The sequence below is a fragment of the Hakea prostrata genome, chromosome 2, assembly GCF_041222555.1.
Source record: "Hakea prostrata isolate BN-2017 chromosome 2, UWA_Hpros_2, whole genome shotgun sequence".
Taxonomy (NCBI): Eukaryota; Viridiplantae; Streptophyta; class Magnoliopsida; order Proteales; family Proteaceae; genus Hakea; species Hakea prostrata.
The window spans coordinates 21,819,914-21,892,002 of record NC_142601.1 but is presented as its reverse complement, the minus strand read 5'-3'; the positions used below and the strand labels follow the sequence as shown (position 1 = coordinate 21,892,002).

The 72,089-nt window shown below is 38.7% G+C and overlaps 1 protein-coding gene across 1 annotated transcript; it reads left to right on the top strand.

Moving 5' to 3' along the window:
- Nucleotides 1–22,371: 22,371 nt before the first annotated feature.
- LOC149024050 (protein SPIRRIG-like) lies at nucleotides 22,372–49,413 on the top strand. The gene is made up of 19 exons (XM_089144427.1): nucleotides 22,372–22,958; nucleotides 25,071–25,140; nucleotides 25,238–25,323; nucleotides 26,573–26,708; nucleotides 26,797–26,853; nucleotides 28,216–28,383; nucleotides 30,810–31,001; nucleotides 31,111–31,176; nucleotides 35,260–35,374; nucleotides 35,629–36,794; nucleotides 37,126–37,837; nucleotides 37,927–38,029; nucleotides 38,495–39,612; nucleotides 39,705–41,355; nucleotides 41,457–44,480; nucleotides 45,609–45,917; nucleotides 46,115–46,421; nucleotides 46,549–46,695; nucleotides 47,414–49,413. The coding sequence occupies exons 1-19, from the start codon at nucleotides 22,816–22,818 to the stop codon at nucleotides 48,590–48,592; spliced, it is 10,749 nt and encodes a 3,582-aa protein (XP_089000553.1). The 5' UTR covers nucleotides 22,372–22,815; the 3' UTR covers nucleotides 48,593–49,413.
- The last annotated feature ends 22,676 nt before the right edge of the window (nucleotides 49,414–72,089 follow it).

Here is a 72,089-nt window from a genome sequence, read left to right as displayed (position 1 = left end):
AACACTAGTGACCAAGGTACTCCTGATGTACCCGGTGCCCCGAATGTCGGACGCTTTCGTGATATTACCAATATTATGGGTAATATGATGCAGCAGCAAGCAGCTCAGTTCAACCAGATGTTGACCGGTTTCATGACTCTGCATAATGAGACTCATGCTGGTGTCAATGGAAATCATCATGCCGCAGTTCTAAATGCTGGTGGATTAGCCGGAACTCCTCATACTCGTTTGATGGAGAGTTTTCTGAAGATGCAAGTTCCTAACTTCACTGGAGTATCCAAGGATATCTTGTTTCCTAACAAGTGGCTACGTGAGTTGGAAAAAGCTTTTCGTCATTTGCAATGTACGGAAGCCCAAAAGATTTTGTTTGCCGAGCAGAAGTTGCAACATGAAGCTAACGCTTGGTGGACTTCCACTCTGCCTGTTTTGGAAGGTTTGCATGTTGTCTTTGTGTCGTGGGATTTGTTCAAGGAAGCTTTTTGCAAGAACTACTTCCCTGAAGCAGTGAAGGATGCGAAGGAAGCTGAGTTTATGGCTCTTACTCAAGGATCTTTGTCGGTGTTGGAATACCAATAGAAGTTTGAAGAGTTTCACTTCTTTGCTCCTGACTCTTTGAAGGTTGATATTGCCAAAGCGAAGAAAATTTTCAAGGGATTGCAACCTGCAATCAGGGCATTTCTCACCATTCAGCCTATTGAAAGTTATTCCCAGGTGGTGCAGAATGCCAAGAAATTGGAAGAAACTGAAAAATAAATAGCTAACATTCACTTATGAATAAATAGTCTGTTTGAGATATAATTTTATGTAGATCAGATAAATATCTTGCATCTGCATAACAAATAAGTTGATATCCACATTAAAAAAATAACATTATATCAATAATTTTTTGAAGGTACTTAAATATATGTTTAATAACATTATAGTATCTTCGTATTGGAGAAGAGATAAATCTTGTTAATACACTTATACAAAATGATATATTCGATTGTGTATTATTAGCAATAGACATTAATGCTCCAATTACATTGAGATGTGATATTTCAGGACCAAGAAATTCTTTATTATTTTCATATGGTCGAAATGAATTATTATTTATCTCAAGTGATCTTACACCTATCGGGGTACTCAATGGATATACTTTATCTATGTAAAATCGTTTCAAAACCTCATCTATAGAAGTTGATTGACAAACGAATATTCTATTAATCAAATTATCAATTTCCAAGCCAAGTCAATATTTTGTCTCTCCAAAATCTTTCATTTCAAATTATTTCTTCAAATAGTCTATTGCTTTTGGAAGCTCTTCAGGAGTTCCAATGATATTTAAGTCATCAAAATATACACTTATTATAACAAAATTAGATCCACATACTTTAATAAATGTACAATATTAAATTGGATATATTTTTATACAATTCATTTAGTAAATATCGACTAAAAATATAATTTTTTTTTGTCAAACTACTAAAAAGATTATACCATTTATGCCCTGATCATCTCTGAAGTCCTATTGAACAAACTTCCTAGAAATATTTATGCACTTAAGCATTTTAAATCTTTTAGGGATTTTCATATAAATTTCACATTCTAGTGAGTCATATAAATATCTGTAATAATATTCATTAAACACATGTCAAAATTTCATATATTACCAAACTAATAAGATATCTAAAGGTGATTGCATCCACCACAATAAAACATGTTTCCAAAATTCTTGTGTATATTATGATTTCATTTTTTTTTTCATTTCACTTTCGCACTAAACTTATTTGTACCTCACTGGCTTTATATTAAGATATTTGGACTACAGGTCAAAAAACTTTATTTTTTGGGTAATTTTCATCTGGACCCCTGAGGTTTGCTCCATGTCATTTTTAGTCTAAATACATCGACACTTTGCATCTGCCTCCCCTGAGGTATCCAATAAGATCAATTAAGGACAAATTATGATTTTTATGGCCAAAATACCCTCACTTGTAAAAACTATTTTTTATTTTTACATTTAAAGATTTTTAATTTACGAAATCAACCCCTTATTTACTTGACTCCCAAATCTCCTTGGTCATTCCTTTGATTCAATAATGCCCATTTTGTAGACCAGGAAATCGTCTTCTACGACTTTACTCTAGTTTTATTTCTAGTTTTAGGCTGCCAATCTTTTCTTCTGTTTGTTTTTGTAATAGAATTTCATTTCTTCCAAAACACTGGTAGTTCCTCCTTTCTTCTTCCTAACTTTACTCATTTCTTTATTATATCTGGGAGTTTTTAGATTCCTCCTAGTCACACTGAAAAAAACCCATCAGCTGAACTCGATTTTTTTCATCGTTTTCAGAGGTGGGTTTTCTTGAAAAGTGGCTTTGTTTTTGGTTGCACTCATCCTTTTCCATTTGAACAAGATTGAAACACTTCCATTGAAAAGCTGAGTTTTTATTAGCATTCTCCATTGATTCTTCATTTTGTCTCGATAAGCTTCAATTCTATTTTCAGAACCTGCATAGTAGCCTATTTTGATCCTGCTACCCTTTTCTTTCCTTTTTCTCCTGTTTGCCTTTTTATTTTTTATAATTTTCTCTCCATTTGCTTTCCAGATTCACCTGTCACCTGCGTGTATTAGAAATCCTAACTCCATATTTGCATCAAATTACAGTTGAAATCGTTGCTCTGCTCAATATTTTTTCTTTAAAATAGTTCGATTGAGCGTGATTCGAAGGAGCTTGTCATTCTTCTTAAAAACAAGCGTTGCTCTGCCAAACCTTTCATGGATCCTCTCGCCAAGAATCTCATGCGAGAAGTGTTGAAGCTTCTCGAGCATATTGAGAGAGAAATCGTTTCTGAGCAATCGAAACTTGATAGCTTGTTTGAGAAGTTAGGGTTTTGCTATTTGAAAAGTTGCAGAGATGAAACAAAGGGTCTCGATCTGATGCTAATTTCTTGGTTCCGGTGATGAACCCACACTATTTGATTTTATATTCAATGGTTTAATAATTCATAAAAACAAGATGCAAATACCCCACTCTTTTTATTTTCACCATTGGATTTAATCGTCAAAACATGATGAAAATCTTATGGTATAATAGATGTGAGGGTATTTTGGTCATAAAAATCACAATTTGTCTTTAATTGTTCTTATTGGATACTTCAGGGGAGGCAGATGCAAAATGTCTATTTATTTGGACTAAAAGTGACATGGACCATACCTCAGGGGTCCAGATGAAGATTACCCTTATTTTTTTCGAATGAACTCAATTTTGCTTGCGTCCATGCATTTTAGCCAATCATTTCTTCATTTACATTCATCAACAAATTTATGTTCAAGATCCTCGTCTTGTTAGATTATTTCAACAATAACATAACACTGATAAAGTTGTTAATAACTTTATCTTTTGGTTCTATTTTTTTCTGTAATGACATAACTAATTGAGATCTCTTCATTATTTTCAAATACTTGATTCTTTTTTGAAGTTTTATTGAAAGTTATGTCTTTAAGATTTTCATAATCAATCCATATTATGACCATCTTGATCATTTGCTCTTTTCATTTTTCTAGAATTTAATCATTGGAACCAATTGACATTCTACATTTTAAACGTGATTGAATATCATTTGCATTGATAGATTGTCCTACTAGAATATTAACCCAAATTGGAGCATTTGCAACTAGAATATGAGATTTAGTAACTCTTAACAAATCTGGCAATTGATTCATAATACTTTGTAAATGCATCATCTTTTGAATTTCAAGTTCATACTATTTAGTGCAAGGATTTAAATAATATAATGATAATGCATTCTAATCAATCTCTTTTTCCAACTGTTTATGTTCTCTCCCTCATGTTGGAAAAACTAATTTATCAAAATAATAATCAATAAGTCTTGTTTTAAATAAATCTCTAATCATTGGCAAGATATTGAATTATATAAGGAGATTCATATCTAACATATATCATCAATTTTATTTGGGGACTCATCTTTGTGCATTGTGGTGGAGCAATTGGAATATAAACTGCACATCCAAAATTCTAAGATGATAAATATTTGGCTTTTGACCTTAAGACAATTATAATGGGAAGAATTTATAACAACTTGTTAATCTGATGCATACAAATGATGTTACATATAACATATCTCAATGTTGACATAGGACTTTGTTTTCATAAATAATGGTTTAGCTTTTAATTTGAGACATTTAATAAATGATTTTGTCAAACCATTTTAGATACAAATATGAACAGCAGACTATTCAATTGTGATCTCAGTTGTTATACAATAATTATAAAGCCTGATATATAAATTCATCAGTATTATCAATACAAATTATCTTTATCTTATAATCCATAAATTGTGTTTTTAATCTAATTATATGAGCAAATAATCTCGCAAATACCAAATTACGAGTTTAATGAACATACATATAACCATTTTATAAATGCATCTACTAAAATTATATATTATCTGAATGATCCACATGATTGGTGAATGGGCCTATATATTTCACCCTGTATACGTTTCAAAAATGCAAAATATTCAATCTCAACTTTAACTAGTGAATATTTAATAAAAAATTTCTCTTGAGAACAAGCAGCACAAAAAAATTCACTTAATTGAAGAATCTTCTAGTTCTCCAATAGATGACAAATGAATTTTCAATAAAAAAATTCGCAACATACTTGATTCAAAATGGTCTAACCGGTTATACTAAATAATAAAACTATCAGAATCAAAGTTTATTTGATTTACCCAAGCATGTGTTTCAACCATGCGAATATTCATGTAGTATAAATTGGGAGAAAAAAATCTAACACTTTAGTAGTAATGTATAGATATTCTCTTTTACCATCATTTGTAATCTCAATTTGAAAATCATTTTGACAAATAGATTTGAAACTTAATAAGTTTTGTTAAAACTTACTACAAATAATGCATTATTTATAGCCAATTTTGTCTTCCATGTAATAATAAATTAGCTCATCTAGAGCCTTCAATCAATGATATATTACCGATTATTGTATGAACATTGGCTTCTGCATAATCAAATAAAAGAAATATGTTTTTTTCTCTCTTAGTATAATATGTGTCGTAGCACATTAAAAAATATTCACATTTTTCATCAAAATGAACAAAGTACATAAAAAGATATATAGAAAGTCAATAAAAAAAATTAGTAGGGAAAAAGATTAAATTTAAAATAAACTAACATATAAGATGAGATTTGAGGGTAAAATAATTACAAATTAACATAATATCAAATTTATTTTTATTTGAACTCTATTGACATAATCAAATCTTCAATTATTATCTACAAATGAATTTATAACATCTAAATGTGTAGTATTTGTGAGGCCATCAAAATCATGTTCTTTGTAAGCAAAATTTGTTTCAGTATCATTATTTTGGAAAGTCCAATTTATCTCCACATTATTTTTATTCTTTTAATTAAAACTTGACAAAGCTTAACAAAATATTGTGTAATACGACATAGCTAATGACATTTCATATCATATCGATGACAAATATTATCTTTACTCCTTGAAGAGTCACATTGAGAATCCTTATCATTTTACTATTGTTGGAAGTATGATTAAGGTTTCCTAATTGGAGTATACTCCTCATTTGGTTATATCTTTTTATGTTTTTATTATTCTATTTTTTTGTATTTCTTTATCCTACTCATAGTAGGATTTACTCAGATTGTAACTATAAATACCACATTGGGGCCAATTAATGAAGATAACCTTATGAGCAATAATTTATTCAAATTCCAACATGTATCAGAGCTTAATTTTGATTAGGGAAGAAAGAGGGAACTAAAGGAATCAAATATCTCTTTTCCCTCACATAGCCGCTGTCTCACTGTCATTGCCGCTGCCACTCCATCACTACCACTACTGCTACTCCACAATCACCATCCCCAACCTAACTTCTTACCACCGCCATCTTCAAACTTACAAGAATCCAGAACTTCCACCACCTGTAGCTCCTTCAACCTCCTGCGAATTCTTCAAACTCCGCCATCTGCAACTTTAGAACACTTGCATGAGAGAGAGTACCGAAGGCTGTCTTGAGAGCATCCCATAATTCAACAACAGAATCTAGATCAACCACATAAGGGAGAATTTCTGGAGAGAGTCTAGATATGATCAAACTCATGATGAGTTGATCTTTGCGACTCCATTCAGCGTGAGCAGGATTAGGTATTGCGTCGGTGGATTCTGGTGGAATGATGGTTTCTGGTGGACAGATGGTGGTACCTTGAATAAATCCAACAAGTTCCTGGCTAAAAGAATGGGAAATAATTGGGTTTTCCAAAGAAGAAAATTACCAGAGGTGAGTTTCAAGGTGATAGGCATAAGATCTTGGGTTCGCTAGCCTCCTTTCCCATGACAAATCTGCAATTCTGTTTTTTTCTGCAGTGCTACAAACCAGAAAATAGCTATCGTAGAACCACCATAGACATCACCTTGCAACCTTTCTTCCACCTAAGACTCAACCTATACCCTGTAAACATCCTCTTCCACCTTCACCATCGAATCGCTACAACCCTCTGCACCCTTCGCCTCTTTCTAAAACCCAGCAACCATCACACCTCTTCTTCTTCTTCTTCCTTACCATTAGAGACCTCTAAAAACCCCATGATAGCATTACCTAGAAAACCAGATATCTAAAAACCACATCGCCTCTTCAACTTGCAACCTAACCCATCGCCTTCTTCCTCTATCCAAAACCATCGAACCTCCTTTCTTCTTCTTTTTCTGAAAATTTTCTCTTTCTTTCTTTTGCACCCATCGCACTATTGTAGAATTTCTTTTTCTTTCTTATTCTTTTGATTCTTTCTTCTTTTTTTCTCTCTTTTGAAACCATCGACAGTTTTTTTCCTGCAACCATCGCAGAATTTTCTGCAACTTCTGTAACTATCGCAGAACCATCGTAAACCCATCCCAAGACTCATCTCTGCTCTTCTCTTCTCTTCCATCTTTTTTTCTAGTTCCGCCTCCTTTTCTTCTGAAGAAAAGAAGAAGAAAAAAAAAAGACCCTGTTATAAACCCTTGAACCATCCTGAACCATTCAACCAAGTGGAATAAAACCATTGAACTGATGAACCCATCGATCCAACCCAATCTGAACCTTTAAGTCTTATGATTTCTATTTTTCCCCTTATCCTTCTGTAACTTGAAATAACACATTATCCCCTCAAATTCTATTTTTTGCCTTCCAAAGAGTCATTCTGTAAATTTGAGTATCTATAGGGGGCTTTTTTGAGAATTCAAATATTTATAGGGAGCTAATTGTGAATTATCATATTTCCATGGGTCTGATTGTGATTCTCATATATCCAGGGGTTTCTTTTGTAAATTAAAAAATAATTGTAAGCGAAGGGAAAAAGAAGATGAGAGAGTGATAGTTGGACCTTTTAGAATTTGTCATTTTCTCTAGATTTGTTCCACTATGCTTTCTTTTCGTTTGGGTTAGAGTAGTTTTTTTTCTTACCCGGATTTCTATCCATACCTTTTCATGATACTTTCATCTTACCATTACAATTTCTTTCTTTCCAAGTTTCCCCATTGGCTTGAATTTTATCTTCAAAGAATTTTTCTAATTCCATTCAAGCCATTATCTTACCTTGGTGGACCATGGACCATATCATTTAGGGGTTTCCTTTGTTATTGTTTCTCCCACGTGTAAAGCTACACGTGAGGGGGAGATTGAAGATGTCTACAATTCAATGTTTACTTTAGGGGTGTTAATTTTCAACCTGAACCATTAAAACCGGACCGAACCGGCCTGTTATAGCTCAAACCTGCCCGAACCGATCCTTAATGGGCAGTAATTGGGCTGAGGGTCCTCAGCCAAAACAGTTTCAGGCTGGCCCTGCCTCGTGTGCGGCCCCGTCAGCCTGTTAGTCTTTTACATAAATAAAATTAAAATATTAAATGTAATTAATTTTTTTTGGTATTGTTTAAATGTAATTAATGATCCAGGAATTTCGGTGTTTGAGAAGTTGACACTCAAGTTTGAGTAGTTGAGAGTTGAGTGTTAACGCGTTTAACGGTAAGTTTTAAGTTTTAACTTTTTAATTTTCAATTTTCATTTAGTTTATTATTTTAAAATTTAAAAGTCTTAATTGATAACTCTTAACTCTTAAGTCTTAATCTTAATCGTTAACTTTTAATTTTCAAATTTCATTTAGTTGTATTATTTTAAAATTTAAAAGTCTTAATTGATAACTCTTAACTCTTACAAATTCAATTTCATTTGGTGAAAATTGTGAGGTTGGTCTACACATGATAGAAAAATCTAAATTCTTTATTTTTTGAGGGTGGAGGGTGGTTTGGATCAAGCTAATGCCATCACTTATTGTTGGATCTACTTGGAGTCTTCATCCTCTACCTTTTGTAGTTTTGTGTGTGAGAAACTAGGATTTGGAGTTGAGGAAAAAATAAAAATAAATTTCAATATTGATTTTTAATTTAGTCCAAACCGTTAGCCAAACCGATTCCAAACCATTAGGCCAAACCGTTAGTCAACCCGAACCGAAACCACACCAAACCGAAACCGCACCAAAACCATTATCTTTTAAATGGGCTGGTTTGGGCTGGGGGTTTTCAGCCCGAAACCGTTAGGCTCGGCCCGAAACCGCTCCAAACCACACCGTTGACACCCCTAGTTTACTTCAAGAGTGTTATCCATATATTTTAGTTCATTGTTTAAATGCCTTTCACGTAGACTTCCTTGTGTAGAATATGATCTTTGTTACCTTTGCAAGTTTGTCCCTTACCTTCGCAATCTTCCACTTTGGAGATCTAACATTGCTATAGAGCTAACTTTTTTGATTGTGCAGAACTTGATCTCTGTTAACTCTGGAGATTTGCCCCTTACCTTGACATTTTTCCTTCGGAGATCTAACCTTGCAAAAGATTTGGCGTTTGACCTTTGCAGAACTTGATCTCTATTACCTTTGAAGATTGTCAATTATTTTGACAAATTTTCCCTTACCTTTGGAGATTGTCCCTTGGCAAACTTTCCCTTTAAAGATCTAACATTGCAACAAATCAAAAGTTTCACTTTTGTTGTTGTACCATAGCAAAAAAAGCATTTTTCCCTACGGACAAGTGTTACTAAAAATCTAAAATCTAAAGCTTCAAAGTTGAAAACCTACTTCAAAGTGTCAACAAAACAACCAAGGTTTAAAACTCAAAATGGTAGAGAGGCTGAATATGTAAAAGAATCAGGCTGCTAGGCTACTCTGCAACGCTGGAAATTTATGACAGTATGAAAATTGGTAAGAGATTAAGATAGAGCAGTGGGGAAATTGTGGCAGTTTTGGAATCCATCAAAAGCATTCCTTTGGAACCACTAAGCTGAATCTGAGAGTAATAGGACTGCATCCACTGCACTTGTAGGAAACTGAAAGTTTATTAGTCATAAATTTGTGTGTGAGGCTATAAGAAACTGCATGAAAAAGATCTAAGGAGGAAAAGAATGACTAATATAAGACTCCACAAACTAGGAAATAGAACATTAAACTTATGCATCTCACAGGCATCTAAGGTTTGGGCTGGCCCAACCATCACATCTGGAAGCTAACAACTCGAAGTGTATAAACAAGAACGGTAAAATAATTTTTTTCATTAGCAGTAACCAATGGTAAAGTCCAAAAATTCAAATCTCATTGCATCCACTCCTAATGGCCTAGCTGGAGCACATTTATGTAGAAGAAAAAACAAACAGTAAAGAAAGATGGAAGGAAAGGAGTTTGTGGTTATACCTATGTCTAGGTCCCCTGCGAGTTGATGAGTTGTGTAACTTGGGACTGTAGTTGAGCAAGCAAGCTTTCATGTTGAGACATTTTATCCTTTAAATCAGTGTTCTCCCGCCTTAAGTCTTGAATTTCTTCAGCCTACTTCTGTGCACTCATTACTTGAGTCCCATATACTTGTTTAGGTGTTACTCTAGCACCTTGAAGTCACATCCTTCCATGACAATCCCTGCCAAGACTCATCTCTGCTTTGGTCAATTGCCTTGGTCGATTGGGTCAATGTTGCTTGTATCTCAAGATATTACGCAAGTGTACGTATCGCAATCAAGTAATAAATGATAAGTAAAGTATCGATCCCACGGAGAATTATATCCTTAACTTTCAATGTAAAAGTAAAATTGATTTAAATGAAATTAACAAGGTTGATTGGTGATTGATTAACTAAATAACCAAATGACAGATAATAAAACTAAGGAACTAAAATGAAGATTAAGCAATTGAGGGAACTTAGTGAGTGAAAAGAGTGTTGGGAATCAAGTTTCCCCTCCCCTGAATTTTATAATGCAAGTTCTAAAGTAATACTACAACCCCAAGATAAATCAAGAACTTGGAATGAATGGCAATATGGTATTTTCCAATACACATAAGCTAGCATCCTAAATCAACATCTGCATATTCCTATGAAGAATTGAATTAAGAATACAATTTAAACCCAATCCAATCAATGGTAATGTGAGGTAATTGGGTATTCCTACCCAACCTACTAATTAACACAACCTAATTAAAGATTATGCTCACTCACACAATTCAACAAACACCTAGACTCCATTAATTTTCCAATTAATGAAATCATAACATTCATTCAAGAAAGATCATTCAAGAACTGAAATTAGTCAATAACATGCTGAATTCATTAACAGTAAAGTGGATTGCAATAAAACTAAAGAACACATGATTAGTTACATCTCAAAATTCAGGTTAGGTACTACTTTCATCCCAACACAGCAAAGATTTAGCCTATAACAGAATTCAAATACATAAAACCAAGTATAGTTGTCATGAGACTAGAAAGTAAGAAGATAGAGTTATAAAAACAAGAAGAAACTAAAGCTTCAATGCTTCCACACGAGCTCCAGCCTTCTTCTCCAGCAAATCAGCAACTCCAGCATCTCCTTGCTTCCACAAGAACTCAGCATTCGTTCTCTCCTCTCTCCTTGCCTTAGCCGAGTACTCTGTTCTCCCCTTAGCCGAATGTGTCCCATTCCTCTCCTTTGCCCCCCTTCTCTTTCTTCCAAAAATGCTTTCAATCATTAGGTTAGATTCTGGCCATAGGATTAGAACATTCCTCCTAAGATCAAGGGCTGAGAACAATCATATATTTACAAGAATCATGTCCTCTTAAGTTAGCCCCTTCTGGTCATTTCCACCTGTATTGGATCTAAGAATATTCTGCTCCGTTTTGTTGCAGCAACTTCACAGCAAAGTTAGAGGAAAGCTTCTTCTCCTATTATGGTTATTTACCTACATTTTTCAAGAGAAAGAGAAACAGTCAAATTCATCCACAAATCTGAAGAGAAATTCATGTAAAGGTAACAATAATGAGCTAAACAAGATTCAACATGTTAAGACTAAATAAGACTACATCTAATGAATACTATCACTAAAACAAAGACATAATGCTCTTAAATCAAGCCATCTTAAGTATAAAGTTACCAATCTTAACTCTATTTCATAGAGTTATCAGTCGACCAAAGGGATCAACCAAGGAAGGGCCTTAGGTCAAAACTGCTGAATTTGGTTCCCAAAAGCCAAATTCATCTCTTGGGTTCTCAACCAACTTAAGGAAGGGTCTTACCTGACTTCATAAGACCTTCCAAAGGTGTCAACACTGTACTCAAGGTCCACTTTCCCAAGTCCATCATCATTTAGGCTACATCTCCTCTCAAAATCATAGAAGGTTTCAATAAAGGGATCTTCACTATCAATCTCCATTGGTTTTAGGTCGAGCCAATGGGTTCAACCAGAGAGGGTCCACAGCTATCTTCTACCTTGACTCTGGGTCTTTGGATCTACAACATTGATTTTTGGATTAGGGTTGGTGCGGGATTTCACAGACGTCACCATTATCATGGGTCATTTGGCTTCAATACCCTCGCCAAAAGGGTAGTAGCATGTATGTGTATCTAACCATGCAATCTAGACCTCCTAGGTATGTGATTCAACAACCATGATAGTGCTGGGGGCATCAGAGAACAGTGTCCCATACTACAGTTGTCACATCCACCCAGCCGGTACCCCATTTGGAATACCCGGGAATGTGATCCACAGTCCAAGGATCAAGATTCGTAGGTCCATGCCTCCCACATACACAATGACATAATCATGAACAATGATAATCAAGGTAAAAACAACTAATACTAAGTATCATGAATAAGGTAAGATTAAATAAATCAGAGTGCGGAAGACAGATAATATCAAAGTGTGAACATAATCATAAAGGTGAGAGAAGGTATGATAACCACTCTCTCAGAGCAGCGGAAAAGAAGTGTGATAAAGTTAATTACATGTCCAAGTATTTAAAGATAATCCAAAAACAAGTTAATTACAGATCCAAATACTCCAAAAATACACCAGGGAAATGGGGCACTAAGCTAGGGTTTCCTCTACTCTAATAATAGTCTCCTCAATGGTACGGATGAAGTAAGCCCAGCTTTGCCAGTTCCCGCACAACCGTGGGGCTAACCCTAGTGCGAATAGTAATCCTCCTCGGCACCAACACTCGGATCTTCACAGACGCCACTACCTGAAGGGTAGTATGCGGATCATAGTCCGTCTCGAAGGGGGTGCCATCATAATCTTCGGTACTTGTAGGATAATCTAAAAACATTTGTACAAAAGGAATGAGTTCGAAGAACTCAGCAAGGTAGTTATTCCATAGTTAGAAATCATATACATACAGAACATACATAATGCAATGTGATTTGGAACATATGATACAATATGATTCTAACTCTATGAATGCTAGTCTCTAGGGTAGACATGCTTTAAGTCATAGCACCATACTTCTTTGGGTGGTCAGTCACTCCCCCTCAATCATATAAGATATCTTGGGTCTACCAGGGAAGTTCGATAAAGTCATCTCAAAAAAACCATGGTAAGGGAATAGGTCACTGCTCTCTCACATCACCGTTTGGTATAAGTACTGGCGCATGTCACAGTAAAGCCTAGCCCAATGTAAGTCATCTACTCAGTCGGTCAAATCAGATCCAAATACGTCCATTCCTCGCCCCCGGCGATCCTTTCCGGTATCCTTCACACTAGAGTCAGGAAAATCCAGGATTTCGGACTCATCAACCCTATTGGTCATCCACAAATAGTAAATGGGAAGCTCTCACGTCCTCTCACGGATTGGTTACCGGTCTTGAGCGCCCGTGAGCCCAAGTCTAGCCATTTGCAACCCTATCAATAAATGGCCCCTTTCGGGTATCCGTAGCATTGTTTATGTCCCCTACCGGATTGGTTACCGGCCTAGAGCGCCCATCCAACCATACACTACCACTGGTCGTTCAGTCTCAATGCCCTCCTGATTCGGGTCTGACACGACAAGGATAAACCTAGCCACCCAACTAGACAGTCCTATGTATGTCATCCAATAACCCGGGAGAGTGTCAATAGGCACCATCGGAGAACATCCCATACTATTCCCTCCGATGCCTAAGGACAGAAGTGTCAATAGGACACTCCCCAATCCCAAGTTATACGTAAACAATCACATATTCAAGTTCATCATCTTTCATGCATCCAATACATCTTATCATAAAAGTTAAATCATGATATTGAAATGAATCATCATAGACATAAGTAAACAAGAATAGTAATGTAACATGACAAGAGTATGAAGATTTCAACATTACTGTTCTAACATATATAACAGTCTTATAAAGATCTAAAAGTAATCAAGAGATTCTATTCATAAACAAGAACATAAATCATAAGTTGGTGATCTATATGTTTATGGAGATAACCATCCTTACCTTGGGTTGAATTGATGATGAATTGAGAATACTAAGAAATAGTCCAAAAGAATTGTTAAGGCCCTAAACAAATATCAATAATAAGTTAGAGAAGAAATTGGGAAGATTGGATATTAATTGGATCAAAATTGGCCCAGGTTGCTGTCAGCAACAACTTTGGTCGATGGTTGGTCGATGGTATCGACCAAAAGGATCGACCAAAAATCTCTTCGGGGCAGAATAGTGGATTTTGGGGTTTTTCATACGAAATTTGTTTTCCTATGTTCGGATCAATCTGAAACTTGGAAAAATGCTTAACAACAGTAGTAGGACACTATAAGTCAAGAAATTTACCGAATCCAATGATCCAAACAAAAAGCCCCAAATTGAGCTAACAAGTTCAAGTGACAAACATCATGGCATGAGTTGGGATTGATAGCATTGACATGGAAATGGCATGTAATAGTTAGGGGAACTAATAGAAATTCGATTGGAATCATATAGTAGTGATAAACATGAACATAGCATGCCCTACAACTCAGTTTGGTACAAAATGGCATGATGTTAATAGAAAAATTAAGGAATACATGTGCTAGGCATGAGATGGAAGCATAGCATCAATGGATGGTTAAGAAGATCATAGGTTAATCATGTGTAGACACTTGGAGTGGTGGTTGCAAGGTTGCAACACCATTTCCAATGTCTCACCAGCAAGATAGGAATAGAAAAGAATAGAAAATGGTAGGATAGAGAGTGGAATGGTGATTCATACCTTGGTGTGGAAGATGTAGACAAGAATCAATAGTAAACAATGAGTTTTTGATGAGGTGCCCTTCACATTAGCCAAGGAGTTGCTTTGGGAAGCACTCCCCACGATTTCAGGTGAGAAAATGATTGCAATAGGGCTCAAGGCTTGAGGTTATAATAAATAGAATGGGAATATTCCATGGAATCATTAACTTGGCAGACTGGGAAACTTTGGTCAATGGTTTTGGTTGATGGCATCGACCAAAATGTTTCTCAGCAGAAAAACAGGTTTAGTTCAACAGCTTCAAGTAGGGTTTTGAAAGGCTATACAAGGTTAATTTGAGTGAGGTTTTCTTCCACAATTCAATCAAGAAGTCTAGTTTCGGGGAATACCTTCGGATTGTGCACATGAGGTCATTAGGTACATCAATTAGATTAATCTTCTCCGATGCGCAGACTTTCCTTAAACACTGACAATGCATTTAAGCAAGGGGTATCATCATCAATGTCCATAGGCTCGGTCTCCGAATCATGATCATCAATCAGAATGGTCCATAAGTCTCTTCTACCACCGCTTCGGGTCTTCGGACCTAAATACAATAGTGGATCCGGGTTAGGGTCAGGGTTAGAATAGGGCTGGATATTACAACAGTCTTTGATATCCCAAGCTAAGGATATCCTAAATCATAGTTACAACACCTCATCATTCAACATCATATAGTAATTCAAGTACATTTAATAACCATTCACAACATATTATTATCAATGAATCAATCAAACTACTGTAACAACACGTTATATGATCACTTATGCATTCAAAGTTATACACAGTTCATCACATTGCATGCCATTATATATATATATATAGAAATGTAACCTTACCTGTTGAAGTGAAAAAGATACTAAAAGTACAATAAAACTTCACAAGTAATAAGTCTAGTAAACCTCAAAGATCATCTAGATTAGGGTTAAGAAAATTTATAAAATTAGAAGTCAAAACAGAGCAAAAATCAAGTTGATAGGATTACGTGACCCAGTCGGTCACTTATGGCAGTTGGTTGGGTCAATCAATCGCCCTGACCGACTACCCCCTCTTTGGGCAGAATCTCAAGTCCGAAATTCCAATTTTTGATCATCTATCCTCGATCTAATTTTGGGATGATCCAAATCTGAATTTCGTCATTAACATTCCAGAGAGTTCATCTCAATCCAAGAATACATAAGAGGAAGATTTAGAATCCACTTCATCTCCTTCAACTAAATCAACCCTTGATTCGAATATAGAAATCCATCTTCAAGTGTGATTTAGTCGCGATCATCGATGGAAAGATTCTAACCATCACAACTCATTATTTGCATAATCATGGAGGGAAGAAAGCACAATACTAGTAAAGAGACAAGTAAGGAGAGTGTGTGATTAACTAACCTCCAACCGATTCGCAAGACTGATCAATAATCAAACCTTCTCCATGATTCGAGCATTCTTCACCATCGAACACATGTACTCTACCATCCACGGTAGGCTCCACGAATAAAATAATACGAAATTAGGTAGCGGATGGCTATTTATAGAGGGCTGAGGGCAAATTAGGGTTTAAATAGACCTGACTGGTCGCTTGGGGCAGTTGGTTGGGTCAATCAACTGCCTTAAGCAACCGCCTCCTAGTACTTTTCAGTACTTGGGTGCTTTGCTCAACCGGTTGATTGCCAACACCAATCTACTTAAACCAACACGTGGGGGGGTGGGGGTGGAGGTCCTTACGTTGATCTCAAACATCTTCAAATTCAACTTGTCTCAGGCTAGAGATCCACCTTCCCAGACCATTAGGGTTTCTACTGGATCTCCTTTGGTTCCCAGAATGACAAGTTCTTCATTAGTAGAATCCAAATCCATGGGCTCAGGGTATGGATCATGGGCTTCAATCTGAATAATCCACAACTTCTTCCAGCTAGAACTTCGAGTTCTCGGACTTGCAATAAGGATACCAAGTTAGAATTACAGGGGTTGTTACAGTATCATTGTGGTGAAATCTAAAATGCAACAGCTTCAATTCCTAGTAAAGGCAATTCTATTATTATCACTTGGACTGGACATACTAACTATCTTGGATTAGATTAACATTTTAATACATGAAAATAAGGACAGGAAGAAATCACCACTCCACCATTCCCACCCAAGTGATTAGAACATCTACATACAAACTTTAAACTTACAGTGAATCAAGCATATTCAAAACAACCATGACACAAGATAATGAAAGGCAATCAATCCATAACAAGACTGGACTCTCAAATTCCTAATCCAGATGAAACTATAAAACATAAAAATAATCCAAAATGCTAGGCATGCACAAGCACATCGAATGAATAAAACAAAAGCTGCAGAAGAGAGACAAAGAGAAACATATGGGAGCAACCTCGGTTGATTTTAGTTGCAAGCAAACCGAAAACAAAAAGCATTTCTACAAAAATTCTGTACTTGATGCATACTTTAATGATCTCAAACAATAGTTACAGATGATAACAACAAAAATATGGAGAAGAAAGTTGATTAGATAAGAGAAATGACGAATGAGAGAGAGGATAATATTTTCTTACATAGCGTGATTTCTTTTCTTTGGGGTTTTGCAAAATTGCAGCAGGTGAACTAAAGGAGAGAAAAACAATATGAATCCTCAGATGGAAATGGATGAACCTAGCTTGGTTTGCTTCTCATAGAACACTATTTGCCACGGGAATAAGTGTTGGAAACCATAGTATTCATGGGGCTTTTTGCCACGATAGTTGTTTTTCGTAGCATAAAACCAAGTATTCATTGGGCTTTTTGCCACAATATTTGTTTTTTTTTGGTAGCATATAGTACCTTAATATTACATAATTCTTTCACCGTTGCAATAATTGGATTTTTACCACGATATCCCATGTCCGTGGCAAAAGTTATGTTGCAACTTAATATTACATAATTCTTTTACCGTTGCAATAATTGGATTTTTACCACGATATCCCATGTCCGTGGCAAAAGTTATGTTGCAACTAACACTTTTTCTTGTAGTGAATTATGTTTTAATTGATGTTTAATCCTCCACTTCATTATCCCCATAATTTTGTACTAATTGTTTTTCCTTGAGAATAGAAGAAAACTATGCTAGTTGTTTTTTGTACTAGGTGTTTTGTTGCCCGAAGCCGTTAAGTCTAGCTTGAAACCGGCCCAAACCACACCATTGACACCCCTACTCTAGACAGTAACATAACGGATAGTTTTTCTTCCACGGCCCATTAGCATAATAACGGTTTCGGGCCTGTTTAGGTTTGGTATTGTTTGGGTTTGAGCCAACTAATGGTTTGGGCTAACGGTTTATGGTTTGCAAAAAAAGAACAAACATAAATACTTGAACATCCTACAAAAATAAATAAAATAAAATAAAATAAAACCAAATTCCATTCTAAATAAAATTGCTATTAGCCAATTTCCATTAAAAAATTGAAAATCATTCCAAGTTATAGAAAACCCACCCACCCTGTAGAAATCAAGAACCTAAATAGTAAGCAGTAACATAGAAACTACATCTTCATTCCTTAGGCTCCACCAGATGATCCTCCAAAAACCCTTTTAAATTCCATCTTGTGCTATGATTGATTGTCTTAAAATTGGGTTCTTATATTGTGAATGTAGATGTTTTATCCCTTCTATGAAATTTGTCTCTTTTTTGGGTTGGTATTTAGTTTGATATGCAAATGAAATACCTTTGGATTGATAAGTATTTATTCAATTTAAACAAACTTAATACATTTAGTTGGATGTTCATATTTAATCCTTTTGATTGTCCCTTATAGTTATATGTAGTAAAATGACTATTTGATCTTTGAATTCATGCTCAATTTTTTTGATTATCTATACCAACTACTTAGGAGTAATATGACAATTCAAACATGTTCAGGCAATAACGGACAGGTACAACCATTAAGGTTCAATTCGAGCAATAACAGATAGGTGTGGTTCAGTTTTAACGGTTCAAGCTGCAAATTGACACCCCTAGTCTAAGAGTATCATGGAGTCATAGCCCATAGATGGTTATTTAGTTGCACAAGATGGCTTCCAAGTTCCAATGCTGTTTATGGGTCATTGTCAAATCATACTTTGAATGGTGTCTATGAGCCATTAACCAAATTAAGTTGAAGATTTTAGATTTTTAGATAAAGATAAAGAGAGAGAGAGATTGTGATGTCAGACTAGTTTTGGGTTTGGCTTATGGAGCGTAAGGAGTCAGGCAAAAAGGAAGTGGAAGAAATATATATTTTTTAATATTTTGATAAGAAAAGAAGACCGTTTAGCAATTTTTTTTTAGCTTAATTTTTCCCTAATTACTAAGACTAGTAATGTAATTTGACATATAATGTACATAAATAATACAAAACCTTGGGAGTTATTTTAGGGGGATTTTTGAATAAATCGAAGATGGCAGGTCATCACTTAACTAATGGAGCTTAATGGCAAGGAGTATCAGTAATTACAAGCAAAGTCTAAAGTTGAATTAATAATTTCAAAATATAAAGAATTAAAAACTAATAAACAATGATACAAGGAGCAAGAGTAATTATCCCAATATAATAATACAGTGTCTATCTTAAATTTTGCTTGACATCCAAACATAACCTAAAGAAAGATTGGTAAATGGAAATTCATTACAATGGTTGGTGTATGAGAATCTTATTTTATTCTAGATGGGAATCATTAGGAAGCTTTAGGATCCAACTAGAGGAAATCCATGATCAACTTGTTCTTCAATTGGATCTTTCTAAGATACATAATGGTGCAAGTTTACCAACTCCCCATCACTAATTGCTTTGATGGAAAGATACCTACATAAGCTAGCAACAAGTGGTTTCATATATCAAGATTGACTTAATCCATTAATCCAATTCTTAAGTTTCTTATTTATTATTTTTTGTTGTTTTTTTTTCTCTTCCCTTCTATCCAAAAAACACATAATACAGTAACATCTCTCTTTCAACTTTGAAGCTATAAATGGTTTGATATTTAGGGAAATGGGTTTCATGACAAATTTTAATATTATTTAACCCCAAGGCACTTGACAAGTTTGACCGTCAAAACCATGCTTTCCATTCATTTGTGGACTTTTTTTTTGGGTAAGCTTTCATTATATTGGATTTTGACGTGGTTCATTTGAAAAGCAACAGTAACGTTGACAACAGAATGAATCTCGATGGCTTTTTCTTCTCCCCATGTTTATACTTTATATTGGTAAAGCAGATGAGTTTAAGGTGATAAGAAGTGCAATTGAAGTTTTTTTTTTTAAATGATCTAAGCGTCAGTCACTTATCAGTTAACGTTGAAATTAAGGTATTAGTTGAAAAGCATTCTCGATATTGTTGGATAAAAAAAAACAAGATCCACATGATGCATTCTCCTTTACTCTCTGATGGATGGCCGATGTCTCTGCAGCTGAGACGATTTCAACCCTATGAGGTAAACATGGATGAAAAAACCATACATTAGATTATGAGAGAACAATATCATATGGTCATATAGGCATTTGCATGTCGTTCTTGACTTCTTGTGCCCAGACACATGTTGTTTGTGAACTTTGACTGGCAAACCTCTCAAGATGAGTAGAGATTCATGCATAGTTGCATTTAGGTAAAGGTATATAGCATGCTTCACGATTTTTTATTCTGAAAAAACAAGTTTAATGGGTGAATGAAGTCAATACATGAGATAGCAATTTCTCACAAAAGGAAAATAATCTATGTAAAAAAAATAAATATAGAAACTATAACATCGGATGTATTGTGCTTTGCTTTGGCTCCATCATCTATAGTTTTTGTGGGTTAATAAATATGTTAATTTTCAGAAAAATATGAGATTGAGAAATATTCATCGGGGGGAATGGTTTTTCAGTCTATTAATTTTATTCTTCATGTTTTCAAAGGGAATGGATCATTACCAATTTAATGTGAATATAAAGCGATCGTTTTCTTACGCACCCTAGTAATTATGTGATTAAGCATAGTGTTTAGAACCAACATGCTATTGGGTTGCATTCTTCATCTTGACTCTTAAGTTGAGGTCATGGATTTCTTCATGTATTAATTGGACTCACATTTGATGAATCCTCGATATTGATACATATTTGGGGTATTACGACATTAATACTCAACGAGGGAGCCCTTGGCGACAGACTCAAAGAAAGATGGGGGGGGACTGGTCAAAAAGCCACCAAAGGGGTCCAACAAATAAAATTCTTGTGCAAAGAAATTCACTGGTTTATGACATGTAATGGAGGGGTGAGGAACGGCAGATAAGAGATGGGAAGGAATTAGAAAATAGTGGACAGGAGCAAGGGGGGGGGGGGCGCTGAGGAAGCAAGTCGGTGGCGGAAGCAAGACTAGGAGGGGTTTGAAGTTAGAGTTTTGCAACCAGCAAGTGGGGTTGGAAGAAGATAAAGTGGGAAGGTGGTTGCAAGCCAAAGCTTGGCAAGTTTGTAGGGAGCAAAGCAGAAGCACGGAGAGGGCTTCTAAAAAGTTGGTGGCAATAGGTTGCACGGAACAAGGGGGGAGAGGTTTGTGGGCTAGAAGATAGGCCAAGGAGGGGACTATTGAGTAAGAGTAGAGGTGGCTTAGCAATTTGTAGGATGGAGTATGCAGTGGTAGAGTTCAAGCAAGGAGTTGCAAACTATGGTAAAATACAAATTATAAGCATTCTGGAGGGGGAGAGAGAGCTGTCTATTAAGTTCAATATTTTCAAGGAGGGGGCAAAAATGGTTGTACATTGAAAGATGTGAGGGTAAGAATTTCTTGATTGACATCATATATATCTTTAGTGCTCGTGTTCTCTTGATATATATATATATATATATATATATATATATATATATATATATACTAGTAAAAGTGGGCAAATGCCGGTTTCACCCATGTATCAACCATGGAAGTTGAATGGCCTATGCATAAGTGAACCTATTAACAACAATTAAGGTTGGAATTTGGAATAAGTTTGTCTTTAAAATGCGTGATTTTGATTAAACATTTTTAACTACAGTTTATTCTTCCTTAATTAATATTTCTTGTTTTCTGAGGGAAACTCTTCATATTTCTTTGACGGTTAATGGTTTATTTCAAATACAAGAAAGGGAGAAATTGAGAATGAAATTCTTGTCTTGTACATTATGATGTCTCTTAAATCATTCTTCGGACACAATATCCAATAGTAATATCTTAAATTTTGCTTACTATATTTTATCCAATAATTTATCACTCCAACTCATTTTTAGGGTAAGACTTATCACTCCAACTGAAAATTTCTAAAAGTGATATTTTTTTGGTAAAATCTACGCATCCCACTTAAAATTACTGAAAAGAAATGAGTTAGCCAACAGGGACCAGCCACCAAAATGAAGTCTTACAGTTCATTGAATTATTTTCAATTACTTTTTTTCTTTTTACTTTTAAATTTTGGTAATTTCAGACAATTTTGTTTTTATGGTTTTGCAAATTGAACGTGGAAGCCACACGTGAAAGAGGTATTCTCCTTCTTTTACCCATCTGATTAATCCGTTTACCTCATCGGTTTCCAATTGTGCACAAGGCATTAACTAATCAAGGAGGGTTAGAATAGTAAATGCAAATAATATATTAATTGTAAGAAAAAAACAAGTATTTAAAAATACTGAAACTAGATCTGGGGGAGAAGACAGCGAGACGTGAGTAACGGTGGAGGAGACCGTAAGAGAAAGAGGCTGTCACGTCTAATTTCTCCATCTGGGTATGCCACGTGGAGAAAGGTGGGACCGGGGATGACGTGGCGAGGAAGTGGTTTTGAAGATTAGATATCAGAAAGACAGAAACGGCGACGACAGAAGGCGCGTTAGAACTTAGAACGTTCCAAGGAAAGTGTTGGGGGAGGCTATTCTTCGGCCTTCCTTTCTCAACAGAAGTCGCGTTTTATTAGCGAAAATCCAAGAACACCTTAAAAATCACGTAAAAAGAGAAAAAAAAAATCGCAGGAAGCTTAAGAAGAAATCAGATCGAGCTGCTTCTTCATTTGGTCAATTGAAAGATCTGATTTGTTGACGAAGTAAAGACCATTTTTAACACAAATTTTCAAGATTTTTGGTGGTGGATTCGGGGAAATTTAGCGAAGGACAGTGATTTTGAGCTTTGAAATCCTTCTAGATCGTGCTAAAGAGGCTTGATCTAGGGTTTCGTCAAGTGGGGATGTTTCTCCGGAGAAGGAGCTTCTTCGGATGACATTCTCATATGTTTCAGTCCTGTCGGTAAACGATGAAATGGGTTACATTGCTTAAGGACTTCAAGGAGAAGGTTGGCCTTTCTCAACAGCCTACTGCGTCGTCTTCTCCACCTTCTGCCGCCACTGCAGAAGTTTTTCCGTCGTCAAGAAATGACTTTACTTCGTCTCCGTCAAGGTTCATTTTTCCCCTTTTTCTGATGATCATTTTGTTTTGATCAAATATACATTGTTGACTATTTTTTCTTTCAGTTTAGTATCTGAACTTCAACTATACAAGCGTTTTTGTTGAGTAATGAGAACGTAATCAATAAGTTTAGACCATCGCCGTTCATTGGTTCACTAAAGCAGGAAGGATGAATATTTTTGTCTTTCTTTCTTTTTTGAAGTACCTTACTCGATGATAAATCGTTTTGAAATTTGGTGCTGTGTAATAACATAACCTACTAGACCTTAGACGGGCATTTATTTGTTTGATTAGAATAACTGAATAAGAACTGGGATTTGGTTCTTATTCGTACGACAGATTTTTCCTAGTCAGTGTAATTCAAAGAATTGATTTAAGAAATACAAAAGATAAAATGAGGCCTTTTGGAGCTCGGGGGAACCACATTCGATGGAGGTATCATGAAAGGCGTGATCTTGGGATTGTCTGCTGGACGTTGGCAGATTTAGTTTTATTCTTGTTATGGTAGACCTTGCATTTACTTGTACAGAGATGCTACTATAACTTCTAGGAAATTACTTACTGCTGTTGAAACACCCCCGGATTATTAAAAGAAAAGGGTTATTTGTTTTTGGAGTAGGTTTTTCTTTTTTTTTTTTTGGGGGGGGGGGGTGGAAGGAGGGAAAATACATCCACTTGAAGAGCTACTTGGCCGTCAGGTTGGCATTGTGAGGTATCCTAAATTCTCCCTTGGCTTTTCACGAGTTTGTGTATGTTGTGATAATGTAATGGGCATATAATCAAACTGAATACAGTATAACTTCTTTTTTGCTAATAACTGCATATAATATAACTATATAGAACTCTTCTTATTTCTTAAAATTTAGCATTTCATATAATCATTTTACTTGGTAATCATGCCTGAATAGTTACTTTGATATGTTTTGAGTTACAAATGGTTTTCCTGTAGGATAACCTATGTCTTAATTTGTTTGCAACTTGCATGATATAAATTGTGATTTGGTTGTTCATGTAGCCATTCCCCATGAAGGTTTTTCTGTCACTTGACAGGCTCATGGGTTGTTTTGAGGTTATGTAGTTGCTGTCCTGACAAAGTAGAATGTTGAGATTTACTTTGGATTTTGCTAGCAAGAACATTTTGAGAAGGTCATGCTTGATAATTCGTTAATTGCTTACTTGTTGAATGCTTGGTCTCGGGTCCAGTTCCTGGAAATAACCTCTCTCGAAATAGGTGTAAGGCTGCATACTATTGATCCTGACCAAAACTTGTTAAACGTGAGAACCTTTTGCACTGGGTACGCCTTTTCTTCTTTCTGAGGTTGCCATAAGCCAGTGCTGTACATTGAGTTCTTTCAGGAGGTGGAGCTTTCTAATGGAAACTTCTTAGTTCGCAGTGCAGTTCAAATCCTCTTGGAGCTAGCGGTCCTATAATAATTTCTCCCTTATGGAGTTGAAGAGTTTACTTGCCTAATGTTTTTGGTGTTCCCATCTTAGTTGGTTGCTCTTTATTTGGGCCTGGGCAGTGTGGTTTATGGAATTATGGTGATGAACATTTTCTTCTTCCCTGGTTTTTAAGTTGCTGGCGTCTTATCCATGTTTTTATAATAACGCAGGGTGTTTCATGAAAAATTTGAGAGTGCATTCACCTTATTGATATTATGGTAGAAGGACTTTCATTCTGGACCATCTTCGTGTGGTGTTATTTCTTCTTTTTCACCGAGTTTGATACTGATAGAATCTAATATATCCAATATTTTCCAGATAATTTTTTATTGATATGGCTGTCCTCTGTTTTTTTTACGGCATGAGTTTGGATCCTTTGCCTCTGCTATGAGATTGTTTCAAATTATGTTCATTTTAAGTTAGCTAACCATAATTTGTTTTGTTTTGTTTTGGTATGAATTCTGACATGACATGTATTTTTTGGTGTTTTCACCATACCTATGAGTTATTGTGGAAAGCAGCATTTCTTGTTTATGATTTTCTTTGATTACCATGTGAGTAGCTAGAACATGGACCTAAGATTCTGTGTTGGATTCGATTTGCATGAATATTTATTAAGATGCCTTATGCTGTCAAATTTTTATGGTTCTGTGCAAGCAGAGACAAAAATGAGTTGGAGTTGGATTTCAAGCGGTTTTGGGAAGAGTTTCGCTCATCCGGCTCCGAAAAGGTTTTTCCTTACTACATGTTGATTGTTGACAACCTTTTCCGCCATTATGCTGTCAACAAAAATATGTTAGCTAATGGTTTGTAAATCCTCCTTGCAGGAGAAAGAAACCGCCTTGAACATGGCTGTAGATGTGTTTTGTAGACTAGTGAAGCAGCACTCTAATGTAGCTCAATTAGTTAGCATGTATGTAAATGGTTCTTTCCTTGCTTTACTGGCTCTGCATTCTTAGACCATACCTGGAAATTGTTCCTTCTTGTCGTGTAGTTTTAGCTTCACCATCATACCTGCAGGTACATTCATGCATACATAGATGCATAGTTATCAAGGAGGTAAGGCGACTACACGTTTAAGAGTCTTCTTAAGCACCTTGAGTGAGGGTGGCCATAAGGCATTGTCGTGGAGAACAAAAGCTTTATTGGTGTTCTTTTTTTTAATATAACCATGTTATTTAATATAAGTAGAATATTAAGAATCATATAATTCTACTTATATGCTTAATAAATATTAAAGCATCATACAAATGCAAGGTTATTATAAGGGAAAAAAAACTACATTCATCTATTGTAGTAGCAATATAGCATAGTAATATGTTCGTCTCTGAGAAATTTGACAGTTCGAATAATTTTATTTTTCTGTGGGACTTTTATGAATCAGATAAAGCACAAATCAGCTTTCCAACAAATTTAAGATTGCTTAAATTTGATATATATTGAAGGAGTTATAATTTGGGTAAATCTTGTTTGGTGTATGTTAATGTTTTCAGTATCACTTTGAATGATAATATTCTTTTAGACATTAAAAAGAGGAATATTCTACCACATCTTTTGTTTTGGCACTGTTTTGTCATATAAATATTTATGGAACTTTAAGATTTAAGTAAAACGACACCATTAGAAAGTTGGAAATTTTGAATTATTGCTGAAAATCTAGTTTTTGTTCTTAAACTTGAGGATTCACTTCTTTCTTTTTGGAATTTTATTTTTTTTAGTATTTTTATTGAATCCAAATGGTGTGTATGCTTCTTTATGTATAACATTTTAGGTAAATTAAATACAAAAATTATATTCGGCATAAAGAAGGGCCACAATCGGATTCAACACCAATATAAACAATATAAGGCGCTTGCAATAAGGCAACCAACTGCCCAGACCTCAAAAAAGGTTTGGCTGCCATGGAAACACCTTGCTAACTATTTACATAAATGTAAATTCATGCATTCATACAGACAGATATACAGACAAGCTCACATATACCTATAAATATGCGCTAATGCACATAATTATCCATGTGTATGCATATACTGATAAGGGTTGAAAAAGGATTTGCAAGGATACATATGAATATGATAATGTTAAAATTTAACTTCTCTTGCTTTCTTTCTAATTGTGGGAATGTCTAATTGATGAACTAGTTGCTGTCAACTTGCGTGCAGGTTAGTTGAGACACACATTTTCTCCTTTGTTGTTGGAAGAGCATTTGTAACAGATATTGAAAAGTTGAAAATCAGTAGCAAGACGAGATCATTGAATGTTCTGAAAGTTTTAAAGTTTTTCTCAGACGTCACAAAGGTGTTTGTTAATGCCTTTGCCTAGTTGTTTCTGACCTTAGGAAAATGAAATGCTTGTTGAATTAACATTCATTGACGATCTTGTGCAGGATGGCATCAGTCCGGGTTCAAATTTGTTATATGCAATTGAAGTTCTTGTATCTGGGGTATATATAATCTTTACCAACTTAAAGAGTTACTTTATTGATGTACTTGTTTAATTATTACATATCACATTTCTTTTATGTCTTCCTTCTGTAATTCTGTTTAAAAGACATGGTGAATACTTTGGATGCCTGTTCGCTGCACTGTTTTAAGAATCATGGATTCATGGGAACTCTAAGAAGCCTTTGCATTTCCCTTGGGCTGTTCTAGATTGAAAGAGAGACAGTTCAAATGGAGTTCAAGGCTTCAAGGAAGAAACCTAAGCAAGAAACATAATTTTCTTGGCATCTCCCTTCTCCTTATTTAAACTGTAAAAACTGGAAATGATACTGAAGAACCTATCCATTTTGTGAAAGTTTGTGTACCACAACCTTCAGTTAATTATATAGAACAAGTGGGTACCTTTTGCTCTCTTGATGGGCTACTTTCATGTGGTGCAGTCATGTCCTTTTCTCATTGCATACAACTGTAAGATAGTGCTAAAGTGGCACGGCATTATGCTCTTGTGATGCCAATTGCATAGAGATCTACTGTGGTTTCCTATGGGAGATCAGATTTTCTGGAAGTGTTGACATTTCGAACTCCATATTTGAAACATGCTTTCTTGTTTGGAATATATCATCTTATTGTTTTCTGTTTAAAGAATTTAAAGAATTGAAGATTAAAAAAAAAAAAAAAAAAGTGGTAGAGGTTTTCTTGATGATCATGTCTAGACTCTAGATTGTATCTCTTAATGGCTGATGTGTTCAAATCCAGCTGGTGGGTAAGTGCATTGTTTACGTGTGAAACTGTTTGTAGCTTAGCTTCATGATATGGCACAGCGTATACCACCGACCATCGAGTCACAGCCCTTTTTGGTACACCTACTGGGTTTTTAATCCCTTTTTGTTTTTCAGCTGTTAAATCAGGTGTATTGTATTTGTGTTGGTCCTAGCTGGACTTGGATGGTCAGTGCCTGTGAGATTGCATCTGTCAGGCTTTAAAGACAAATGAGTCATATGGCCCAACATTTTGCTAGCTGCCAATTTTTGATGAGTTTTCCAGTTAATTGTAGTGCATATGGTGCTCTGGTTGAAAGTTACCAATTCAATGTTGATGTGGACACTTCATTCTGAAAACCTTTTTAGATATACCATCTAGATGATGTCATGCAGAGAAGTTGGATCTCATGTAGAGAAGTTGTGCAAGGAATTGACGTTGCAGTATTGTAACTGATTTGCCATGTGCTGCATAATTGTATTTTATGAGCTGTTATATAGTAACTTCAGGTATAGATAAATATTGTGCTGAACTTCATATTAATAAATAAAGTTGACCCTCTTCCTTTTCAAATTTTTTTTTTGTATCTTCTGTCTTGTTTACAGCCAATTGATAAACAATCGCTCCTCGATTCTGGGATTCTTTGCTGTCTCATTCATGTACTTAATGCTCTTCTTAGCCCTGAAGAGGCCAATCAAAAACAATTAGCAAATAATTTAGAGGAAAGGGCACCTGAAAGTGATGGAGGTATACAACAAGTTCGCCGGCTTGAGGTAGCTTTCTTCTTTCATGGTTTGCATACCAGATGCTCTGCTATTTGGTTTATTGTGCTCAAGCAGCTATATGCATCTTAAGTTATGCAGTCTTTTTGTGAAGTTCTTGTCTGATGTTCTTCTTTGCTGTAGTGATCATGTTGTTTGCCTCTATTTTTCTGTTTGTTAGTTTAGGAGAAGTAATGTTAGTTTTTGCGAGACATACAATTGAATGTGAATAATAAGTTGTTTTGGTAATATATACTTGTTTTTGGGTGTAATTATGAAATCTGAACCTGTTTCCTTCTTCGTACTATGATTAATAATAGATTCAGCATGCGTAGTTCGCCAAATGCCGATAGACTTGAATGGACTTCATGGATTTTCTAGGCTATGCCAGTGATGAAATATTCAAATATTGATTCTTAAGTAAGGACCGTCAGATAAACTAAGTTTCTATTGAATTTATAGATTGTAAGTTGAGTCCTTAAATTATGAGTCACTGCTGGGTTCCTCTAGGTGCCCTTGAAGTACATCTTAGAATATGGAATATTGGAAATGGGATCAGACAATTCAAGTTGAACTGGAACTGGTCTGGAAAGTACTGGAACCATAGCAATTGGATGGGGGAAAAACACATATTTCCATGTGTGTTTTGTTTTTTTGGAGGGCTTTTCTTTCACCAATTCAGGAGTCTTGTAAATCTAGTGACTGACAGAAGGAAAAAAAGGTAAAAATTTAAGATATACATGGATTTTGATGGCTGATTCCAAAATAGGTCTTGGTAATCGGCATATATAATTTTTATTTTTATTTTTTGTAGAGAACAATTGACAAGATATGCAAGGATTTTTTTTGGGGGCCATATCTTGATTACAATTAGTGCTGGTTTCTAAATAACATTATTTGAACAGATCAATCATTAGCCTGGGGTGCTTTTCTGGTGAAACCTATGTATAACTAGGTTGATGGTCCTTAAAAACATTCTTGCTTCCTCCACAAAAAGCACAACATTGATAACTGAGGGCAAAAAGAAAAAGAACAGAAAATAGTATTAGTTTGTACTATTTTCTTGGATCTTTTCTTCTTGTGTTGGAACATCTATAAACAGTAAGAAGATTTTTAGCTTAAATTGTAGAACCACTTTGTAATTTGATGAAATTTTCTATTGTTATCCTAAAAAAATGGAGAGAGAACTCGTGGTTAGGTGTAGTTTTCAATCATGTCTTAGGTCTCGTGTCAGTCATAACCTTGCCTATTTCAATCCTTATTTTGACCAAAATGACCCAATCATAGTTAAATCACAGATTAATCTTGAAAAAAGGATTTTACTTATCTATTCTTGTTGTAATTAAACAACAAGAAATATATTTCTTCCTTTCCTTCTTGGCTACCTAATGCAACTGAGTGAATTGCAGAACTCTTTGGATAGTGTGTGGTGTGCATTCCGATATTAATAATCCCATTGCCATTCGTAGGATGCAGAGTGCCATTTTGATTGACATGTGTGTATCAAACCGAATGATGCATGAAATTTTATATGGTCATCATTTTGAATTTTTTTCCTTTTTTACATCCGAGGTTCCTCCCATGTTTGGAAGCCTGAAGAATGATAGAAGTTTCGAAACCTAATTTGGCCATTTGGACCTCAAATCTATCCATAGAAATCTTCCAGGTTTCAACTGAAATTGTGGTTTTTTGAAATATTTTGGCTTAAAGCCTGATCAAACCTTCTTGATGCTTAAACTTGCTTTCTTTTCATTTATATGTCTTAAAGATTCTATATTGCATGTTGTATGACCTTGCATTCCCTAATCCTACAACATTTTGGTTTCACACTATGGGTAGACTTAGAAATCATACTTAGGGTTGTTTTCTCACAAATTCAAGGCCACTAGTGTGTTCAAAAGTCCTTAAATAGGTTAATTACCAAGTTTAGGTCTAATTGAGACCCTAAAACCCACCAAGATGGGCCACTGAGTTGATGCAAAAAAAATCACACATCTCGACCGAGATCTCTCCAAGATGGTTGAGATCTCGCTCGCCGAGAGATCTTCTCTACCATGAGCGTAACTACTCTACATATCAGGGTTGTTTATGTGTGAGGTGTACTTGAGTCACTTGATGCTTGTGTTGCAAGGCATAGAGCAAGGCAAGGTTTAGCTGTAGTAATCCGATCATCTGAGGCATACTATTTTACACACAAAGACACCTAAAATTTTGTATCATTTAATTATTAAACATTCATTATAAATCAGCACCAAAATATACCAAGGATAAATAGAGTTGCTAAAAGCTTAAATTAGAACTTAACATGTTCCAAATTTGATTCGAAAGTACAGAAAAGGACAGAGTATCTTAAAATAGTCCATGACTGTTGAGTTCAGATTAATATATGTACTAAAGTACGAGTGGCGGTAATTGAGAAGCTTTGATGTTTTTCGCAGGTTGAGGGAAGTGTTGTGCATATTATGAAAGCATTGGCGAACCATCCATCAGCTGCACAGAGTTTGATTGAGGATGATTCACTTCAGTTACTATTTCAGACGGTTGCAACTGGCTCTTTGATTGTTTTTTCTCTATTTAAACAGGGTCTTATTCCTTTGCATACAATTCAGCTTCATCGACATGCCATGCAGGTGGTTATTACATCAATATTAGATAGTTGTCCATTAGCAATAAAATTCAGATTGGCAAGTTGCATGGATGCTCAATGTTCATTTTATTTTGCTTCATTTATTGTCACAGATACTTGGTCTTCTCTTGGTCAATGACAATGGTAGCACAGCAAAGTATATACGCAAACACCACCTAGTATGTTGTTTAATCTCTCTCTCTCTCTCACACTCTCACTCTGTGTGTGTGTGTGTGTGTGTGGTGTTGTGCAATACTAATTTGAATTTGACAACTTTGATATGATCCACTTTTTGATTTGTGAACCAAAGGAACTGCACTTCATCATTAAATCATTATCCTGGACTTCTTTTGCTTTTCCTTTTGAAACACATTATATTCTGTTCCTCACCAAATTATGTTCATGGGTTCTTAATTTGAATAGATGGGAGTGTCGATCTCAAGTACCAAATGTCTAACATAGTGATGGGGGAATATGAAGAAAGATTTAAGACAAAATTTTGGTCAAAAAATGAAAATTACAATTTGAAGATACAAAGTTGATGTGATGAAGGGGGAATTCCTGCTCAAAATAACAGTTTAAAAGTTCTTGAGACTTGAGAGTTGAGACACAAGTTTAACACAGATTGCAGGCTCATTCGGCTGAGGTGGGATCGATTTTTCAGCATCCCTATGATGTGACTATGACTGATATGTATTGGATTTCTTGGATGGGAGAATGATGACGAGAACACACCTTATCCCAACTAAATGGGGTCGGCTACATGGATCCTTGCCTTATGATCAGATCTATTTGAGGCCATATTGCATACAAGGCCTAAGCCATGCATATCTTTTCTCACCACTTCTCCTAAGGTTATCTTAGGTATGCCATAGCTCTTTTAGTTCCTTTAGTCGGATTATATAACTTCTCCTTATGGGGGAATTTAAATGTCTCCATTGAACATGGCTATGCCACCTCAAACAACTTGCTCATATCTTTTCATTTATCGGAGCAACTTTGGGACCAGCTATAATATGATCGTTCCTTACTTTATCCTTCTTAGTCTTGGATAAGAAACCTACATTTTTTTAATATGCATATATATATATATATATGTGTGTGTGTGTGTGTGTGTGTGTATATATATATAGCACGGGGTACATTGAGGAATGACAAAGTGCAAATCTTACGGCTGTTTCAGCTATCTTTTTTTGGGGGGGGGGTGAAAACAAAATTCTAGGCAGAAATGGAAACTCTAGTATTTGGTCTGCAGAAAGGCAAGAGAATTGAAGCTGCAAAAAATTTGAGTAGCATCTGATTCAGCAACTGTTATGTCCGTAATGATAAAAAACAAGCCCCTTTGGTATATATCTCAGCGGTGGTGTGTTCTGTTGCTGTCCTTGAATTCGATAGAACGGAAAGTAACGCACTCTAAAGAGAAACAAATGTGTTGGCTCATTTCCTAGCAAATTCAGCAGCATAAAACCATACGTCTTCTTAGATACACGTGTTGCCTGCGATGATTCTACAAGCAATGGAAAATGATGCAATGGGTGGCCCTCGCTTTAGGTTTATTGAGTAGCTTCACAGAGATCGCTACCTGATGTGGGTAGAGATGCTGTATGTTTCAATCTCTCTCTTGTACATTTCATTCTTTGGTTCCTTCTTTTTATTAAACAACTGGATTTTCTACTGAAAAGAACCAATATCCTGATTATCCCAGATAAGGATATGAAGAAAATTATGAAAATCAAGTTGATAATAGGGAGCTAGATTTCTAAAATCAGATTTGGAATTAAGTAGAAGATTATGACCAATCAAAATGTTGCTGCGCTAAGAGGTTGTAATCTTGAAGATTCCGAATGAGAAAAATAGAGGAAAGAATGGCAAATTGAGAATAAATAGAATTCACCTGGGACCGATATTATTACTTTAGACTAATTTGAAGAATGAGAGAAAACAATGAGAGAGTGGTGAAAGTAATCGCTTGTGTAGATTAAGATCATAGCTGTCTGTTTATAGTAAGAGAAGTAAGAAAATTAAAAATAGACCCCTATAACTAACTGGGTTAGACATATACCCAAGAAGCTTGAAAGTTTTATAACAACATTTCCCTTCAAGTTGGTGCATGGATTTTACACATGCCCAACTTGAGCAATGGAAAACCTCACTACTAAGTCTTTTGGTGAAGAAAGTTAGCCAACTAATCACCTGACTGAACAAATGGAATGCAGACAAGCTCTTTGTCAAGTTCTCCTTGATGAAATGACAATCTATTTCCATATGCTTTGTCTTGTCATGCTGAACTGGTTGTGGGCAATGCCAATAGCAGCTTTGCTTTCACCAGAACATTGTAGGAAAATAGGAGCTAAAACTAAGATCTTATTGATGTGTAACAAGGTTGACTCCCCCATAATTGGGCCCAAAACCTAGACCCAAAAGGCATCCAAAGCTGGCTGAATACCCCAGGGCTCAAGAAGGGTTTGTTGGAACCCCCTCGATCCTAGGGTCATGGTTCTATCTTTATTTTTTATTTTTTTTTTAAATTTGGGTTAGTATTTTGCAAGTAATTTGGGAGTCCTTTTGTAGGTCAGATTCCTAGTTAGGTTGGGATCCCACAAAGTGAGTCCACTCTAGTCTCCTAATTGTTAGGATTCCATATCCACTCTTAGAATTTGGATTGGAGTCCTCTAAAATTAGTTATCGAGTTTTTGGGGGGTCAAAATACTAGGTCAAAATTAGAGAGTTCCAATTAGGGTCTATTTATTAATATTCCTTTTGGAAAATTAGGTGTTATTTTCCAATATGGTTTCTTTTTATTTGTGGTTATTTATTGAGTTGTAAAGGGGATCTTAGTCTATAAGGGATTCCCTACTTGAGTCAAGTTAGGTTTCCTTATTAGAGTCTGAGTCTTTTCCCTCCGCTTGTAAGGCTAAAAAATGCCCACCCTACTTCATTGTAAGACTAGTTGGTCTCCTCAACCACAAAATTATTGAGATAAAATTCAGATGTCTAGTTCCCAATAGTTTACATGCCTATAATGCTGCTCTCCTTGATGACTACAACCATATTAGAGGAGTTTAATAGTGATCATCAGGCTGAAACAGGGGAAGACAAGAAGGAGACTCAAGTCTTTGATCGCAGGAACATAACAGTTGATGAAGGTGCCCCCACAGAATGCAGAGACATGGCCAAATCAGCAACACCAGTCGGAGATGTAATTGATGAGGTACGCACCCCACTGGAGATTCCTTATGCCATTAACACTAAGGGGAGAGTAATGCTGCCCACAGACATCAGAGCCGTACCAGCCCTATTCCTTACGAAGCTGGCCCTCCTTTGGGTCTCAAATTTTTCTTAGAGGAAATACTACAAGGATTCTTAAGGCTATAGCCTATAGCTATGGTACTGACAGAGGTGGTGACATGGAAAGACTCCAAGAGCATGCCCATTCACTTAATCTTTCCTCCTTGGGCTTTTGACAGGAGGGCCCCTAGAATTGAAGACTTCCTCCCCACTAGCCCTACCTTACCAGAGTTTAGTCTAGGAAAGGTTCAAGCGGCTACACATATGCTACTATCTCCCCACCGTAAGATACGAGGGTGAGTACACACTACATGATTGTAGAGGATTGACCCAGGAGCACTTGATCAGCACATTCGTTAGGAGGTGAATACTTAAAGAAGGGGAGAATTGATGTGGACAAGGTTGCCCCCCCCCCCCCCCCCCCCCCCCCCCCCCCCCCCCCCAAAAAAAAAAAAAAAAAAAAGGGCCAAAACCCAGACCCAATAGGCCCGAATACCCCAGGGGTATTTTGGTAATTTCTCCAGCGCTTTTGGGGCTCAAGAAGGTTGATGAACTTGCAGCACCTGAGTGGTAAAACTGGATTGTTGCAGGGAATTGTGTTACCTCTTGCAACTTTTTGGTTTTACTTTTTATTTTTATTTTTATGGTAGATTGTGGTAATTAGTCTGCACATAGCAAATTTTTGCCCTGTACTTCTTGTGGGTTGTCCTATAATATTGTATGTTTAGTTAGTTTTTTTATTTTATTTTATTTTTTTATTTATCAAACACTAAACACTTCAGGGACATTTTTTATTTCTTGGTTAAATTGCTTGTTTGTCGTCAATGTATCTATTCCAAAATTTTGTTGTTGACTGCTTATTTCTTCACTGTGACATCTGTTTCTGGGTTTTATAGCTTATATCTTGATTCAGTTTTCTTTCCATCTCTGAAAGAAATAATTCTCACCTCATGGTTTCCTGCTGTTTTGACCAGATAAAAGTTATTTTAATGGCTGTCAAGGATTTCAATCCAGAAGTTGGTGACTCTGCATATACCATGGGCATTGTGGATTTACTACTTGAATGTGTTGAGTTGTCATATAGACCTGGTAAATGCGGAATTAAATTCTTGTGTGGATTGTTTGAAAGTGTCATAGTTTCAGTGATAAAAGTTTTGTCATGTTTGTGCCAAATTATACAGCCTTGTATGATGTATCATTAACCAAAGTGTCTTATACTCCTTCCCTCCATCATTCACAACTATCTTATGCATCGAGTTGTCTGAGTTGGTATTTTGATTATATAACAGCAGTTATGGTTCACAACTAATTCTAACTGGGGTATAACTTATTTTTATGTGTAGAGGCTGGGGGAATCAGGCTAAGGGAGGATATTCACAATGCTCACGGCTATCATTTTCTTGTTCAATTTGCGCTGGTACTGTCGAACTTGCAGAAAAATCAGGGTTTTCAGTCTGTCCAACCTACTTCTGAGGAAGATTCTGCTTCAGATGGTTCTTCAATATCGGGTTCTTTCAAAAAACAGGAATTGACAGGGAAAGTTGGGGCTGCCTCGCCACCTCATCTTTCCCCATCACTATCCAGGTTACTTGATGTTCTTGTTAATCTAGCACAAGTTGGCCAGACTGAACCCAGTATATCTGCTGGAGGTAGAGGCACGAAATCTTCACACGGCAAGGCCAGTGGCCATGGTAGAAGTCGTACATCATCTTCTGATCGGATTGATGATGAAATACAGGAAAAAGGAAATGCTAAAATTAAAGATCTTGAAGCAATTCAGATGTTACAAGATATTTTTCTTAAAGCGGACAACACTGAACTTCAGGCTGAGGTTTTAAATAGAATGTTCAAGATATTCTCAAGCCATCTTGAGAATTATAAGTTGTGCCAGCAGTTGCGCACGGTGCCTCTCTTTATCCTAAATATGGCTGGGTTTCCTCCAGCATTGCAGGAGATAATCTTGAAAATCTTAGAATATGCAGTAACTGTTGTGAATTGCATTCCTGAACAAGAATTACTTTCACTTTGTTGCTTGTTGCAGCAACCGACAACTTCTGAGTTAAAGCATACAATTCTATCTTTCTTTGTTAAACTCTTATCATTTGATCAGCAATATAAGAAGGTCTTGCGGGAAGTTGGTGTTTTAGAAGTTCTCTTAGATGACCTGAAGCAACACAGGCTTCTCTCTGGTTCAGAGCAGCATGATCAACTGGAAAGGAAGTCAAGTTCAAGCAGCTTGATGAAACAAATAGACAGTAAGGATGCTATAATTTCATCTCCCAAACTAATGGAATCTGGTTCTGGGAAGTTTCCTCTTTTTGAGACAGAGAGTACAATAACTGTTGCATGGGACTGTATGGTCTCCTTATTGAAGAAAGCTGAAGCCAATCAATCATCATTTCGTTCATCTGATGGTGTCACCATCATTCTCCCATTTTTGGCGTCTAGCATCCACCGACCTGGGGTTCTCCGGACGTTATCCTGTTTGATTCTTGAAGATGTTGCGCAGGTTTGTGGTCAACTAATTTCCCCCCCCCCCCCCCCCCCCAAAAAAAAAAAAAAAAAAGAAAAAAAATGTTTCTACTGCATGATTGGTTTGACTTCTGAGGGCGGTCAGATAGTTTCTTCTTTTACTTGTATGCATGGACAATTAATGTTATAAAAGTTGAGAAGATTGATTTAAGGTTTCCTTAAATTTATCTTTTGACTTCTGAGGGCAGTTTCAGATAGTTTCGTCGTTTACCTGTCTTTCTTACAAAGATGCTGTATAGTGTATATTGTCTTGATTGTTTGAGCATACAAATTCTTCCAGTAGATGAGAGGATTTTCATTTTTGCCAGGTTCATGGTGAAGAATTAGGTTCACTGGTTGAAGTTCTAAAGAGTGGTATGGTCACTAGTGCTTCAGGTACCCAGTTTAGGCTTAAAAGTGATGCAAGGTGTGACATTTTTGGAGCCTTACGGCGCATGCTCGGAGTCAATAATTCGGCTCAAAGGGTCTTTGGTGAAGCCACAGGATTTTCGCTTCTACTTACCACACTCCATAGTTTCCAAAATGATGGGGAACCGATAGACAGTCAATCTCCTTTAGTTGTTCAGATGAAGGTCTTCTCATTTCTGTTGCGGACTATAACAGCTGGAGTATGTGGCAATGCTGTCAACAGGACAAAGTTGCATACGGTTATATCATCTCAGACATTTTATGACCTTCTGTCTGAATCTGGGTTACTTTGTGTGGATTATGAGAAGCAAGTCATTCAGTTGCTGCTGGAACTTGCACTTGAAATAGTTCTTCCACCATCCAGTGTACCAACAACGGATAATGTTCCATCATCTGATTTGGTTGAGGCGGCAGGGTCTGCTTTTTTTCTTTCAGGTGCTTCATCAGGTTCTTTCAGTCCTAATAAAGAGCGGATATATAATGCTAGTGCCATCGGTGTTCTGGTCCGCTCGTTGTTAAGTTTTACCCCAAAGGTGCAGTTAGAGGTGCTAAGCTTCATTGAGAAGCTTGCTCAAGCTGGACCCTTCAATCAGGAAAGCCTGACTTCTATAGGTGCGAGGTGGAGAACTATGTGATTCTTTATTTTCCCACCTATAATGCAAATAATCTTATTATTTTATTTTCTATGTACATGTCTTTAGGTTGCGTGGGCCTTTTACTGGAGATAATCCGCCCTTTTCTGGCGGGCTCATCACCCTTTCTCAGCCATGCATTGCAAATTGTGCAGGTTCTAGGTGCTTACAGGTAGTTACTTTTGTTCATTTTATTATTCTAGGTTAGAGAATTGAATGTCTCAAGGCATAATGATATTTAATTATTCATAATCTATCACATGGCAAGGCATTGGTGGCTCCATGTGATACAGGGCATTTGTTTCATGTGTAATACTTCAGCCCAAAATAAGCGTAGGTGCTCAAAGTACTGAGGTATTATTTTATAGCTATTATATTTTTATGATGCTGTAATTTCATGGTTCATGCGAACTATGAACTGCATCCCTTTACTCAGTTTGGGAATGAATTTTATCAATAAGATGGTTGCTTTGTCCTCTATCTCATGTATTTGCTCATACACTGCCATATTGTAGGTTTTTAAGTGCTATGATCATTATGCGTAGTGACATTTAGAATATTTTTTGTTGATGATTTCTGTACACTATTATCTCATTATGGTTACTCTGAAATACTGAATGATGCCTTTATGGAACAGGTTGTCGACAGCAGAGCTACGGGTGCTTGTCAGATATGTTCTGCAAATGAGAAAGATGAATTCAGGTCATATTCTTGTTGACATGATGGAGAGATTGGTTCACTTGGAAGATACAGCTTCAGAAAATGTTTCTCTAGCACCATTTGTGGAGATGGACATGAGTAAGGTTGGGCATGCTTCTATCCAAGTTTCTTTAGGCGAAAGGTCATGGCCCCCTGCTGCTGGTTATTCCTTTGTCTGCTGGTTTCAGTATCGAAATTTCCTGAAAGCCCAAGCTAAGGAGCCAGAACAACTGTCCAAGACTGGCCCGTCTAAAAGGCGGAGTTCCTCTAGTGCTCAGAAGCCTGGAGCTCACATTCTCCGGTTGTTTTCAGTGGGTGCAGTAGAGGATGAGAATACATTCTATGCAGGACTTTACCTTCAGGATGATGGCGTTCTAACTCTTGCCACTAGCAGCTCCAGTTCATTGTCATTTTCTGGGTTAGAACTTGAGGAAGGAAGGTGGCATCACCTTGCCATTGTTCATAGTAAACCTAATGCGTTAGCTGGACTTTTTCAAGCTAGCGTAGCATATGTATATGTCAATGGAAAGATGAGGCACACCGGGAAGCTGGGGTATTCACCATCTCCATTTGGGAAGTCATTGCAAGTAACCATTGGGACACCTGCTACTTGTGCGAAAGTTAGTGACATGTCATGGAGACTCCGATGTTGCTATCTTTTTGAGGAGGTGCTGACTGCAGGTAGTATATGCTTCATGTACGTTCTTGGTAGAGGATATAGAGGGCTCTTCCAAGATACAGATCTTTTGCAGTTTGTTCCAAACCAGGCCTGTGGTGGAGGAAGTATGGCAATATTGGATTCATTAGATGCTGAATTACCTTTATCATCCAACTCACAGAAGATTGATAGCACCAGCAAACAAGGGTCTCCGAAGCCCGATGGCAGTGGAATTGTTTGGGATCTTGAGAGACTTGGGAATCTATCATCACAGCTCTCTGGGAAGAAGCTTATATTTGCATTTGATGGTACATCTTCAGAAGCTTTTCAAACATCTGGGAGCCCATCGTTGCTCAATCTAGTTGATCCATTGTCAGCTGCTGCTTCTCCTATTGGGGGTCTGTAAAATCTCAACTTCTTTTTTATATGCTTTGCTTCTTTTTTGCTCAGAAAGCTCCGTTTGTGATAAATTCCAGTTTTTCCTCCCCAGGTATACCCCGATTCGGCCGTCTTCATGGGGATATTTATATCTGCAGGCAGTATGTGATTGGGGATAGCATCCAGACTGTTGGTGGAATGGCCATTGTCCTTGCTCTTATTGAAGCTGCTGAGACCCGGGATATGTTGCACATGGCTTTGACATTACTTTCTTGTGCACTTCATCAGAGTCCACAGAATGTACGAGATATGCAAGCCTACAGAGGGTATCATTTGCTTGCTCTTTTTCTGCACCGTAGAATGTCATTGTTCGATATGCAGTGTCTTGAGATTTTTTTCCAGATTGCTGCATGTGAGGCTTCATTTTCCGAACCACAGAAGTTGCGGGAGTTGCATCTCCTTCCCTCCTCTGCTGGAACCATTCATGATGCCAACTATGAGGATCTTAATTTGTCAAAATTTCCTGATGAATTTTCGTCAGTTGGATCTCATGGAGATTTCGATGACTTTTCTATACAAAAAGATTCATTTAGTCATATTTCAGAGCTTGAAAATGCTGATATGTCTTTAGAACCATCAAACTGTATTGTTCTCTCAAATGCAGATATGGTTGAACATGTCCTGTTGGACTGGACCTTGTGGGTGACAGCTCCTGTTTCTATTCAGATTGCTCTACTTGGATTTCTTGAGCGTCTTGTATCCATGCATTGGTACAGAAGTCATAACCTGACAATCTTGCGTCGAATGAACCTTGTCCAGCATTTATTGGTGACTTTGCAAAGAGGTGATGTGGAAGTTCCTGTGTTAGAAAAACTAGTTGTATTGCTTGGGGTTATTTTGGAGGATGGCTTTTTGGCTTCTGAACTGGAGCATGTGGTCCGGTTTGTCATTATGACTTTTGATCCACCTGAATTGACAAAGCGCCATCAAATCAGTCGAGAGTCAATGGGTAAGCATGTCATTGTACGAAATATGTTGCTGGAAATGCTTATTGATTTGCAAGTGACCATAGGTTCAGAAGAGTTGCTTGAGCCGTGGCATAAGATAGTTTCATCCAAGTTGATAACCTATTTTCTTGATGAATCTGTTCATCCTACCAGTATGAGGTGGATCATGACTCTTCTTGGTGTTTGTCTTGCTTCTTCTCCTACCTTTTCACTTAAATTTCGCATCAGTGGAGGTTATCAGAATTTGACACGTGTGCTCCCAAGCTTCTATGATTCTCCAGAAATATATTACATCCTCTTCTGTCTAATATTTAATAAGCCTGTTTATCCAAGATTACCAGAAGTCCGCATGTTAGATTTCCATGCCCTTATGCCAAGTGATGGAAGTTACGGAGAACTCAAGTTTGTGGAGTTATTGGAATCTGTGATTGCTATGGCAAAGGCGACATTTGATAGGTTCAGCACTCAGGCTATGCTTGCGAATGACACTGGTAACCTTTCACAACTGAGTGCTAGCCTTGTGGCAGAGTTTGTAGAAGGAACAACAGACATGGGAGGGGAGCTTCAAGGTGAAGCCTTGATGCATAAAACATATGCAGCACGTCTAATGGGTGGGGAAGCTGCAGCCCCTGCTGCAGCAACTGCTGTCTTGAGGTTCATGGTTGACCTAGCAAAAATGTGCTCTCCTTTCTCTGTTGTATGCAGACGGCCAGAATTTCTAGAAAGTTGTATAGATCTATACTTCTCTTGTGCTAGGTTTGTGGTGTGAAATCTTGTGTCATGTTTCATGGTTCCTTCTAAATTGTTTTTTTTCTTCAGGAAAAGTGTTACCTAACTGTGTATTTATGTACTTGTAGGGCTGCTTGTGCGGTGAAGATTGCAAAAGACCTCTCTCTAGGAGTAGAAGAAAAAAATTTGAATGATTTTGATGACACACACAGTTCTCAGCATACATTCTCCAGCTTGCCTCCTGAGCAGGAGCAATCGGCCAAAACATCCATCAGTGTTGGAAGCTTTCAACCTGGACAGGTTAGTTCAAGTTCTGAGGAGATACCTGAGCCTGAAAATTATTTGGTTGGTGACAAAAAAGAAGGTAAAACGACTACACCCCAGAAGGATTCAAGAAAGCAATTCATGCAAGAAGATGGCCTGGCTGTGCATGGTTTTGATGGTGAAAGTGTGGATCAGGTTTCTTCAGTTACTTCCGGCACTAACGAATTTAATTTCCAAAATGTTAATGGAACGGCAGATTCTGGATCTTTCACCCTAGTTGATTCTCCCATTTTGTCTGAAAAATCTAGTTCTAAAGTTCCTCTCTTGCCCTCTCCAACTCCGATGATTACTCTGGTTTCTTGGATTGGTAGCACGGGCAACACTGGAGGAAAATCTCCAGTAATAGCTACTCCATCCCTGAGTTCTTCTGTGTCCATTGGTGAATATGATGCATCTCAAGACTTAAAATCCAGTTCTCAAGGTTCATCTGCTGCAAACACATTCTTATCTGTAACTCCAAAGCTTTTACTTGAGATGGATGATTCTGGTTATGGTGGTGGTCCATGTTCTGCGGGAGCTACGGCTATTTTAGATTTCGTGTCAGAAGTTCTGGCTGATATCGTGACTGAACAGGTGAAAGCTGCACAGGTCATTGAGACCATTTTAGAAAATGTTCCTCTTTATGTTGATCCAGAAACTGTGTTAGTTTTCCAGGGCCTTTGCCTAAGTAGACTGATGAACTTCCTTGAAGGACGTCTGTTGCGTGATGATGAAGAAAATGAGAAAAAACTGGATAAGAGTAGGTGGTCTGTGAACTTGGATACAATGTGCTGGATGATAGTGGATCGTGTATTTATGGGTGCTTTTCCTCAGCCAGGTGATGTACTGCGTACTCTGGAGTTCTTGTTATCCATGTTGCAATTGTCAAACAAATATGGTAGAATTGAAGAAGCTGCACCTACGGGGAAAGGACTTCTATCGATAGCAAGAGTGACCAGGCAGCTTGACACATATATACATGCACTTTTGAAAAATATGAACCGCATGATCATGTACTGTTTTCTTCCCTCGTTCTTGTCCAAAATTGGCGAGGATGACCACCTTGCACGCTTAGGCTTTCAAATGGACTCAAAGAAGAGTTTATCTTCAAGATCTTCACAAGAGGATTCTGGAATTGATATCTGTACTGTCTTGCAGTTATTAGTTGCTCACAAACGAATTGTATTCTGTCCAAGCAACCTGGATGCTGATCTAAATTGTTGTCTTTGTGTAAATTTAATTTCTCTTCTCCGTGACAGAAGACGAAATGCACAGACCATGGCAGTTGATGTTGTCAAGTATATGCTGGTGCATCGACGTGCTTCATTAGAGGAATTGCTTGTATCTAAATCTAATCATGGATCACCTCAGGATGTTCTCCATGGTGGTTTTGACAAATTGTTAATTGGAAGTTCATCTGTATTCTTTGAATGGTTTCAGAGTTCAGAACAGGTGGTAAACAAGGTGTTGGAGCAATGTGCTGGTATTATGTGGGCGCAGTACATCTCTGCAACAGCAAAATTTCCTGGGGTTAGGATAAAAGTGCTGGAGGGTCGTCGCAAGAAAGAGATGGGGAGAAGAGGGCGGGACACTTTGAAACTTGATCAAAAACACTGGGAGCAGGTGAATGAGCGGCGCTATGCTCTTGAGTTGGTTCGTGATGCAATGGCAACTGAGCTGAGATCTGTTCGTCAAGATAAATATGGTTGGGTTCTCCATGCTGAGAGTGAATGGCAAACTCATCTCCAACAACTAGTACATGAGAGAGGAATTTTCCCCATGAAAAAAGGCACCTCTCCTGAGGTATCTGAATGGCAACTTTGTCCCATTGAAGGTCCATACAGGAAGCGCGAAAAACTTGAGCGTTGCAAATTGAAAATTGATACGATCCAAAATGTTCTTAGTAACCAGTTTGAACTGGAGGAAGTTGAGCTGTCAAAAGAGAAAAATGAGAACAACCTAGAAACTGATTCTGGGTCATTCTTTCATCTTATAGCTCATGGTTCGAAAGAGAAGTGCTTTGATAGTGGTGATTACAGTGAGTCTGTTTCCAAAGAAACAGATGGTGCTAAAGAAGGGGATGCAGCGTCTGCTAGGATTGCATGGAATGATGATCGTTCTGAAGCTAGTCTTCACTCTGCTCTTGAGTATGGTGTTAAGTCCAGTTCTGTTTCTTTTCAAATAACTGATAGCATTCATGGGAAATCTGATCTTGGTTCTCCGAGGGAGTCGTCAGTCAAAATTGACGATCCAAAAGCTACAGAGGATAAGGTGGAAAAGGAACTACTTGACAATGGTGAATATCTTATTAGACCTTATCTGGAACCTCTTGAAAAGATACGGTTCAGATATAACTGTGAGCGTGTCATTGGTCTTGATAAGCATGATGGCATTTTTCTTATTGGGGAGCTCTGTTTATATGTTATAGAGAATTTCTATATTGATGATTCTGGGTGCATATGTGAAAAAGTATGTGAAGATGAACTCTCTGTGATTGATCAGGCCTTGGGTGTGAAAAAGGATGTTACTGGTAGTATAGAGTTCCAGTCAAAATCATCTTCTTTGTGGATCACAACGGTGAGGTCCTGCGCTGGGGCAAGGGCATGGGCATACAATGGTGGGGCTTGGGGAAAGGAGAAAGTGTGTACTAGTGGCAATGTGCCTCATCCTTGGCGTATGTGGAAGCTTGATAGTGTTCATGAGATTCTGAAACGTGATTACCAGCTGCGTCCTGTTGCTGTTGAGATATTCAGTATGGATGGATGCAATGATCTCTTGGTTTTCCACAAGAGAGAGAGAGAAGAAGTCTTCAAAAATTTGGTTGCCATGAATCTTCCAAGGAACAGCATGTATGTATTTGTACTCTTAGTAGTGGTTCCATTTGATTGCTAATTTTTTTAATTTATTTTACTTATTCTATTTATCTAGTGAGTTTGCAATGCTTTTTTCTGAACAAACTTTTTAGTAAGATAATTGGGCTCTATGTTTTAAATGCATATGCTTGTATGATTAAGTATACTATTGCTTATTGATAGTGCTTGATGTTTTTGGTATAATTATATGAGTGGCTAAAATTGAGTTTGTCCTAATTTCTTGTCCTAATTCAATTTCCTGAAGTTATTGTCTAGGTATTAAAGTTCTTATGAGTCAAGTGTTGGTGTTCTGTAGTTTTTATAGATTTTGTGCCATCATTTCACTAGTATGGGATGAAATCATCTCATCATGAGCTTTGAGGATGCAGACTGGTTCAAAGAAAGTGCACAAACAATGGCCATCCCTTTAGTTTATTCCTAATAAGCTGAATCTGTTCTTGAATGGTGGTTAGACGTCAGAATTTCCTATGCCGCATCAGATGACCCAGATGTCTTGAATAATTTAGTCAAAGGATCCTGGTCTTCGGTTGTAAGGTAAGATGCTTTTAATGAACGGGAAAATAGAGTAGTCTGAGCTAAAGGGAAGGGCAAAATTTGTCATACAGAAGTCTCTATACTAGTCAAAATAGTTGTGGCGTCAACACTGCACCTAGCTAAGTTTTAGGTCGGGGATTCAAACTTTAGCAGTTTTCCTATATGTTCATTAGGAAAATGCTTGTCTTTATTATGATCCAGTGACCTCCAACTGAACAGTGTGATTGATCGTACCAGATGGCACATTGACCAATCAATAGTTTTTCAACCAAGATTTTTGTGAAAATCTCAACTGCCAGTCCAACAAAGCAGTCTAACAACTAGAGAACATTGTGGCTGTAACATTTCAGGGATTAGTCCTTGGCAGAACTTCTTGTTTTTTAATATTGCATCACCATTTTACTGGTAATTGCTGTTATTATCTCCTACACTTGGGTTTTAGCTTTGGTTCTTATGACGGTTCACGTGATGACACTGACTCACGTGATGATGCTGACTTTTTCTTTTTGTATTCTTTTAATGCTTCAGATTATTCACTTAGGATTATATTAACTTATTCCATGCAAACAGGTTGGACACAACTATTTCTGGATCCTTTAAACAGGAAAGCAATGAGGGTAGCCGTCTTTTCAAGATTATGGCTAAATCCTTCTCTAAGAGATGGCAAACTGGAGAGATTAGCAATTTCCAATATCTTATGCACCTCAACACTCTGGCAGGACGTGGATATAGTGATCTCACCCAGTATCCAGTTTTCCCATGGGTTCTTGCAGACTATGAGAGTGAGACTCTTGACTTGTATGATCCTAATACATACCGTAAACTTGACAAACCAATGGGATGCCAAACAGCTGAGCGGGAGGAGGAGTTCAGGAAGAGGTTGGCTTTGTTTTGACATACGAGTCACTGTTTTCATAGATTTAGTTTCAATACCCTCACCCCCCTTATTTCTAGGGAGAGTTGCTGCTATTGCTGTTAGTGGATCAATTTATTTGACATGCCTGCTCACCATACTTTTATTCTTCATAGATTGTTATGACTAATATGGTCTCATTGGTACTTTTCTTTAATATCAGATATGAGAGCTGGGATGACCCAGATGTCCCCAAGTTTCATTATGGTTCACATTACTCTAGTGCTGGAATTGTTCTCTTCTATCTTGTTCGTCTACCACCATTCAGTGTGGAGAATCAGAAACTACAGGGTGGTCAGTTTGACCATGCAGATCGCCTTTTCAATAATGTGAGGGACACATGGTTAAGTGCTGCTGGGAACGGTAACACATCTGACGTGAAAGAATTGATTCCAGAATTTTTCTATACGCCAGAGTTCCTTGAAAACCGGTTTAATCTTGATCTTGGAGAGAAACAATCAGGAGAGAAGGTAGTCTGGCCTTTCAATGTCCAATTGTTTTTACTCTCATTCACTATGTCAACGGTCACTGTTGCCTGCTGACCCAGTTTGGGGCCTATCAAACTGAAAATCTCATTTGGATTTGGTTTTGCTTTAGGTTGGTGATGTTGCCCTGCCCCCATGGGCCAAAGGCAGTGCCAGAGAATTCATCAGAAAGCACCGAGAAGCATTGGAGTCGGATTATGTTTCAGAAAATCTGCACCATTGGATAGACCTTATCTTTGGATACAAACAGAGAGGAAAGGTTTGTATGGGTGTACTTTTCATTAGAAAATTGAGTAATTCTTTTATATGATAAGTTCGTGAAGACAGATCTTTCTCAACAAACTTAACTTTTTTAGTTCATAAGCTGACAATTGAACGTTTACTTAATGCTAACTCTGCACAAGTATGGATAGTAAAAGCCTGTACACAGTGCACAAGGCCCTCACCACTATGGGGGTCATAACATATGCAGTCTTATCAGTTACCTTTGCTTTCGCAGATTGCCTGTTTCCAAACTCGAACAATGAAGCAACTCATCGTTGCACCTTGGCTCGTTCTCCACTAGTTTGGATAGTGCACATGTAATTCTGTAGGCTGCTTTTCTTCAACTCCCTTAGTCTAGTTATTGTGATGTGGAAGAAAGCTAGAAATAGATTTGATCCTCACTGTCAAATGCTAATATTTGATTTGAACTATCTGACCCTCTGTGTACATGATTATTTGGGTCTTCAGAAATGGGGTAAATACCAGATGGGCCAAACCTAGGAGATCTTTATGAAGCCTATCAACTTGTTTGTTGTTTTCCCTTTATTTACCAATGCTTGTTATTACCTTTTCTCTCTTTCCCTTAAAGTCTTATCCTCTGCATCTCATTGTGTTTGGCATCTTTAGTTTTTGTCTGTGTCTTGTAGGAGCCGATAAGGTAAATGCTCCCTTTTCATCTTCTGTTCCAGTTCTAACCCATACATAATTCACAGGCAGCTGAAGAAGCCTCGAATGTCTTCTATCATTATACGTATGAAGGGAGTGTCGACATAGACTCTGTTAAAGATCCTGCTATGAAAGCCTCTATACTAGCTCAGATTAATCACTTTGGGCAGACTCCGAAGCAATTATTTCTCAAGCCCCATGTCAAGAGGCGGGTTGACAGGAAGCTTCCTCCTCATCCACTTCGTTTTTGTAACCATCTTGTTCCACATGAAATCCGTAAAATTTCATCACCCGTTACTCAGATAACCACTTTCCATGAGAAAATCCTTCTTGCTGGGGCAAATCAGTTGCTTAAACCCCGAACATATTCCAAATACATCTCATGGGGTTTCCCAGACCGTAGCCTGAGGTTTATGAGTTATGATCAAGATAGACTTGTCTCTACTCATGAGAGTCTTCATGGGGGTCACCAGATTCAGTGTGCTGGTGTCAGTCATGATGGCCAGACAATTGTTACTGGGGGAGATGATGGATTGGTTTCAGTCTGGAGAAACAGTACAGATGGACCACGTAGCATTACACACTTAAAGTTGGAGCGTGCACTTTGTGCTCATACTGCAAAGGTCACATGCGTTTATGTTAGCCAGCCTTATATGCTGGTAGTTAGTGGGTCAGATGATTGCAGCGTCATTTTATGGGATCTTAGCTCACTGGTCTTTGTGAAGCAGCTTCCTGAATTTCCTGCACCAGTCTCAGCAATATATGTCAATGACCTGACAGGAGAGATTATGACAGCAGCTGGAGTTCTGCTTGCTATATGGAGCATTAACGGTGATTGCCTTGCGGTGGTCAATACGTCCCAGCTTCCATCTGATTTTATCTCGTGTGTGACAAGCGCTGCATTTTCAGACTGGCAGGATAGAAACTGGTATGTCACAGGACACCAGAGTGGGGCTGTCAAGGTGTGGCACATGGTGCATTGCTCTGATGAAACGAGTAGTGAAAGCAAGTTGACTACCCATGGAATGGGAGGTCTAGGTCTGAACAGTAAGTTCCCAGAATACAGGTTGGTTCTCCACAGGGTACTGAAGTCCCATAAGCATCCAGTTACTGCACTATATCTTACGAGTGATCAGAAACAATTGTTGAGTGGGGATTCTGGTGGGCATCTTTTCTCATGGAGCTTACCAGATGAGAGCTTGAGAGCTTCATTCAGTCACGGGTGATTACTTGCATAGATGATTTATGGGTGAAATACAACTTTTGTCCGGTTGGGGGTGAATATTTGATTCCTCATCCCCCACCCATCTTTTTGTTTGTCCTTGTGAAGAGATATGTAACAAGGGAGCAAGAAGCAAGACACCAGGGCTGGCGTGGTGATAGGGTGAGAAAATGAGATTATGAACAAGGATCCAAAAGAAGTTGGTATATGTTAATGCTAGTCAAGCATGCGTGATATCCAGAAATGAATTGTGTGCTGAAGCAATGAATCTCAGAGATGATGATGACATGCTTTGTCATGTGGTCGATTTGAGGGTTGCAGGTTGAGGTTTTTCATTTTCGATCTGCTGAGCCACTGTCTTGGTTGGTCTTTGATGTAAATAGGTTGATGACTAACACATGTAGCAAAGCAAATTGTATAGGACAACCAACCCTTTCTCTGGGTGTGCACTGTTGGACAGAAATGAAGATGCACGATACATGCGATGGACGGTTGAAAAGGCTAATTGAGTGGCTTTTTTGTCTGATTCTTTTGTATTGATGTGTAATTGGGCAGTTGAGCATTTGTTGCATTACTGGTGCAATTGAACTATTCAATGATCAATCACAGATATTCAGTCAGTCTAGGAAAATGTATTGTTGCTTAATTCTTCCTCGTGTTTAATGCTTGTCTATTCCAAATCACTCTCGTAGTATGGAACTCTTTGGCGTGAACGAGTTCTTGGTGCACTTGATGGCTTGTTTATCGGAAAAAAAGAGAAAAACAGAAGGCAGAAATAAAGAAAAAAAATTAATGTGTTTTCCTAAATTGAGATTCAACGGTTGTGGGCGAATTGATCTGATAATGTATCTCTACTATACAGTTTTTTTTATTTTTATTTTTTATTTATTTAAAAACGTGTGGAAAATATTAGTCGTACTGAGATCAAATTTATTGCAGTTCCAAGCCATCTAGGAATGACTACTCATTGGGTGGGTTCTGAAAAAAATCCTAGTAAATTTTATGATTTGTAAAACATGTTTTCTGAGACTGGCAGCCACGGCAAATGAATTATGAAGGTAGAAGAACTACATTAATTTTATGTTAAGTCTCAGTCTATCATCAATTCTTTTATCCAAAAAAGGAAAAAATTTCTTTCATCAATTTATCTTTTTACCCCTTGCATGGCTCGGGGTTTTACTTCTACCCTCGTTTAGTGTTGGGTATTGCGAGACAGTTTACAATGGCCGATAAGGCAGCTAGATAAGATCACATTCTTAAACAGTTACTTGCACACCCCTGTATATATGAGGTTTTGATTTGTTGATCTGCTTCAGCCCGACTTTGTGTGCCAGTTGTTTCGTTTTTTTTAATGGGCTTAGATAAGCTCCCATGGCTTGCTTTGTGATGTGTCCAAAATCTGCTCAGCCCTTAGATCTCCTTGTGATGACCTGCAAAACAAAAGCGTCAGATGTGGCCCGACCGCGGGGTCGGGAGTCCACCTCCGAAGGCTAAGTCAGTTGATGAACTTAATCACAAACGGCTCTGCTAGCAGCACAGAGCTAAGGAATAAAGAACTGGGAAGATGATCTAGATCGTAAGCTCGCTGATAGTTTACGTCTATCAGTATGTATCTCAATCTGAGTCTGAGTCTCAGATTGTGTGTTTTCGATCCCCTCACCTCGTATGGCAGTGAGGTTTATATAGAGTGTACCTTCGAATCTCCTTCGTTGGATGCACTTGAGCCTTCTTCGGGTAGTCGTTGGATCTTAACAGTTAGATCCGTTGAGCAATAGACTTCTACTAGTTTGGACTAGTAGAGGACTCCTGAGATAACCTTTAGGTTATGTGATGAATATCCCTTCGATAATGATTAGCCACAGCCGTCAATTCAAGTCTGCCATCATTAGGGTAATTAACCTAATCCATAAGTAGGATTAGGGCGTGCTTGTAGCTGAATAAGTTTTCTTCCTCAGCAAGCCATCTTCTGGATCCGGTTCACTCGGGAGCGAGTCGGTTCCCTCTGTCTCAACCGGGGTCGAGGGTCGAACTAGGTATGAACTTGGTCTGATCATAATTTCTCCATATCACGAGCCCCCCAGACCAAGCGTTCGGTCGATCTCGAGGGCTTGGTTTTTAACTGGGTTCTTCGTCAGGTGATAGTCTCTGCGTGTTCCATTAAATGTCATATCACATTTAATGCGGTGGTCACTTTTCCTCGAGCGTTGTGATGGTAAGGCCACGTGTCTCCTTGCAGTCGATCTGTTGTGGCTCACGTAATCCAAGCGACGGTTTCCGAATACCTGTTTCGGATTCGTGAGTTCAAACTTTCAAAATGTCTTCCAATCTCGATCGTCGATTTTGAATCAATCTCGATCGTTCAGATTCCCGAACACTCGTGTGGGTGTTTTAAAAGCGATTCGTTGTCTTCGTAGGTTTCATTCTTCCTGTCTGGAATTTGAACCTTTGTTGTCTGCTTCGCGCCTTCTTGCTCTCAAGCTTTTGCCTCACTGAATCAGTAAGTTTACTGGTCTTTTTTCTTTTTGTAGTTTACTGAAACAAGTAATGGCGGATAATAGGGCTTCTCTGGTACCCAGTGTTGGTAATAGTAGTGGTAATGAAGCTTTTGCTTCTCCTCCTTCCGAATAGTCGGATAGTGATAACAAAACCCTAACTGTCCTCTGGCGCGAGTTTGCTGAAGTTTCTCAAAAAGGTTTAGAGAGAAAAACCGAAACTCCTTCTATCCTCCTCGAGTCTGGATCTTCCAAGATTGCCGAGTCTTCTAGGCAGCCTCAAACTTTCAGGTCCGATGGTGGACCTGGCTCTGTTCCCTCCATTTACAAGGAGGAAACCCTTCTTTCAGCCATCCAAGATTTTGATTTCCCTTCCTCTTATCAGGTTAGGGCTCCCCATCCTGATGAGTGGGTTGATTTAACCCTTTCGGGTGAATTTTCTCTGTATATAGATGCATTGGAAAGCGGGGTTCGCTTTCCCTTTTTTAATCCTTTGTTCTCCGCAGTTCTGAATCATTGGGACATTTGTCTTGGAATGCTCCTTCCCAATAGCTGGCGTCTCATCGTCGGCTTCTTGTGTTTGTGTTTTGAACTTGGCATTACCCCATCTCTTTCTCTCTTTGTACATTTTCATGTTCTTTCTATCTCCCATCCTCCCGGATGGGTTTTTCTGTCCAAACGCAATAAGGCTGAATTTGATTGGAGGTGTAAAACCCAGCCCTAACCTTGACCCGGAAACCTTGTTATTTGTAGGTCCGATGACCCGAAGTAAAGTAAGAAGTCAGCTTTGGGCCATCCCAGTGGAGGACTTGGTGTCTGGCTTTGAATCTATGAAAGTTGATGATGAAGTTCTATTTATGGAAACTGAATCTTGATGAAGATCGGATTAGTTGATGGACTTGGAGTGCTCTCTATCTTGGTTTGAAGGCATTTCTACCTATTAGGTAAGTCACTTGACATGTGTGCAAAACCCCTTTAGGATTGGATTTGATCTGGGTCTTCAATTCCCTGTTTTGGAATTGCTGTCAGCATTGGTCGACTGATTGGTCGACTGGACCAGTCGACCAATGAGTGCTATCTTTGGCAATTAGGTTTTTCTTGCTCTATTTAAGTCCAATCTCGAGTCTACTTCGTATTTGCTGCCTCCAAACTCTTTGGAACGAACCAAAGACCTCTGCAAGTCATCTCCCTTGCATCCTTGGTGATTTTCTTGACGGATCTTCGTCAAAACTCTTCATTTTCATCAAAAGGTATGTCTACACTCTCTTCTTCTCCTCTATCTCTTATTTTCTTTCCTTTTTGAGTTGAGACAGTGGAGGAGATGCTGCATTCTCTGTTGCAAACATCTCTGGACTTGTCTCTCATGATCATCCTAAGGATTAAAGGCTAGAATAATGATCTTAACCATGATCATTGCAAACTTTTGAAGGAATCATGATCAAACCATGATCTAATCTTTGTTTAACTTCTGATTTGAATTCTGATCTCCTTGGATCTTCTATATTGATCATGTTAGTAGTTAATTGCTGTGTTTTCTTTTCATGATCCATTCTCCTATTGTTCTTGTCTTTGATTTCTACCTTGAATCTTCAAGATCCATGGTTGATCTAATTATGGTAACTTTTTGTTTCCTAATATGGATCTTGATGGCTTGATTTGATTAGTGTTTTGAGGTCCCCTATATGTTAGAATACTACTGATGTAGTTTACCCCTTGATTAGTACCCTTTTGAACCACCAAATTCGGATTTCATATCTTAAAACTCTGTTTTTTTTAGGCTTGCATTGGTCGACTGATTGGTCAACTGGACCAGTCGACCAATCCACTCGACCAATGAGTACAGCAACTTCAGAATTGGTCTGTGTTGGATGTTTTGGTATCTTTTCTGTTAGGGATCTTTCCTAATAGGTTGTATACACTTGTTTAGGACCTTCTTCTCAAGTTTGCCAAGATCTTACTTGATTTCTTAGGATTCCTTTGCGAGTTATAAAAGGTAAGGATGGTTATTTCCTTAATTACATAGATAGCATGAATCTAGTTTCTATATTTTAATATCATTGATATGTTTCCTTAATTAGATTCTTACAACGATATACTACTGTTGCATAACCTTGATTACAGTAGCATTGCTTAAATTGATTCATGTATGATTTACTTACCAATTATATACAAAGTGATTGTAATTATTGATTTCTTTCCATATATGAAGTTACCATATATGTGATGATCTGAATTGATGCATGTGTATGCTTAAGTATGGTTTGGAAAGGAGAGGTGTCCTTTTGACACTTCTGTCCTTGGACTACTATGGGAATATTATGGGATGTTTCCGGAGATGCCCTATGACACCTTCCTAAACTGTTGGATGACATATCTAGGATTGTCTAGTAGTGTTTGGCTAGGATGTCCTGTTATGTCAGACCCTAATCGGAGGGGTATTGAGACCGAACGACCCGTGGTAGCAATGGGGATTCATGGGCGCTCAAGACCGGTAACCAACCCGTGAGAGGACAGGAATCACATTGTGGGGGCCATTTATTGGTAGGGTTGCATATGGTTAGACTTGGGCTCACGGGCGCTTAAGACCGGTAACCAACCCGTGAGAGGACGTGAGAGCTTCCCGTTTACCATATGTGGATGATCAATAGGGTTGATGAGTCCGTAGTCAGGGACTATGAGGACTCTAGTGTGAAGGATACCGGAAAGGATCGTCGGGGACGAGGAATGGACGTATCTGGATCGACTTGATGTAACTAAGTAGAAGACTTGCATTTGGCTAGGTTTTACCCCGACATGCGCCGGTACTTAGACCAATGGTGATGTGAGAGAGTGGTGACTTAACCCCCAACCATGGAATGTCCCGAGGGATGCCGGACCCATTACCAACTGATGATGAGTGATTGAGACCTTCCTAAAGAAGTATGGTGCTATGACTTAAAGCATGTCTGCCAATAGAGACCAAAGCATACATAGAGTTAGATTCATTCATTCATTGCTTGTCTCATATCATATTGCATTTATGTTTGTTCCGAAATCCCGCCATTAATGTTATTATGGATTTAATCGCTTTACCGAGTTTCTTTGAAACTCATTCCTTTATTGTACAATGTTTGTTAGACTATTCTGCAGTCTTGAATATTATGACGGTCCCTATGAAGAAGCGCAAGGCGAAGAGGCATATCTCCAGGAAGGTGATTGCGGTTACCACAATTACACTGAAGATCCCGCGAGTGGTTATGCTCCGTACAATGCTTAGTCCGACCATGGAGTGGAAGCGTCCTTGTGTTATTTATGAGATTTATACTTATAAGGATGTTGTCTATAAAGTGAAGAACAATTTAGTTACCCATTGTACTTGCTACTGGGATTAGATTTTGTCTAGTTTATTCTCTTTTGGAGCTACTTTTCCGCTGGTTGTAGAGTGGGATTTTGCCTCACTTTACTTATCTGTTTTGACACTCTGATTATATCTAGTATTCTGATTTATTTATGATTCATTCTTTCCTTATTGGATCTATGGTTTATCTTCCGCACTTTTATTATGATTGTTCATGATTATGTTATTGTTTATGTGGGAGGTTGATTACTCGATACCTGATCTTCGGGCTGTGGATCACACTCTCGGGTATGCCAGATAGGGTACCGGCTGGGAGGATGTGACAGGAGGGGCAGCATCCTTGCCAAAGGAACTTGCCCTTCTAACCACAAAAGATGGCGCGAAAGATACTTTTTCTGTCGAGCGCCTCCATCGGATCTTAACTTCCCAACCGCCTGGAGGCGGTGTACTTCTTCTTCCGAGAATAACCGAGGCCTTCCCTTATCCAAAGAAGACGAGGCGGCCATCAGGAAGATCAAATCCATTCCATGGTATCAAGAGATACATGGACTTGAGGTGGAGTATAACTCCATTCTTCAGTACTGGGGCTTGGCTCATTGTGAGCTTCTAACCATCATCCTTTAATTTATACTGAAGTGATATGTCTTTAATTCTGACTCTTGCTCTTCTTTGTAGTGCCTCCAAGAATGAACCCCGAGAACCTGCGAGTGAAGGCCGCTAGGGTCGTTGCGACAGCCGAGCAACGATCACCCACAGCCTTGACCGTAGATCAAGAGGCTTCTGTTCCCTCTCCCGACCCCTCTTATAGGGGTATCAGGAATATCAGGCCCGTGGCTGATGCTTCGGGTAAAGGGAAGAAGCCAATGGTGGAGAGGTCTAATGTCTCCTCCTCCGCCCGAACCAAAAGGAGGAATGATACAATCGATGCTTCCTCCCATAAAAAATCCAAAGCTTCAACGGATTGTGAGGAGGTCTTCACCCCCCAGTGGACCCTGAAGTTGACCGACAGGGTGACTCGGGACCCTGAGAAAGCTGTAGAGTGGAGCTCCCTCAGTCTTGTTCCTTCTGATCGCCAGGAATTTGAAAACCTGGATGACGTTGCCCTTGTTAGTCAATCCACAAGGTACCGGTCTTCTTGCTTACTTATTTTTTCATAATTTCTTATGACTTCTTTTGATATTTTCTGCCTTCCCAGGAATGCTGTGTTGAGCTTCTATCAACACATGGAAGCATTGAGACGGGTTGGCCGCAACAGCTCCTTGCTGCAAATCTGTGAAGAGAATTTGGCCAAGGCCAATTCTGAGATAGACCGGCTGACTGCAGTTGCTGAGGAGCTGCAGAGAAAGCATGAGGAAGAAGTGATCTCCCTCAAGGAGGCCCTTGATGCTTCGAAGGCTCGTGATGCTGCTGCCGAGCGTGAGGCCAGGAAGCAAAAGGAAGCTGCCACGTTGTTCGGTGACATGCTTGAAGTTAAATGTAGGGAGAATGAAGAATATCTGAAGTGGGCGGTCCTTAGCAAGCCCGAGCATATCAAGCCAGAGCTTCGAAAGGAGTGTGTTCGGAAATACCTGAACAGCGTACCTTTCTCCGAGCTGCTAGGTGCCTACAACATTCAAGCTTATCACTTGGGGCAGAATGACGTTTGGGAGTGAATTCTCGCATCAATCCCTTTCTTCTATACTGCTCCTTTTCGTGAGGTGTGCCATAAAGAGGTCTTCGGGAAATTAGGCATGAATCTCCCAGACTGGGCTCGGGAAGAAAATGATCATTTTCCAGCTGACCCTCAATATGAAGCATACTTGGCTGACGAGCCGGCGCTTCCAGAGGAGAAGTCACAAGCCGAGTCACAAGCTGCTGCTAAAGAGGACTCTGACAATGTCATTCTTGAGAAAGACTCTTCTCAAGATCCTGAGAAAAGTCCTCCCGACCAGGGTCCCTCGGGCAACAATGAAGAAGAGGCTTAGGGAGTTATCTCTTTTTTTTTTTTTTTTTTTGTAAAGATTGACCTCCTTGCTAATGAATAGACACTTCTTTTTCATGTTGGCCTTTCCATTTCCCTGTCTCCTGCTGAAATCTTGTCTTGAATATCAAAATATAAATGATAAAACTTATCACTTAACTTCACATTCTTCGACGAATAATAATCTTGTAGAGATATTGTGAAGATGCGTTTTGGAAAGATGCATTAATCTCCCCACTACTTCATTTACTGCAAAGTCCACACGTTTCCCTTCTCGTATCTGCGAAGTCCAAACGTTTCCTTGCTCTGGTATACCATTCACTGTTTCCAATGAATCGGAAATACACCCATTATTACAATGGCGGTGCAACGATTGGAGGTATCCCTGTATCGGGTGCTCGCCTCCACATGTTTCCATGTGGCGTCCCTCCGACCGTTGATCTTGCTTTCTTCGGATTTCGAAGCGTCATTTTGATCTAGGCCATTGGTTGTCCTTAGCTTTCAACCGTCGTCTTAATACCTGAGGCTGTTTAAAGCCTTCGTGGGTACTCTCCATCTATCCTGCTATCTGCAAGTTAGATTTGCTAAAGTGCTAAAGCGACATTCCGTCCTTCCGCCTGCTCCCGTATTCCTCGTACTCCAACAATAGCTCTATCAACTTCTGAACAACTTCTGAAAAATTACTCTTCTGCTCCTTTTTAAGTCGGAAGTTGTTTGCAGGAGTCTTACTGGTAACTTCCACAACCAAGTGGAAGCAGCCTCTAGGCTCAATAGGTTGAGCAATGAAGTTTCCAGGCTTCGGGAAATCTCTGAAGCTAAAGATGCTGAGATTGCTCGCCTTAGGAAACTAGCTTGGGAGGTTGTAGTAGAAAAGAATTCGATGATCGGTCGTCTTCAGTCGGACTTGGATGATGCCAGGGAGAAGATCCGGCAACTGGAGCGAGCAGTTGGAAAGTCAGGAGCCAAAGGATTTGAAACGTTACCCCAAAGGCAAGCTGTCGTTCCTTTGCCCGAATCCCTTCCAACTGATGTTCGCAGAGCCTGCGTCTTCAAGTATTTACACAGTAAGCCCTTTGTTGATATGCTGAATGCTTATAACTTGCAGGCGTACCGGGATGGTGAGAACGAAGTATGGGAATCAATATTAAGGAAGGATCCTCATTTTGATACGACTCCCTTCAGTGCTGTTTGCCATCCTGAAGTATTTACCGACCTGGGTATTCCTCCTCCTGACTGGACCAAAGATAAGATTGATCCTCCACCTTCCGATCCAGATATTATGCATTATCTGGAAGATTCTCTTGTTTATTCTCCCCTGGAAGGATTCAATTATGACGAGCTCGTCTTGAATGCAAGTTTGGTCGAGGACCATACTTCTCCTGGACAAGCTGGACAAAGAGTATGAAATTGCGGAGGATCTTATGCATACCGAGATATTTTTTGTAATCCTCATTTCTCCTCTTCCTTTCCTTGAATCCACACCAATGGTTGACTCATATGTTTGTTCTAGAAAAGTTGTGCCGATCTTGTATGACTTCTTAATAATCACCGATGATGACTTTCTTTTTTGACTGAAGATTGTATCCAACTCTTGTAATTGTTTTGATACTGGCCTCTTTCGATCTTTTGAAGAAATAATAAATTAACTTCATCTTGAACTTTGCTAGCCACTTGAATCGCTTTTGCATTAGGTCTTAGTTGTTTGAAACAATGCCTTTACTTAAAGATTTCCGGAGAAATACAATAAGTCTGAGAAGGAACTCACTCGGGTTTTAAACCGATGATTTTACTTAAGGATTTCCGGATAAATACATTAAGTCTGAGAAGGAACTCACTCGGGTTTTAAACCGATGCCTTTACTTAAGGATTTTCGGAGAAATACATTAAGTCTGAGAAGGAACTCACTCGGGTTTTAAACCGATGCCTTTACTTAAGGATTTCCGGAGAAATACATTAAGTCTGAGAAGGAACTCACTCGGGTTTTAAACCGATGCCTTTACTTAAGGATAATTCGAAAATTCAATAAGTCTTGAAGGAACTTACTCGGGTTTCAAACCGACGCCTTGCAGAAGGAACTCACTCGGATTTTCATCCGATGCCTTATAGTTGGATCTTGTGCTTGAATGTGGTGTATGATGCCCCCCAATCAAAAGATAATTTGTTGAAAGCCAAAAATTGCATTGATTGAGTTGAAAATGTTTACATTGCGAACAAAATTGAAATCATCATCAAGGATAAAACTTTTTGAGATGCCTGGCATTCCATGACCGATCCAACTCTTTCTGGGTGTTGATGTTCTTCAGCTTGTAAGCTCCTGAACCAACTGGTTTTACAACCATATAAGGTCCTTCCCAGGAAGGGTCCAATTTTCTTTGGTGATGTGGGTCGGAAGCTAAGGTGTTTCTCAACACCAAATCTCCAGCTAAGTACCGACGATTCTTCACTCGAGTATTATAATGAGACGCTATCCTTATTTGATAATGTTGAGTTCGTGCTATTGCCTTTGCCCGAACTTCGTCCAACAGATCAAGACTTGCTCATTTGCTTTTTCCTCGAACTCTCGATCCCGTAATGTCCCCGCCATTATCTCCACCGGTGCCAATGCTTCGGATCCATATGCTAACCTGAATGGAGTTTCTCCTGTGGGTGTTTGAACCGTAGTTCTATAGGCCCACAGTACATTATGAAGTTCTTCGACCCAAGAAGCCTTGTTAGCTTCGAGTCTTCTCTTTATTCCTTCCAGTAGCGTTCGGTTAGTAACCTCTACCTGTCCATTGCTCTGGGGGTATGCCACTGAGGACATACGATGCTCGATCATATATGTTCCGCAAAATTGCTCAAATTGCGGACAGTTGAACTGAGTACCATGATTAGTGACGATAATCTTTGGAATCCCAAAGCGATATATGATTGACTCAAGCACGAATTTCTCCACTTTTTTCTCAGTAATTGCTGCCAGTGCACTGGCTTCAACCCATTTCGTGAAGTAATCAATTGCTACTATCAGATATTCCCGTCCGTCTGATGCCTTGGTGAATTTGCCCATGATATCAATTCCCCACATCTCAAAGGGAATGGGATCTAGAATTGAAGTCATGGTTTCAGCCGGGCGCTTCGATACTGTAGCATGAATTTGACACAGTTACCACACCGACGAACATATTACATAGCAGCCCCTTGGATCTTAGGCCAATATAACCCAAGTCTTAGAATTTTGTGGGCCAGGGCTCGTCCACCCATGTGAGCTCCACAAATTCCTTCATGAACCTCAGCCAAAGCTGATTTTGCTCCTTTGGGGCCTATACATCTCATAAGGGGTCCAGAATAAGATCTTTTGTATAGTCTCCCATTCTGAATGACAAATCTCGCTGATCGTATCTTGATCAACCTTGCCTCTTTCGGATCCTCAGGTAATTTGTTATCTCTCAGATACTCGATTATCGGATCCATCCAGCAACGCTCTGCTTCAATATAAGAAATTTCTTTCTCATGATAACTTGGAAAAGCTATCTCTTCAATATAGACCGAAGGGTCTAGATTCTTTTCTTTGGCATTGGCTAGTCGGGATAGCTCATCTGCCACTGAATTTTCATTCCTCGAAATCTGAGATATCTTCAAATTCCGAAATTGGTTTTGAAATGCCTGCACTATCTTTTGATATTTCTGCAAGCGTGGTTCTTTAATACCATACTCCCCCTGGACTTGGTTGACTATAAGTTGAGAGTCACTATAAATAGTAACATCTGCAATAGACAATGCTTTTGACAACCGGAGTCCAGCTATCAGAGCCTCATATTCTGCTTCGTTATTACTTGCTTCAAATGCAAATCTCAAAGCATATCGAATAATAAATCCTGCTGGACTTTTTAATATAATTCCAGCTCCTGCTCCATCTTTATTACTCGAACCATCCATCCACGTATACCTCCCAAGTGGTTGGTATAATGGGATCCTCGATGGTGGATTCCACCGGTGCAGTAGTTTCTACTACAGAATCGGCTAACGCCTGAGCCTTGATTGCGGTTCTGGGCTTAAAGCTCACTTGGAACTCGCTGAGTTCGACCGACCATGACACCATCCTTCCAGATAAATCAGGTTTATTAAGAACTTTACTAAGAGGAAAAGTTGTAAATACCTCAATTGGATGAGCCTGAAAGTATGGCCTTAGCTTCCTGGTGGCCATTATGAGAGCCAGAGCCTGCTTCTCAATCTGCTAATATCTTGTCTCCGCATCTAGCAACACGTGGCTTACATAGTAAATCGGCCACTGTTTTTTATCTTTTTCACGAACAAGTACTGCACTGACCGCTGAAAGGGACGTCGCTAGATATAGCTGTAATATTTCCCCCTTCTTTGGTCTGGACAAGATCGGTGGTTGTCCGAGTGCTTCTTTTAACTCCTCGAAAGCTTTCTGGCACTCTTCGGTCCATTTTGCTTCCTTGCTGCCCCTCAAATCTTTGAGTGCCTTGAAGAAAGGCAAACATTTTTCTCCAGACTTGGAGATGAATCGATTCAAAGCAGCAACTCTCCCTGTTAAACACTGCACATCACGAACAGTTTTGGGAGCCTCCATATCAACCAGAGCTTGTATTTTGGTAGGATTAGCCTCAATTCCTCTTTGTGACACCATGAAGCCCAAAAATTTGCCCGAGGAAACTCCAAAGGCGCACTTTTCTGGATTCAGCTTCATTTGATATTTTCGCAGGACTGAGAATACCTCAGTCAAATCTGCAATACGATTTACTTTTGTAAAGCTCTTTACAAGCATGTCGTCAACATAAGCTTCAACATTCTTCCCTATCAAATCTTTGAAAATCTTGTTGACGGCCCTCTGATATGTGGCTCCTGCATTTTTCAGGCCAAAATGCATGACCTTATAATAATAGCTTTCACGATCAGTCATGAAAGTGTCAAACTTCTCATCCTCCTTATTCATAAGGATTTGATTATACCCTGAGTAGGCATCCATGAAACTTAGAGTTTCATATCCTGCAGTCGCATCTATCAAGAGGTCAATCCGAGGCAACGGATAACAATTTTTAGGGCAAGCCTTGTTAAGATCTGTGTAGTCTGTACACATCCTCCACTTCCCATTCGCCTTTTTTACCATTACCACGTTGGCCAACCAAGTTGGGCATTCAATTGGTTCTATGAAACCAGAATTCTTGAGTTTTTCAACTTCACTACGAATGGCTTCATACTTTTCAATGGAGAAATTTCTCCTTTTCTGTATCACTGGTTTCACCTTAGGATCTATCCAGAGTTTGTGCTCTGTGACAGCCCGATCGATTCCTGGCATGTCTTCAGCAGACCATGCAAATACGTCTTTATTCTGTTGAAGAAATAACTTCAACTCATCTTTAAATTCCTCCAGCTGTTTAGACCCGATATAAGTAATCTTTTTCTCATCCTCGGTACACAGCTGGATTTGTTCCAGCTTCTCCACTGGTTCGGGTCTTTGCATCTCTGCTTCTTCCCGATATCTCGGACTTCTATAGGTAGGGCAGTTACCTTCCTCGGGCCCTCCTTGTCTTTTAAATAGGCAACGTAACATTGCCGAGAGATCCTCTGGTCGGAGGAGACTTGACCAATTCCCATATCGATCGGGAATTTTATCTTCGGTGTGTTTTGTCGAAACAATAACACCTATCTTGGATAAAGATGGTCGCCCGAGGATAATATTGTACGCTGGCAGTTCCCGAACCACCAAAAAGTTGATTCGAACGGTTGTTTCCTTAGGAAAACTTCCAATAGATAAGTCCAACTGGATAGATCCTTCCGCCACCGCAGATGACCCTGCAAAACCATATAGATGTGTGGATGAAGGTTCCATCAAGTCCTGATCCACCTTCAATTTTTGATACACTTCATAAGAAATTAGGTCAGCTGCAGACCCTGTATCAACCAAAACTCTATGCACTTCCTGACGTGCAATCTCTACCTTGATGACTATGGCGTCATCATGAGGTAAACAAACGCCTCTTTCGTCCTCCTCGCTAAAGGTGATAGAATCCTCACCATTCAGCTTTTTTAGCTTATGCGTCTCTCCGGTTCCGACAAATTTGGATTTTGTTTTCAAACTCTGGAGTGATTCGGGCTCTGGTCCCCCGAAGATGGTAAGGATCGGTGACCGAGTAGCTTCAATCACCTCCTTGCCCTTCTTAGACTTCGGAGCCTCCCTTGATCGTTCTGAACTAACCGAACGATCCCTTTTAGGAGCAGCCGCGCGTTGGTCACGTGGCTCCTCCCTCCTTCTGCTAACAAAATTGGACAAGTGTCCCTGAGATATTAATCTCTTAATATCTGCTTTCAGATGACGACAGTCATTTGTATAATGACCATAGTTCTTGTGGAATCGGCAATACTTTTCTCGATCCTGTTGCTCTCCGGGTTTCAAAAGAATTTTAGGCGGCCACTTCAAAATATTTTTTCTTTTGATGATATTTTTAAATATCAGCCCGAGGAACATTCAATGGAGTGTACTCACTTTTACCGGGAGACCTTTGGCGCCAAGCCTGAGATTTTCCAACCCGATCACGGACATTCTTTGGCTTCTGCTTCCGCTCAGGAGCCTTCTGTTCCTTATTGGAGAATTTATCATCTCCTTGGCGCACATCTAGAATCTCCATGACTTCTGCCTGCTTCTGGCATCTCTGTACCAACTCAGCATAAGTTGCAGGCATATCCTGTAGTAATAACTCCAGGAGTTTCCGATTAGTGAGTCCCGTGAATAGGGCAGTTTTGGCTACTTGCTCTTCCAAAATTTCTATTTCCATCGTTACTTTGTTGAATCTTTTCAGAAACTCTCTGATTGATTCATTTTTCCTTGTCTGACAGTAAACAAGGTTTCCTCTGTCTTTTTGACCTGTATTCCACTCTGGAATCGCCCTATAAACTTGCGCGCCAATTCATCAAAGTTTACGATCCTTCCAGAGGGGAGGTTCGAAAACCACTTTTGCGCTGCTCCAGTTAAAGATGAACCAAAAACCCTGCATAAAATTTCATCAGAATTACCCGAACGCCGCCATGGTCTGTTGGTAATAGCCAATGTGAGCTGTTGGATCTCCGGAGCCATCGAATGTTGAAAAGGTAGGCAAACGGAAGTTATGGGGAAACTGATATCCCGCAATTGGCTCGGCAAAGGGGGTCTTCCGAATGACTGAGTAAATATCCTCAGTTATCCTTCCCTTAGCCAACTACCCTAATTTCTTATTGATGTTGGCCAATTCCTGACCAATCTGGGTCGGGTGATCTTCAACGATATGATCACGACCCCGATTAACACGATCATTACGTGCTATTCGATCATCACGAACAGCTCGTCCTTCCCGAACATTCCGCTCGTCGCGAACTGCTCGATCATCACGAACGGTTCTTCTGACAGTTGGTGAGTGAGTTCTTACCCCTGTATCCAACCTTGTATTTGAATCAGTTGTACTCTCTTGCGGTCTGTCGAATCGATCGTCTCGCCTAGGTTGATCGTCAATCCTCCTAGGTCCTCGGTCTCCTTCACAAAAATTCTGACCGATATTCCGGTCTTCAGCCAATCTTTGATCACGTGGCAACGCACGTCTCCCTGAATCGCGTTAATCAGGTTCTTGTGGTAAAACCACTCGTCTGGTGAGCATGCGGAGTGCTTGGCTCACCTCCAAAAGTTGAATCTTTACCTGATCCAATTGATCTTGGAATGTATCAGGAGGATTACGTCCTTCCTGACCACCATCTACCTCGATAGGATTTTGGCTTCCCTGGGGAATATCTGGATTATTCGCTCTAGGGATCTGAACACCGGAATTGCGTTGTGCAGCGGCTGCTGCTGATTTAGTCACCATGGCTTTTCAAGTCGTTTCCTATAGACGGCGCCAAATGATGCGTCCAAAATCTGCTCAGCCCTTAGATCTCCTCGTGATGACCTGCAAAACGAAAGCGTCAGATGTGGCCCGACCGCGGGGGTCGGGAGTCCACCTCCGAAGGCTAAGTCAGTTGATGAACTTAATCACAAATGGCTCTGCTAGTAGAACAGAGCTAAGGAATAAAGAACTGGGAAAGGTGATCTAGATCGTAAGCCGCTGATAGTTTACGTCTATCAGTATGTATCTCAATCTGAGTCTGAGTCTCAGATTGTGTGTTTTCGATCCCCTCACCTCGTATGGCAGTGAGGTTTATATAGATTGTACCTTCGAATCTCCTTCGTTGGATGCACTTGAGCCTTCTTCGGGTAGTCGTTTTCTTAACAGTTAGATCCGTTGAGCAATAGACTTCTACTAGTTTGGACTAGTAGAGGACTCCTGAGATAACCTTTAGGTTATGTGATGATTATCCCTTCGATAATGATTAGCCACAGCCGTCAATTCGAGTCTGCCATCATTAGGGTAATTAACCTAATCCATAAGTAGTGCTTGTAGCTGAATAAGTTTTCTTCCTCAGCAAGCCATCTTTTGGATCCGGTTCGCTCGGGAGCGAGTCGGTTCCCTCTGTCTCGACCGGGGTCGAGGGTCGAACCAGTTATGAACCCGGTCTGATCATAATTTCTCCATATCACTTTGATAGGTTTAATTAGCTCTTTTTTTTATTTATTGGAGTTTGGTTTCAGTTGTAGCTCCTTGTTTGATAGCTCTTTATTCGTCTACCATGCAGATGGCTGTAAAATTGTGCTACTTCGCCTCAATGTCGATGACATGGTGCTAGGGGTGTTAATTTGCAGCCCGAACCGTTAAAACCGAATTGAACCGTCCCATTATAGTTTGAACCGGTCTGGATTGAACCTTAATCGCTGTGTTTGGGTTGAGGGTGGCAGAGCCTGCACCAACCCAAACCCAAACCGCAACCCATTATACACCGTTCTACAACCCGTTTTATAGTTTTACATTAAATATTGTTTGAATCATTATATTACCACTAGGTAGTTCGTATAGACTATCGAAAATTGAGCATGAATTCAAAGATCAAATAGTCTTCTACTACTTGTAAAGGACAATTAAAAGGATTAAGCATGAATGCCCAATTGTATGAATTCAAAGATCAAATAGTCTTCTACTACTTGTAAAGGACAATTAAAAGGATTAAGCATGAATGCCCAATTGTATGTACCAAGCTTGTTTAAATTAAGTAGATATTTATCTAATCCAGATGTATTTCTTTGCATATCAAGTTAAATATCAACCCAAAAAAGAGACGGATTTCATAGAAGGGGAAAAAGTCAACATTCTCACAAAACAAGAACCCAATTTCAAAACAATCAATCATAGCGCAAGTTGGAATTTAAAAGGGTTTTTAGTTTGGAAATTTGTTTCAAGACTATCTGGTGGAGCCTGAGGAATGAGCTTGCAATTTCTATGTTTTTATTTACTATCTGAGTTTTTGATTTCTATAAGATGGGTGAAATTTCTATAATGTAGAATGACACTTTATTTTTTTAATGGGAATTGATCAATAGTAATTTTGCTTTCCATAGAATTTTGGCTCTTGTTGCAGGATGCTCAATTATTATTTTTTTGTTCTTTTTCTTGCATATCATAAATTGTTAGCCAAAACTATTAGTCAATCTAGTATAGACCGTTAGCCCAAACCGTTAGTTAGTTCGAACCCAAACCGCACAAAACCTAAACCGGCTTGAAACCTTTATTTTGCTAACGAGCCGTGTTTGGGTTGGGTGTTTTTGAGCCTGAAACTGTTAAGCCCAACCCGAAACTGCCCCAAACCGCACCGTTGACATCCCTACATGGTGCTCATAAGGAATGATTCGAGTTTTCTCATGGATTTCATTTGGAAGTTAGGAGTGCGCCCATCCGCACCCCAATGGTTCGACGTTTTGCCTAGGCTCATAATTCTGCTTTATTCCTTAACGTGACTTCGTTTTATAGCTTGGTTCGAGGGTTGCAGTACCTTACAATGACAAGGCGTACATAATCTCTCCTATGCAGTAAATATAGTGTGCCAAAGTATGCACTCCCCTACTATGTTTGATTTTATGTATCTTAGACGGGTGCTTTCGGTATGTCAAGGGGACACTTGATTTTGGTCTATATATACATCAACAAAGTTCTTTTCAATTGTATGGGTTAATAGATGCTGATTGGCCAGATGTCCATCTACATGTCGTTTTGCTATTGGTTTTTGAACTTTCTTAGAGAGCAACTGCATGTCCTAGAGTGCTAAGAAGCACCCCACAGTATCCAGGTCTAGTACAAAGGCTGAATATTGAGCCCTGGTGTCTACCATAGACGAAATCACTTGGATTAGTTCTCTTCTACTTGACATTGGTATTTCACATCCTCAGCTAGCTATGTTATTTTTTGATAACATCAGTGCCTTACACATGATAGTTAATCCTGTCTTTTATACTCGCATCAGACACATCGAGCTTGATTATCATTTTGTATGGGAGAAGGGCGCACTAGGTCATTTGGTCACTAGGTTTGTTTTTTCATGTCGTCAATTGGTTGATATGTTCACTAAACCCCTTCCCCACAAAGAATTTGAGGTCTTGTGTCACAAACTTGGGCTTCTGCCATGGTCGAGTATGAGGGGGGATAATGATACGTAAGTCCTATCATGTATATATCCATAGGTATGAGTCTTATATATACCATGACATTGTAGTATTATATGAATGAAATACAATACATATCCTTCAGTTCTCATAGCATATTGGCTAGGTAGCTTACTCCCAGATTTAGGGAAGGTGGAAAGTGTGGTTAGCTTCTTTTTCCCTTAATCCTTTTTGTGGGATCCTTTCTTCTTGTGATTGATTAGAATGCTTATGCCTTAATGCTGCATTTGTATTGTTTTTAAATGGTAAGCTAAGTATAACCCATAACTAGAGCTTTGAAAGGTGAAATGATGGTTGTTTTCATGAATTGTACACTTCCATATGGTTTTTATGCTTTTGGAGCTGGCTTTTGGGTTGGGGAGAGGGAGAGGGGGGGGGGGGAAGGGAGGGGAAAGCCTTGTATGGCAGTCTACTCTAGAATGCTGTATAAGAATCAAGACGGATCATATCCTTTTCCTAGTAGGACAAAAGGGTACCTCATGATGATGATCATAGCTTGATGCTTTTACTCCCAACATTCAACAAGTAATACTATCAAAGAGTTGGTCCATTGGCAATGAACGACGCCACTTAGTGAAGAGGTCAAGGTTCAATTATTATTTTTGGTATAGTTAAATTATATAAAAAGCTCTCTTGAGGATGCAGTTGAGGCATGTGAAAAGGGAATCAAGACAAACTAAAGGGAATAAGGCATTACCAAGTGAAAAGGAGACTCAAAAACAAGATAGCCAACTTCCCTCTTGAGAGTATTTGAGGAGTATATTGTGTTGAAGTGGAGATCCTTTCTACCCAGGCCAGTACTCCTATCCTCCCACACTCACTTGAGGCTTGACACTACACGGGCAGGTTTCATGTGAGTGTGGGAGGATGGGAGGATGGTCTACTTGGGTGAAGAGGATTTGACTCATATCATTGCTACATTCTTTGGACCAAACCTCGTCTTAAAGGATTTTTAATGATTAAAAAATAAAATCAGCAATAAAACTTATCTATTGTTTTTTTGTAAAAATAAGTGAGGAAGAGAATGCAACAGGATTATATAAACCATATAAACCATATAAACCATATAAACCATTGTAAACCTATATACTCCAAGATAGTAATGATTTCAACCAAAAGTTCTTTAAGAGAAGGAAGAAGTGCTAATGAGAGCATGCACAAAGGTATGTGCATGGATGGTATTTTACATTCACGAATTGGTGGTGGTTGGATGGCAAACTATCACACTCATTTGTCTGGTACGCTGGTGGCATTTATGGAGTTCAATTCCTCTACCTATGGAGTCCGATCCGTCACTCCCAAGGGTAGACAATTGTGCTTCCCCTCACACCTCTCCGCCACTCATATAAGAGGGGGGCCTATCTCTGAGTACTGACCATAAGGTGAACTACAGGTAAGCCCTCCTCAATATGTGCTGGTGAAGTGTTAGAGACGCACAATCTTCTACCCTCATGTGGGTAGAGGATCCCAATTCCATTCTCAAGGGTAGAAGATACCATTATGCATCCCTCAACCCACATTCCAGAAGGGGGAGGGGTCCAATTTGTCAATGTTTTCAAAGGCAAAGCTTCTCCTAAATATATGGTGGAAGAATGTGAGGGTAATGTTATCCGGTCCCAACTCACATTAATGTTCCCTAAGTGATATCACATGTGCAAACGTCTCTCCATGTACCTAATTTTCTCCATAAATTACAATTTAAGAGTGAAGGGGGGGGGGGAGAGAAAGATGAAGAAAACAGAACTAGTTTTCTTCCCATTGCCTAAAGTTGTTGATCGCCAAGTCTCTTCCTTGGAGCTCGCAAAACACTTATTGAATTTAGAGGATCCGGTTCCTAAGACTCTTCCTAGTCAATGACTCAATTAAATCAAACCCTAAGCTACAATGGATGTAGGTTGATTACATTATCAATATCAGAGACTTTGTAGCTCAATAACTCAAGCCTTTATGAACTCTAAGACATAGAGGAATCCTTCTATAAGAAGGGGTATAATATATTGTTTTTAAATATGGTAGAAACCTTAAGCTACAGTGGACACAGGTTCATTACAACCGAACCACTCTAAAATCTTTGCGGTAGCAAAGGAAAGCCCTTATTAAATTAAAGGAAAAATGGGCGGCTTTTAAATATAGTAGAAACCTTAAGCTACAGTGGACACATGTTCATTACAACCGAACCACTTTAAAATCTTTGCGGTAGCAAAGGAAAGCCCTTATTAAATTAAAGGAAAAATGGGCGGCTCTAAGCCCTTCTTCTTTACTGAAATGAAAGCCAATAGTGCCTTTTCCTCACAGACTAGAGAATAAATTTCTAGACCTAAAAGCAGTATATAAAACACTGTTGCCACTTCCTCATTATTTAAGCTCAAAAACCCCGCTTTTTTTTAAGTAAATAGTTTGGATTCTAACCTTTGGATTCAGAACTTGAGCGAAGGAGACTCCAAAAAGGATTGTCTAGGAGCCTTTACTTTAGGAATATAACACAAGGTTAGAATTCTATCTCTTCTAGAATGGTATCTCATTGATGGCTCGGGCCCCCAAAAGGAGGCCTTCTTCGGCCTCCACCTAAGAATAAGTGACGTTGACTATGTTGCAGGAGCAGTGATGTGGACCACATGTGAGTTTGAATTCATCTCAATCATGTGTCGGTATTGTGCGATTGCATCTGAGAATTTTTGGTCTTTCCTTGCAAAGAAAACTGGGTTACAACTGCCCCAATTTTTTTTTGATCAAAAGAAAAGAAAATTATATTACTCAAAAGAGTTATGTGAGATATAATTCTTCTCACAAATTGAAACAATATTGCTGCTATTACTACTTGCAGCCCATAATGCTAACTTAGTACAATTAGATAGAAGTGATGGGGATTTAAAACTACAAAAAGTTGCTCCATGATAGTTTGTCAAAATATTAATCAAGATTGTTGTCAAATGCATCGGCCAAGCTTGTTGACATGGTTTAGGTAGCAAGCCAAAGACCATTTCCAAGTTGCACCAAATTTCATATGGTCTCATACCCATAGCTGATGTTATAGATAGGCCCCCTTGAATTGCCTCTAGCAATGCCTTCGATTTTCCTTGTGGTCAGATGATAACAGCTTCCATTTTCTACAATCCCCAAACACCATCCTGCTTTGTTTAGTAGTTTGTTAGATACCCCTGCACATAACAAAGTGGGTAAGTGGATAGTTTTTATATAAGCCCTAAAATCATATTCAAGTATTGGGCATGGCATAATAGAAATCTCAGGTTTAGAATGCCACATGTTACTTTCATTTATCCATCTATTGACACTGGTCAGAATGTTGTAGTGGTTGGGTTTTCGTTATTTGAAAATAACCTTATTTCTCTCTTTCCAAATAAAATAACATTGTATTATAAAATTTAGGAAGAACCACTGTTTCATTCTTTTGTCAAGCTCTGTGCTAGCCAGCATACTCCTACAGAGATGTAGGATTGAGCATTGGGTCAAGTGTTCAGTTCTTAATCCAATCGCTCCTACAACCCAAACTCTTTTTGTCCATTCACATGAGAGGAAGACATGCCAATCCGTCTCTGTCTTGCTGCCACAAAATTCATACAAAGGATTCGTCTCTGACCATTGGAATAATACACTCTTAACTGGTAATCCTGCATTCATAAGACGCCAAAAAAAGCTTTTAAATTTAGGGTGTAGTGGTAATTTCCAAAAAAATTTCCACCACGGGGTAAACACATTGTGACCAGTTGGGTAGTTTTGTTTCAACAATGCTTGCCCCGCTAGCTTGGTAGAGAACTCGCCATTGGATCCAATTAATGATACCCATCTGTTAGGAACATAGGAAAGAGATAATTCGGATGAGATGTGTTTAGAGTTTGTTAGATGTGAGAGATACTCTCTGTTCATTTGAATATTTTCGACCATTTCGGCCACAGTGAGATCATGGAACCAAATGTTTTCTTTAGAGTGTGTTATGGATATGCTGCGGGAATTGTTCCTCCATGGGTCAAACCAGAAATATGTTTCGTTTCCATTTCCCACATTTCTCATAACCATTTGCTCTAGTTGTGGTATGACACTGCATATACTTTTCCAACTCCAGGATCCAGCCTTTTTTATTACATTGGGATCAAAAACACTAGTCTTGGGAAAGTACTTTGCCTTCAAAGTTGTCGCCCAAAGTGTTGAAGGTTTGTTGATTAATTGCCATCCCTACTTAAGAAGAAGAGAAGAATTGATGTCCTCAATTTTACGCATTCCCAATCCCCCCGTACTCTTGGGTTGGCAACACTTATCCCAGGAGATAAGAGTTAACTGTCTACTCTTATTAGGGTTGCCGAGCCAGAATTTCTGACACATGGAATCCAAGCCCTTGCAGACAGTACTTGGGAATCTGAAAGTCTGCATGTGATACATGGGATAGTGGCTGTAAAACTAATTTAATAAGGACTTCTCTCCTTGCAAAAGATAGAGTACTTGCTTTCCATGATGCAAATCTTGCCTTAAATTTCCTTATCAAGAAAGCCAGATTTTTAGCTTTTGACCTCCCTTGCAAAAGGTTGGTTCCCAGATACAAAGCATCCTTTTTTAATTCAGAAATACCCAACAAAGATAGGATTTGGGTTCGAAACTGTGAGCCCCCATTTCTGCTAAAGAAAGCCCCACTTTTTTTGAAATTAATTTCTTGTCCCGTGATATCAGAGAAAAGTTCTAGAATATATTTAATAGCAAGGATATCCTCCTTCTCCGCTCGACAGAATAAGAAAGTATCATCTACGAAAAATAAGTGAGATATTTCTGGTGCTTTTTTCGCAATTTGGATCCCCTTGAACAAGTTCAAAGTTCTATACTCATTAAGTAGTCTGGAAAGGATTTCCATGATGAGAAGAAAGAGGTAAGGGCTAAGGGGGCATCCCTGCCTCAACCCTCTCGTCCCAGAGAAATTAAGATAAGGGCTGCCATTGACTTTGATAGAGAAAGAGGGAGAAGAAACTAACCTATCCAAAAGGTTGCACCAGTGCTGACCAAACCCCAAGAAGGAGAAGAGGTGGCGAATGACCGACCACTCAACCCTATCATAGGCCTTGGACATATCGAGTTTCAAAGCTACAAAGCCAGTCTTGCCCTTGGTTCTATTCATCTAATGGAAAATTTCATGGGCCAAAAAGATATTATCAGTGA

Bases quoted from the DNA above. Each gene is read 5' to 3' on its own strand.
- LOC149024050 (XM_089144427.1), top strand. From the start codon at position 22,816: ATGAAATGGGTTACATTGCTTAAGGACTTCAAGGAGAAGGTTGGCCTT. The intron at 31,177-35,259 runs GTATGTTGTTTA...TGTTTTGACCAG, and splicing joins ATATACGCAAACACCACCTA to ATAAAAGTTATTTTAATGGC. The intron at 35,375-35,628 runs GTAAATGCGGAA...TTTTATGTGTAG, and splicing joins TGAGTTGTCATATAGACCTG to AGGCTGGGGGAATCAGGCTA.